General features: G+C 46.7%; 3 protein-coding genes and 1 pseudogene across 11 annotated transcripts in view; all 4 read left to right on the forward strand.

The window, feature by feature from the left end:
- Positions 1-18,477: 18,477 nt before the first annotated feature.
- Positions 18,478-19,006, forward strand: LOC143658347 (protein SYS1 homolog pseudogene; annotated as a pseudogene).
- A 5,706-nt stretch (positions 19,007-24,712) lies between these two features.
- On the forward strand, positions 24,713-29,292 carry LYPD5 (LY6/PLAUR domain containing 5). Of its 2 annotated transcripts, none has more exons than XM_077133608.1 (5): positions 24,713-24,785; positions 26,958-27,086; positions 27,633-27,809; positions 28,018-28,164; positions 28,421-29,292. In XM_077133608.1, the coding sequence occupies exons 2-5, from the start codon at positions 27,023-27,025 to the stop codon at positions 28,675-28,677; spliced, it is 645 nt and encodes a 214-aa protein (XP_076989723.1). In that variant the 5' UTR covers positions 24,713-24,785; positions 26,958-27,022; the 3' UTR covers positions 28,678-29,292. The 2 variants fall into 2 exon arrangements, with proteins under 2 accessions (XP_076989723.1, XP_076989722.1); XM_077133607.1 differs by having other exon boundaries at positions 24,736-24,872.
- An 8,084-nt stretch (positions 29,293-37,376) lies between these two features.
- KCNN4 (potassium calcium-activated channel subfamily N member 4) lies at positions 37,377-50,402 on the forward strand. Of its 3 annotated transcripts, none has more exons than XM_077131597.1 (9): positions 37,379-37,704; positions 40,652-40,747; positions 42,071-42,498; positions 44,178-44,313; positions 46,751-46,861; positions 47,072-47,190; positions 47,606-47,675; positions 48,880-49,047; positions 49,489-50,402. In XM_077131597.1, exons 1-8 carry the CDS (start codon positions 37,546-37,548, stop codon positions 49,042-49,044), a joined length of 1,284 nt encoding a protein of 427 aa, XP_076987712.1. In that variant the 5' UTR covers positions 37,379-37,545; the 3' UTR covers positions 49,045-49,047; positions 49,489-50,402. The 3 variants fall into 3 exon arrangements, with proteins under 3 accessions (XP_076987711.1, XP_076987712.1, XP_076987710.1); XM_077131595.1 differs by lacking the exon at positions 37,379-37,704 and adding an exon at positions 39,910-40,356; XM_077131596.1 differs by lacking the exons at positions 48,880-49,047; positions 49,489-50,402 and having other exon boundaries at positions 37,377-37,704; positions 47,072-47,204.
- An 11,868-nt stretch (positions 50,403-62,270) lies between these two features.
- SMG9 (SMG9 nonsense mediated mRNA decay factor) overlaps positions 62,271-70,272 on the forward strand; it is a 17,951-nt gene continuing 9,949 nt past the window's right edge. Inside the window, exons 1-7 of one of the 6 annotated variants that reach the window (XM_077131603.1) lie at positions 62,271-62,562; positions 64,645-64,804; positions 64,998-65,153; positions 67,458-67,532; positions 67,613-67,880; positions 67,975-68,072; positions 69,629-69,741. In XM_077131603.1, coding sequence (XP_076987718.1) covers positions 64,727-64,804; positions 64,998-65,153; positions 67,458-67,532; positions 67,613-67,880; positions 67,975-68,072; positions 69,629-69,741 — 788 coding nt within the window. In that variant the 5' untranslated portion in view covers positions 62,271-62,562; positions 64,645-64,726. Of the gene's footprint in view, positions 62,563-64,353; positions 64,456-64,644; positions 64,805-64,997; positions 65,154-67,457; positions 67,533-67,612; positions 67,881-67,974; positions 68,073-69,628; positions 69,742-70,272 lie in introns of those variants that run through there. The other 5 variants (XM_077131599.1, XM_077131600.1, XM_077131601.1 and 2 more) reach the window with 5 other exon arrangements.

Consider the following 70,272-nt stretch of genomic DNA (forward strand, 5'->3'; position numbering starts at 1 on the left):
GTATTAGCTTCACAAGAGCAAATGAAGAGGGGCCAGTCTTGCCAGAACATCAACTAGTTCCATCTCCTTACCCCATATTATTGACAGCCCCTTCCAAATGAAAAAGTTAGAAAGGGCATAGCCCAAATACCCCTAAAGGGTTGGAGAAGGATCAAAGATGACGGTGGAGTTATACAGAGAAGGTAGGGTTTAACAAAAGAGTATGAGTGCTGAATCATTTTGCTATATTTCTTTTATCCACCAGTGCCTTAGAACAACTAGAGATAAAACCTAAAATTGTAGAATTGTAACCCACACCAAACTCTGAAATCTGTCCTACAGCTAATTGCTGTGATGTACCTTGAAATGTATTGCATTTATGTATATATGTTATTTAAAGAGAAGGAGGAGTAACAGAGAATATAGATTTTAACAGGTGAGTAAAGCTGCTGAATCATTATATTGATATTTCTGTTGGTCTCCAGTGTCCTGGAGTAGCTAGAAGAAAAAAAATAAAAATTGCGGGACTATAACCCATACCAAACTTTAATCTGTTCTATAGTTATTTGTTAAAATGTACTTGGAAATTTATTGCTTTTTTGAATATATATTATACTTCACAATAAAAAAAGGTTTAGAAAAAGTGAAAGTAGGAAGATTCAAAAATTTCACCACTGCTGCTAAAACCTTCATCAGTTTTCATTCTTTTTTGAGAGGGAGAGAGAGTTGGGAATAATTTTTAAATTAGTTTTAATGCCAAATCTGAATTCAGGGAGAATTGACATCTTTAAAAAATTGAAACGACAAATTCATGAATAGTATCTCTCTGCATCATTGGTTTGATAGTTTTTACTCTGCCACAATTTTCGTATGTTTTATGTATAGGTATTATCTATTGTTATGGCCAGGTTCATGTTTCAACTTGGCCAGGTGGTTGTACCTGTTTGTCTGGTTAGGCAAGTGCTGGCCTATCTTTTGCTATGAATACATTTCATAGAATTAAATCATGATCCTTTCAGCTACATCCACCGCTGATTCCATTTGTAATCAGCCAAGGGGCATGTCTTCTTTGATGAGTGATGCTTAATCTAATCAGTGGAAGCCTTTAAAGGAGGATTTAAAGGAGACAGGTTCTCTTCCTGCTTCAGCCAGCGAGCCTTTCCTGTGGAGTTCATCCAGACCCTCCATCAGAATCGTCTGCTTCACAGCCTGCCCTACAAATTTTGGCCTCTATTTCCCATGTGGGGCACTTTTATAAATGTTATATTTATGAATATTTCCTGCTGATTCTGTTTCTCTAGAGAGCCTTAGGTAATACAATTTGGTACCAAGAGTGGTTCTTAAAAAACAAAATCTTAAAAAGGGGTTTTGATGAATGGTTTTCTACTCTGACTGGACTCAAAGACACTAAGGACTCTGATTCCCTTAATCAGAATGACATTGCCAATCCACGAAGTGAGTTGGTAAAAGAGATAGTCAAAATATCACCATTTGATTTTTCTAATTTTTTTTTTGTATGAAGCCAGGCTCTGGGGGATAATGTTTTTGACACCTTTATGGAGTTTTGTAGAAATAGGAAGTATAGAGATGTTGGCTGGTCATTGTTAGATACACTGTATACATTAATAGGTGAAAGGGATGAGCTTTAGTCTTCAGATGAGAAGCTTAAGCACCATCTGACAGATTTAGATGTTTCTGTGAGTGTCCTGAAGGAAAATCTCATTTCGTATAGCTGTAGACTTGAGATCTCTGAAAATAAGACTCATAATCTTATTGTTAGAGTAGCAATTTTACAATGTAAACTGAAATCTCAATCTTGCATGGTGTCTGCCATTAAAGTGAGGGTATTGATTGGAAAGGAGTGAGACCCTGAAAAATGGGATGCTAACATATGGATGGATAATGATGTCGGTGGAGAGGTTGAAACCCTGGGTCATGCTGAGTCTTCTCTAGATAACCCTGTAATAGTCTGCCCTGAGGACATATCTGCCCCATGTCCAACCTGCCTTGAGGAGTTGGCCGCCCAACTTCCACCTGAAGGGATTAGCCTAGAGTGATTAATCGTGTTTCACCAGATGAAACTGCAAATGAATACCCTGAAGAAAGTGGCTTGGAAGAGACTTTTAATTCTTTTCATGACACACCCCCACCACCACTCATTTCTTCCAGACCTATAACTAAAGTCCCAACAGGCCCCTAAAGGTGAGGTACAAAGTATTACACATGAGGAGGTATATTATACTCCAAAAGAACTGTGTGAGTTTTCCAATTTATATAGACAGAAATCAGGGAAATATGTGTAGCAATGGATTTTGAGGGTGTGGGATAATGGTGGGAGGAATATAAGGCTGAATCAGGCTGAATTTATTGATATGCTTAGTAGTAAGCAGAGATTCTGCATTCAGTGTTATAGCTTGAGGGGTTAGAAAAGGCATTAACAGTTTGTTTGGATGGTCGGCTGAAACATGGATCAAAAGGTGGCAAACATTACCTGAGGTTGAAATTCCAGAACTGCCCTGGTATAATATAGATGAGGGGATCCAGAGGCTCAGAGAGATTGGAATGTTAGAGTGGATTTACCATGCAAAGCCTGTTCTTCCACCCCAGGAATATCCAGAGGATGTACTTTTTACTAGAACAGTTAGAAATAAATTTGTGAGACTAGCGCCATCATCCTGAAGAGCTCTGTAGTTGCACTTCTCTGTAGGTCAAATGTTACTGTGGGAACTGCTGTCACTGAGCTGGAATCCTTAAACACAATAAGGATGACCAGATCCCAACTTGGCAGAAGTCAGATGGCAGCATTTAATGGCCAAAGACAGGGTGGACATGGCTATTACAATAGATAGCAAACTCAAAGCAAGAGTCAAAATAATTTGAGTCGCAGAGATTTGTGGCATTGGCTAGTAAATCATGGGGTACTTAGAAGCACAATAGATGGAAAGTCTACTCAATTCTAGTCTCAGCTATATAAACACAAGTTCTAGGTCAAGTGAACAGAAGTCTAACTTGAATTACAAAAACACAGAGTTACAGCCCCTTAATCAATTTCCAGACTTTAGACAGTTTACAGACACAGCCCCTTGAATGAAGGGGAGACCAGGTTCCTTTGGGGGAGAACCCTGTTACGCTACCACAAATCTATACTGTTTATCTTCCTCCAAGCCTTCCCCAAGGAGACCAAAGGCCTTTTATCAGGGTAGCTGTGCATTGGGGACAAGGAAATGATCAGATATTTGGGGGATTATTAGATACTGATTCAGAAGTGACATTAAGGGACCCAAAACGTCACTCTGGCCCACCAATCAGAGTGGGGCTTATAGAGGTCAGGTGATCTATTGAGTTTTAGCTCAGGTCTTTCTCACAGTGAGTCCAGTGAGGCCATGGACCCATTCTGTAGTTATTTCACCTGCTCCAGAATGTGTAACTGGAATAGACACACTGAGCAACTGGCAGAAGTCCCACATTGGCTCTCTAACTCATGTAGTGAGGGCTATTATGGTGGGAAAAACCAAGTGGAAGCCACTAGAACTGCCCCTACCTAGCAAAATGGTAAATCAGAAGCAATACCGGATTCCTGGAGGGATTGCATAGATTACTGTTACTCTTAAGGACTTGAAGGAAGTAGGAGTGGTGATTCCTACCACATCCCCATTCAACTCTCTTATTTGGCCTGTGCAGAAAACAGATGGGTCTTGGAGGATGATGGATTATCATAAGCTCAACCAGGTGGTAACTGCAATTGCAGCTGCTATTCCAGATGTGGTATCATTGCTTGAGTAAATCAATATACCCCCCTGGTACCTGGTATGCAGCTATTGATCTGGCAAATGCTTTTTTCTCAATAGCTGTTAGTAAGGACCACAAGAAATAGTTTGCTTTCAGCTGGCAAGGTCAGAAATTTCGCTTTCCTGCCTCAGGGGTATATCAACTCTCCAGCCCTATGTCATAATCTTGTCTGCAGGGACCTTGATCATTTCTCCCTCCCACAAGACATCACACTGGTCCATTATATTGATGATACCAAGTTGATTAGACTTAGTGAGCAAGAAGTAGCAACTACTCTAGACTTACTGGTAAGGCATTTGTGTATCAGAGAATGGGAGATAAATCCAACAAAAATGCAGGGGCCTTCCACCTCATCGAGATTTCTAGGTGTCCAGTGGCGTGGGGCATGTTGAGATATCCCTCCTAAGGTGAAGGATAAGTTGATGCATCTGGGCCCTACTAAAACAAAAAAAAGAGGCACAATGACTAGTTGGTCTCTTTGGATTTTGGCAACATTCCTCATTTGGGTGTGCTACTCTGGCCTATTTATTGAGTGACCAGAAAAGCTGCTAATTTTGAGAGGGACCTGAACAAGAGGAGGATCTGCAACAGGTCCAGGCTGCTGTAAACGCTGCTCTTCCACTTGGACCATATGATTCAAATAGAGATGTTGTTTGGAGCCTTTGGCAGACCCTTATTGGAGAATCACAATGTACACCCTTAGGATTTTGGAGCAAAGCCTTACCATCTGCTGCAGATAACTACTCTTCTTTTGAGAAACATCTTTTGGCCTGATGTTGGGCCTTAGTATGGACCAAATGCTTAACCTTCAGCCACCAAGTCACCATGAAACCTGAGTTGCCTATCATGAGTTGGGTTTTGTCCAAACCACCAAGCCATAAAGTTGGGTGTGTGCAGCAGCACTCCAACATAAAATGGAAATGGCATATATGAGATAGGGCCAAAGGAGGTCCTGAAGGCATAAGTAAGTTACATGAGGAAGTGGTCCAAATGCTCATGGTCTCCACTCCTGCCACATTATCTTCTCTTTCTCAGAACAAAACTATGGCTTCCTGGGGAGCTCCTTACAATGAACTGACTGAGGAAGAGAAAACTTGGGCCTGGTTTACAGATAGTTCAGCACGATATGCAGGGACCACCCAAAAGTGGACAGCTGCAGCGCTACAACCCCTTTCTTTGGTGTCCTTGAAAGACAGTTGCAAGGGAAAACCCTCCCAGTGGGAAGAACTTCGAGCAGTGCACCTGATTGTTCATTTTTCTTGGAAGGAAAGCTGGCCAGAGGTGCGTTTGTATACTGACTCATGGGCTGTTGCTAATGGTCTGGCTGGATGGTCAGGGACTTGGAAAGACCATAATTGGAAAATTGGTAACAAAGAAGTCTGGGGAAGAGGTATGTGGATAGACCTTTCTGAGTGGGCTAAAAACATGAAGATATTTGTGTCCCATGTGAATGCACACCAGAGGGTGACTTCAGTAGAGGGAGATTTTAATAATCAAGCGGATAAGATGACCCATTCTATGGATACCATAAGAACGGGGATAGTCTCTTTCCCCAGCAACTGCTGTCATTATCCAATGGGCTCATGAACAAAGTGGTCATGGTGGTAGGGATGGAGGTTATGCATGGGCTCAGCAACATGGACTTCCACTCACCAAGGCTGACTTGGCTACAGCCACTGCTGAGTGTCCAATCTGCCAGCAGCAGAGACCTACATTAAGCCCCAGATATGACACCATTCCCCAAGGTGACCAGCTACCTACATGATGGCAGATTGATTACATTGGACCACTCCCTTCATGGAAGGGGCAGCAATTTGTCCTAACTGGAAAAGACACATACTCTGGATATGGGTCTGCTTTCCCCACACGCAATGCTTCTGCCAAAACTACCATCCGTGGACTTACAGAATGACTTATCCATTGTCATGGTATTCCACATAGCATTGCTTCTGATCATGGAATACACTTCACAGAAAATGAAGTGTGGGAATGGGCTTATGCTCATGGAATTCTCTGATCTTACCATGTTCCCTATCATCCAGAAGCAGCTGGATTGATAGAACAGTAGAATGGCCTTTTGAAAACTCAATTACGGTGCCAACTAGGTGGCAAAAACTTGAAAGGCTGGGGTAATGTTCTCCAGGAAGCTGTGTGTACTCTGAATCAACGTTTGCTGTATGGTGCTGTTCCTCCCATAGACAGGATCCATGGATCCAGGAACCAAGGGGTGGAAATGGGAGTGGCACCACTCACTATTACCCCTAGTGATTGACTAGGAAAACTTTTGCTTCCTGTACCTGTGGCCCTGAGCTCTGCTGGTCTACAGGTTTAGTTCCAAAAAGGGGGATGCTTCCACCAGGAGAAGCAGCAGGGATTCCATTGAACTGGAATCTAAGACTGCCACCTGGTCACTTGGGCTACTCATGCCCTGGATCAACAAGCCAAGAAGAGGATTATATTACTGGCTGGGGTGATTGACCCTGACCATCAGAGGGAAATAGGACTGCAACTACACAATGGAGGTAAAGAAGAGTTTTCCTGGAATATAGGTGATCCCCTATGATGTCTTTTAGTACTACCATGCCCTGTGATTAAAATCAATGGAGAACTGCAACCACCCAATCCAAGCAATGATTAGATTGGCTACCAAAGGCTCTCAAACTTCAGGAATGAAGGTTTGGGTCACCCAACCAGGCAAAGAACCACAGCCAGCTGAAGTGCTTGCTGAGGGGAAAAGGGAACATGGAATGGGTAGTGGAAGAAGGTAGTGATAATTATGAACTAAGACCACATGATCAGTTACAGAAACAAGGGCCATAGTGCTGTTTTGTTCATGTTATACTATTTAAGTTATAAGATATCAAGTTTAAGAATGAATATTACCCAAGGACTTGCACCTTATTCTGGAGAGATTTAATGTGTTTCAGGTTATATGCAGGACATTGGAGTACTGTTAGGTGAGGGAAAAAAAATTTTGTCTTTTATTGTTTTCTATTTAGAAATTAGGTATGGTTTAAGGTGATGAGTATAGTGGCCACGTTGACAACAAGTGGACTGTCATGGTCATCTTCATGTGTCAACTTGGCCAGGTGGTGGTACCTGTTTTTCTAGTTGGGCAAGTGCCAGCCTGTCTTTTGCTATGAGGACATTTCATAGAATTAAATCATGATCACATCAGCTATATCCACAGCTGATTCCATTTGTAATCAGCCAAGGGGCATGTCTTCTTTAATGAGTGATGCTTAATTCAAGCCTTTTAAGAAGGATTCAGAAAAGACTCTCTTCATGGTTCTCTTCATGCTTCAGCTGGCAAGCCTCTCCTGTGGAGTTCATCCATACTCTCCATCAGAACCATCAACTTCACAGCCTGCCCTACAGATTTTGGACTCCACATTCCCACACTTACGTGAGACACTTTTACAAATTTTATATTTACAAATATTTCCTGTTGATTCTGTTTCTCTAAATAACCCTAACTAATACACCTATCTTCCATAAAATTTATTCCTAAGTTTTCAACATTTTATTTTTTGCAAAAAGTTTATTTTTAATTTTTATTTTCTAGTTATTTGTTATTGGTACATATATTACAATATTTTTAAATTTCCTTGTTGTCAGTCACCATCTTAAACCGTTTATTAACTCCAATAATTTTTCTATCGATCCACTTGAATTTTCTGTGAATACAATCACAAAAACTGTGAATAGTTATGGTTATTTTCTTCCTTCCAATCTTTAACTATTCATTCACTTTTTGACTTATTGCATTTGCTAAACCATCCAGTATGATATAGAACAATGTCGATTATTATGGAAATCCCAGACTCATTTCCAATGTCAAAAATTCAATGTTTCAATTAACAGTCTACAAGATGGTGGAGTGAAATAGCACAGGGTTCCACGCCCTATAGAATCTTCAAACAACCAGCAAAAATTGGTAGGACCATATCTCTCAGAATTCCAGAAAACAGTTAAAGGGTCGCAGTAACTCAGCAAACACCAAATCAAGAAAAAGGCACCTTAAAAATGGCAGGAAAACTTCCTGGTACCATTGCTAACCTTTTCCCCACCTTCACTCTGTGTGGTGCCAACCTGAACTGTCAGGGCAGATACTGAGATAAATATTTATATATCGATAAATACTTATGCATCGATAAATAATTATACATCAATTGTGCCAGTTTGAAAGTATTACTTACCCTAGGAAAGCCATGTTTTAATCCTGACTCAATCTTGTGGATGAAGCTTTTTCTTCTAATCCTGATTCAATGTTCCAGGGTGGAAACTTTGGAGTAGATTATATTCATGGAGATGTGACATGCCCACTGTGAGTGTTATCTTTTGATTAGATGGAGATGTGACTTCATCCATTCTGGTTGGGTCTTGATTAGATTACTAGGGTCTTTAAAAGAGGAAATATTTTGGAGATATTCAAAAGCCTCAGAAACAACAGAACCTACAGAAACTTCAAAGCAGAGCTGACACAGATGCCAACATTTGGCGAACACAGACATGAATATTTGGAGTCCAACAGATGCCGCCATGAGACATTAAGCAAGCCAGAATTTGGAGAAAGCCAAGGGAAGCCAGCCCCAGAGAATCAAGTGAGGAACACCCACAGGAACAGAGGCTGAAAGCAACAGAGCCCAGGAGCAAAGGACCAACAGATGCCAGCCATGTGGTTTCCCAGCTTACAAAGGTGTTGGAGACCCATCGGCCTTTCTTGAATTAAGTTATCTTCCCTGGATGCCTTAATTTGGACATTTTTATAGGCTTAGAACTGTAAACTTGTAACTTATTAAATTCCCTTTTACAAAGCCTTTCCACACCATAAGTACATGGAACCTTGAGTAGGGCATAAGATTTTGTAGGTTTGTCCAGAGTGATGCCCAGATAAATCCCAGAGTGATTTGAACAGTGAGTAAAAGAGTATTTGCAAAGTCCCCTTGGAGGAATGGTGAGAAAGGGGGGGAAATTCAGCTCCCCAAAGTGGAGAATTCTTGATATTCTCACAAGCAGTGGAGACAACCAAAGCAATAGGCTGAGTCCCCAAGCTTGGGGGTTGTTCATATGAAACTTAACCCCACAAAGATAGGTCAAGCCTACTTAAAATTAGGCCTAAGAGTTACCCCCAAGAGAACCTCTTTTGTTGCTCAGATGTGGCCTCTCTCTCCAGCCAACACAACAAGCAAACTCACCACCCTCCCCCTGTCTACATGGGATGTGACTCCCAGGGGTGTGGACCTTCCTGGCAATGTGGGACAGAAATCCTAGAATGAGCTGGGACTTAGCATCAAGAGATTGAGAAAACCTTCTCGACCAAAAGGAGGAAGAGTGAAATGAGAAAAAATAAAGTGTCAATGGCTGAGAGATTCCAAACAGAGTCGAGAGGTTATTCTGGAGGTTATTCTTATGCATTAAATAGATATCACCCATATTGTATGACAATATGGCTGTCGCAGAGTGACTGTGTGGTTGTGAAAGCCTTGTGTCTGATGCTCCTTTTGTCTACCTTATTGACAGACAAGTAAAACATATGGATTAAAATAAATAAATAATGGGGGAACAAATGTTAAAATAAACTTAATAGATTGAAATGCTGGTGATTGGTGAAGGGGAGAGGTAAGGGGTAAGGTATGTATGAATTTTTTTCTGTTTTCTTTTCATTCCTTTTTCTGAATTGATGCAGACGTTCTAAGAAATTATCATGATGATGAATATACAACTATGTGATGATAGCATGAGTTATTGATTATATAACAAGAACAGAATGATCATATGATAAGAATGTTTGTGTTTGTATGTGGATATGCATCATAAATAAAAAATAAATAAATAAAAGAATTAGCAACTGAAAAAAAAATAGATATCACCTTGTTAGTCAAGATGTAATGGAGAGGCTGGAGGGAACTGCCTAAAAATGTAGAGCTGTGTTCCAGTAGCCATGTTTCTTGAAGATGATTGTATAATGATATAGCTTTCACAGTGTGACTGTGTGATTGTGAAAACCTTGTGTCTGATGCTCCTTTTATCGACCTTGTCAACAGACGAGTAGGACATCTGGAATAAAAATAAATAATAGGGGGAACAAATGTTAAAATAAATTTAGTAGATTGAAATGCTGGTGATCAATGAAGGGGAAGGGTGAGGGGGATGGTATGTATGAATTTTTTTCTGTTGTCTTTTTCTGAATTGATGCAAATGTTCTAAGAAATGATCATGATGATGAATATGCAATTATGTGATGATATTGTGAATTACTGATTATGTATGTGGAACAGAATGATCATATGTTAAGAATGTTCGTGTTTGTTTGTGGTTATATATTTTTTAATTAAAAATTAATTAAAAAGAAAAAAAGCTTTTCCAGTTCTAGTATATTGCATTCTGGTAGCTTACTAACCAGAACACCGCTGTTCATAGGAAGCAAAAGGTGGAGGCAACCCAAGTGTCCATCAGTAAGTGTATGGATTAATAAAAGGTGGTATACCTGAGACTCAGAGTTAGAACTCTGAAGCTATGAAAGTCAGCAGTACTCCATACAGGAACTGTTTAAAGTTGAAAAAGTGATCAGATTTCAAGTAGAGATATATATGAAGCTGATCTGAATAGGACTAAGGTAAATTAGAATACAGGGTAAAGAATGATAGCCATACTTTAAAACTTCAACTTCTGTGTGAGACTAAAGGGAGAGATGTTTATTTGGTGCAAAACTTATATTTTTGGTTGCGCATTTCCTCACCTAACTTGTATGATCAGTTTAGTTGAACACCATAAGTTCCTGGAATCTTGATTAGGGCATGAGATGGTGCTGTTTTGTCCAGGTTAGTGTGATGTCCTGGTAAATCTCAGAGTGATTTCAAGAGTGAATAAAGAAGTACTTGCAAAGTCCCCTTTGGGGAAATGGGGAGAAAGGGGGTGTTCTAGTCTGCGAAAGCTGCCAGAATGCAATGTAACAGATATGGATTGGCTTTTAATAAAAGGGGATTGATTTAGTTAAAAATGTATAGTTCTTCAGAGGAAAGGCAGCTAACATTCATCTGAGATTCTCTTTTACATGGGAAGGCACAGGGAAATCTCTGCTGGCCTTCTTTCCAGGCCTCTGGGTTCCAATAGCTTTCCCCAGGGTGATTCTTTTCTGCATTTCCAAAGGTCTGGGCTGAGCTGTGAGTGCTGAGATGAGGCATGCTAAGCTGCTTGGGCTGTGCTGCATTGAGCTCTCTCTTTTAAGTTTCCCATGAATTAAATTCACTCATTGAGGAAGCACCCCACCCCCCACCCCCAGAGACTGCAAATGTAATCAGCCATAGATGAGCTTCACAAGCTGATTCAAATCCACAGCAACAGAACTAGGCACCATCACCTGGCCAAGTTGATGCCTGAACCTAACTACTACAAGGGGAAATATTCAACTTCCCCATTTGGAGAATTTCTGATATTCCTGCAAACAGTGAGGACAACCAAATTAATAGACCAAGTCTTCAATCTTGGGGTTCACCCCTATGAAACTTAAAATTAGCCCTGCAAAGAATAGGCTAAGCCTACTTAAAATTAGGCCAAAGAGTCACCCCCAGAGAATGTATTTTGTTGCTCAGATGTGGCCTCTCTCTCTAAGCTGATACAACAAGTGAACTCATTGTCTTCCTGCTCTACATGGGACTTGACTCCTAGGGGCTATAACCCTCCCTGGCAATGTGAGAAAAAAATCCTGGGATGAGCCAGGACCTGGCATCAAGGGATTGAGAAAATCTTCTTGACAAAAAGGGGGAAGAGAGAAATGAGAAAAAAAAATAAAGTAAAGAAAATAAAGTGTCAGTGGCTGAGAGATTTCAGAGTCAAGAGCAATCCTGGAGGTTATTCTTATACATTATACAGATATCCCTTTTTTAGTTTATGGTATATTGGAGTGGCTAGAGGGAAGTACCTGAAACTGTAGAATTGTGTTTCAATAGCCTTGTTTCTTGAAGACGATTGTATAATGATCTAGCTTTTACAATGTGGCTCTGTGTTTGTGAAAATCTTGCGTCTGATGCTCCTTTTATCTAGGGAATGGACAGATGAATAAAAAATATGAATAAAAAGAAACAAATAATACAGGGAACAAAGATTAAAATAAATTGGATAGATGGAAATACTAGTGGTCAGAGAGGGAAGGGTAAGGGGCATGGTATGTATGAGTTTTTTCTTTTTTATTTCTTTTTCTGGAATGATGCAAATGTTCAAAAAAATGATCATGGTAATGAATACACAACTATGTGATGATACTGTGAGCCATTGATTGTACACCATGTATGGAATGTTTGTATGTTAAGAATGTATGTGCTTGTACATTGTTTTATCAATAAAAATTTTTTAAAAAGACTGTTTGTATCTTTGTTAACTGTTTATCAATAAAATATTTTTTATAATATAGGACAATAAAATTTGAATTTCAAATAAACAATGAATAACTTTTTAAAATGTTTGTGTAGGTGTGTGTGTGTATACTATATGGCTGGGGTCACATTTCATTCTTTTTCCATGTGAGTATCCCATTATTACAGCACCATCTGCTGAATTTTGTGTTTGTTTGATTGGTTTTTTGTTTGTTTGTTTGGGAAAGGCATGGGCCAGGAATTGAACCTTGGTCTCCCACATGGAAGATGATAATTCTACCACCGAGCTACACTTGCACCCCCAAAATGTTCTTTATTGTAAAATATAATATGCGTATACAACAAAAGCAACTAATCCTGTTTCACCAGATGAAACTGCAATGGAATGCCCTGAGGTAATTGGCTTGAAAGATACTTCTATTTCTTTTCATGACCCACCTCCACCACCCCTCTTTTCTTCAAGACCTACAACTTGACTCAAGTCCCAATAGGCCCCAAAAGATGAGGTACAAAGTGTGACCCATGAAGTGAGATGATATACTCCAAAGAACTACATGAGTTTTCCAATATATAAAGACATAAATCAAGGGAATATGTGTGGCAATGGATTTTAATGGTGGGGTGTAATTGTGGAAGGAATATAAAGATGGTTCAACTTCTTGCCCAAAAGGGGGAAGAGTGAAATGAGACTAAGTGTTAATGGCTGAGAGATTCCAAACAGAGTTGAGAGGTTATCCTGGAGGTTATTCTTACGCATTAAGTAGATATCACCCTGTTGTTCAAGATGTAGTGGAGAGGCTGGAGGGAACTGCCTGAAAATGTAGAGCTGTGTTCCAGTAGCCATGTTTCTTGATGATGATTGAACAATGATATAGCTTTCACAATGTGACTCTGTGATTGTGAAAACCTTGTGTCTGATGCTCCTTTTATCTACCATATCAACAGACGAGTAGAACATATGGAATAAAAATAAATAATAGGGGGAACAAATGTTAAAATAAATTTAGTTTGAAATGCTAGTGATAAATGAAAGCGAGGGGTAAGGGGTATGGTATGCATAATCTTTTTTTCTGTTATCATTTTATTTCTTTTTCTGTTGTCTTTTTATCTCTTTTTCTAAATCAGTGCAAATGTTCTAAGAAATGAATACGCAACAATGTGATGATATTAAGAATTACTGATTATATATGTAGAATGGAATGATATGTTAATGTGTTTGTTTGTTTGTTGTTCATTTTTCTAATTAATAAAAAAATTGAAAAAAAAAAGATGGTTCAAGCTGAATGTATTGATAGGGCCCACTACGCAGAGATTCTGCATTCAATGTTATAGCTCAAGGAGGTAGAAAGGGCATTAACAGTTTGGATGACTGAAACATAGATCCAAAGGTGGCCGACATTAACTGAGGTCAAAATGCCAGAAATGCCCTGGTTTTATGTATATGAAGAGATCCAGAGGCTTAGAGAGATGGGAATGTTGGAGTGGATTTATCATGGAAGATCTGCTCACATTCCCCGGAATGTCCAGAATATACATCATTCACTAGAATCTTGAGAAATAAATTCACGAGAGTATCTCCATCATCCCTGAAGATCTCTGTAGTCTCCCTTCTTTGTAGGTCAGATATTATTGTGAGAACTGCTGTCACTGAGCTGGAATCCTTAAACACTAAAATATTATCCATTGTTTATTTGAAATTCAAATTTAGCTTAGCATCCTGTATTTTATCTGACAACCCTAGGCAGGAGGAGAGTGGAATGGGCGTAGGTAAGAAAAGAAAGTCAAAGGGGAAGAAAGGTTCAGGTAAAGTTGGGGGAACTGAAGGAGCAGATAGGAAAGAACTGGAAGTTGAGAAAAAGCAAAGAGAAGGGGGTAGAAGAAAAGGGGTGAGATCGGAAGAGATGCTGGGAGACATGGTGCTAGAAGTGGTGGAGAAGCAAGGGTGGAAGGATTGTCTGGAGGAGAAGAGGAGTGAGGGAGAGCTAGGATTCACGTGGAAAAGAGGTGGAAGGAGAACAAAGACAGGCAATGGAAATGCTGGGAAAGGCAGAGAAGTTTAGACTGTAGAAGGAACTGAAGTATTCAGAAAGTTGTGGCTAGAAATGGAAGAATCCAGGAGTCAAGGGAGACTCTCCAGAGCGTTCTTTCCAGTATTTATCTAAAGCCCCCCACTACCACCTCCTCTAGTGTAAAGGTGATGACATTAATGTGGCCAGAACATGACCAAATTCCCCTGCCATTCGGTAAGAGTGGATTTTAGACCATCTAAAGGGATGGTCAGCCCTTTCCACTGCTGGGGCCAAGTGTGGTCTTCCCCACTCCCCACTTTGACTGGAGACCCCAGTTTCTAGTTTTCTGAGGCGTGGGAGGTCAAAGAGGGCAGAGCTTCCAGGGTTCAGTGGCACCTGCCCTCCACATCATTCAGAAGGAGCAAAAGAAGGTCAGAGAGGGAGAGGAACTCTTGCAAATACACATGGTGAATGCAGGGTAGAACCTGGGTCTCCCAAACCACATCTGACGACCTTCTGACAAAACCTGCCACCCTGATTTGCCTTCCCCTGGCCCCAATGATCCCTTAGATGGTCTGAAATCTACTTTTACCGAATTCCCAAATCCTGCTACTTCTGCCTATGGGTTTACTCCTAGAAGCCATCTAAGAGTAGAAGTATTTTCAGTCCTCTCCAAAACCGCCATCTGCATGTGGTCTTCACTGTCACCATACATACTTGCTCTTGTTGGACACTGCACAAGAGCACCATAGCTAAGGAGGTAAGATTCGCATCATGGACATATTTATTACTTAGAGAACATTTGTGGGGGGAAATGTTTATGTATTGTGTTATTCCTTTGCTGACTGCAGGATGTGATTTTTAATGTATCGCAACCATTTTCCATCAGATGATAGTAAGGTTTCTTGTTCTAACAGGGTTGGTAGCTACCATACTGCTTCCACTTACAAAGGAAAAACCAGTTTGGAAATGACAAGACCTCACTGATCTCACATTATATAGAATAACCTGTGCTTCTCAACAAGAGCTTCTTTTTCACCTCATAAAAGAGCATCTTTTTTTAAAAAATCCCTACTGGTGTTTGCATATTGGCTGCATCTAATATTTAATATTGTTGTTCCTATTTTCTGCTCTTTGTTCTCCATACAAGGATGGAATTACTGAATTCCAAATTTAAAGCTGCCAGTCCTTTCATTTGGCATGAATCTCTAGGTAATTAATATCAATTTCCATTAGTAATCCACAAAATAGCATTATGCGGATGGATATTAAAGAGTATTACATAATTATCATTCTATTATATTATCTTAGCAATTGTTTTTTTGTGGCTTTAGAAATTTCACCAGTACAAAATTTAATTATTTTAACTGTTATTAAAATGTAATGGCTTATTATCTGCATATCATTATTATTATTCTTTTTAACATGGGTAGGGCCCAGGGAATCAAACCCAGGTTTCTGGCATGGCGGGTGAGAATTCTGCCCCTGAGCCACCACCACACTGCCCTCTACATATTATTTTAAAATGTTACAAGTCCTAAACAAAATAGTAACCCTCTATATTATTTGCCCATAGATGTCAAGAAGGAAAAAATAATCAGGATCAGAAAATGGAAAACTACTATGAAATTAATCGGATCACTGAATGAATTTTTGAGAAAAATAAAGTGGCGGGGGAAAATACGAGTTCCCCAGCTCCTATCTCAGCCGAATGTAGCAAAGATCCATCACTGATTGAGCAGAATAGGGTGTGAATTTGCCTTCTACCTCCATGTAAACCGTGAAAGAAAGATTTCAAGAAACCACTGGAAAAAAGGAAAATGGAGAACCCTCTAATTGAACATACTTTCTGCCAATCCAGATACCAATCCATGTAATTTGTATATTAAACAAGCAATGGCACTCTTGAAAAATATGCACCTGAAATAAGAATTAATTTCTACCTTCCAAAGGACAGTAAAGGTAGGCAGGAACATTGTTTCACATATATCCTTTCAAAGGGGAAATAAATCATCAGATACCGGTTTCTTTATTTCATCTCAAAGGATCCTGTAATTACACTTTATTTCAAACTTTTTTGGGGGTGGAAAATACACTAAAAAAAGAGAATGGGTAGCGTATGGTGGGTGCTATCATGTGCCACCCAGAAACTCTTTAAGAAAGAAGGTCTTAATTTTCTCAGCTTGAAAGACCCAAGCGTCATATTTCGGCCCCCTTGGGGATAGTCTCAATTGAAGAGAGAGCGCGCGCGCGCGTGCACACACGCACACACACACACACACACACAAACTCTCCAGGTCATGCCTTCCCCCAGCTCCAGCCAGTTCTGAAGTTAAGTCCAGCACGAGACCTTCCCATAGGGATTTGCTGGGGCCGAATCACAGCCCACCTTTTCCCTCTGTCTAGTCCTGCTTCCTTTGCTTCCCTTTCACAGCTATTGGTCCCAAGAGCTCTCCCTACTAAAGGTCCAGCATGCTAATACCCGCCTCAGAGTCTGTCTCTGGGGACAACCTCACCTGTAACCGTACAGATTAGCAGCATCGGTGACGTATTATTTGAGAATGAGGAGAAAGTGAGGGGCCTGTCTGCAATAGTGTGGAATATTCACAATTAAAATCTGATATGAAAAATAAATATCGATGCTGAAGGCAGATTCTAATGTGAAAATAAGAAAATAAAATATTGGCATAAAATATACATGATTCTGTTTAAAGCAAGGCAATGGCTGGAGTTCACAAATTCACCCAGGTAACTTCATAACTCTGCTAACATATGGAAGAACATTTATGCAAAACGTAAAAATTGATAGCAAGTGATGTTTAGGGATGACATCAAAAAGGTCATCACACCCGCTAGGAAAGCTATAAACAAAAAAGCGGACAATAACAAGGGGTGGGAGAGTTGTAGAGAAATTGGAACCTTCATCCATTGCTGTTGGGAGCGTCAAGTGGTGCAGCCACTTTGGAAAATGTTTGGCAGTTCCTCAAAGAAGTGAAATAGGGTTACCATATGACCTTGCAATTCTACTAAACCTATACCCAAGATGAATGAAAACATATACCCACACAAAAGTTTGTACAAGAATATTTATTGCAGCATTATTCATCATAGCTCAAAAGTGAAAATAATCCAAACGTCTATTGACTGATAAAAGGATAAACAAAATGTGCTTTATCCATCAATAGAATATTATTCAGCCATTAAAGCATAAAGTACTGAAACATGGTGCAACCTTGAAAACATGATGCTCAATGAAAGCAGCCAGACATAAAAGGTCACATAGGATATGATTATGTGAAATGTCCAGAATAGGCAAATCCATGGAGACAGAAAGTAAATTAAGGTTTCCAGGAACTGGAGGGAGGAGGGAATGGAGATAGCTGCTAATGGGTTTCTCTGTGTGGGATGAAACTATGCTGGAATTACATAGTTGTAATGATTCCATTACTTTGTGAATATACCAAAACCGCTAAATTTCATTCTTAAAAATGATAAGTTTTATGGTATATAAATTATATCTCAGAAAAGCTGTATTAAAAATTGGATCAGTTCATGCAAATATAAGGACCACTTAATTTTGGAATCTATTAACTAAAAATGTAAGTGACTGTGAGCTATCTATAAACATCTGGGCAATTCATCCTACATATTTTCCTATTTATTTTTTTATTTTCCTATTTTTTTAAATTATACTACATGAAAATTGGTTGACTGTTTAAGTAAAATTTAGAACTAATTGAAAAAATTCATTACAATTATAACATTTTAAATTAATGGCATTATTTTGAATAAGGAAAAAACACTAAGTTTTTCATGATTAGTTTAGCTACAAAGCCTGAAATCAGTAAAAAAAAATTATTGTTATAGGGATGGATTTCCACATTACACCTATTCTGCATAGAAATATTTTTGAAGATTTTGTCCTAGACGGCATAGCTGCAGACACACATTTAGTAAACGGCTTACAAACACCAAGTCTGAAAAAAAGTTCATTTGAGAGGCCAGGTATGTGCAAACATGCACAGAAATGGAAACATGCGTGGAAGCAGAATGGATTGCAACAGAAGAGCTTTGGAAAACTTCCAAGGCTTCCTCATACCTCCTTCTGCATGTTCCTTAAACCGGATAATGAGCAATGTAGCAAAAATTTTCTTTTGACACCACGGAATATTTCAACATAATCTCAGCACTCTACAACTACTTTCAGCTTCTAATAAATGTTGGACTATATTGAAAATTTATTGTTGAAAAATAAATTTGAGGAGGCCCGGCGCTCGTCCCTGCAGTTGCCGGGGCAGCTCAGAGCCCGTGGCGCTAACCACGCCATGGCCGGCGTCTTCCGCAGCTACGTCTGGGATCCATTGCTGATCCTGTCTCAGATCGTCCTCATGCAAATCGTCTAGTATGGCTCGCTGGGCCCGTGGCTGGCGCTGGTGAGCCGGCTGGTGCACAGCTGCCCTTCGCGGGCCCAGAAGTTCGCCAGTGAGATCTGGCCTTTCCCACCCCCCGCCGCCACCGACCGGCCCTCAGTGACGTCGGTCATCCTCCACGCCCTCTCCTGTGCTCTGGGCTTGCAGCACTTCATCCTGCGAGAGAAACAGTGCCTGAACTTCACTGTCACTGTCCGTTTCTTTTGTTCACCTCCTGGGCTGCGGGTTCTACAGCTCCGGCTTCCGCTCGGCGCTGACTTGGTGGCTGATGCGAACCGTGTGCGTTGCACTCACGGCTGTCATCGGGGAGTACCTGTGCACGGGGACCCAGCTCAGGGAGATACCTTGCAACTCAGCCCCTAAATCCAATGTCTACAATCAGGCCCTACGGTCACGCTGCTGGGTGCTCAGCCCCTCCAGATGAGATCCAGCCCAGGTCTGAGAGGAACCCTAGAAATGTGAAGTCTATTGGTGTGGGAGAGAAAGTGAGGTCCCAGCAAGAAGGCAGGAGGTAGTCAGGACCGCGGCTGCATGAGTGGCCTCTGTCTGCCAAAGCCCTTGGTATCTGGGAGGCCAGGAAGGGGACCTCTTTGAGGGTAATAGCAGAATTGGAACTGTGTTGCTCTTGAGCAACCACCGTACCTACCACCATCCTGTTATTTTAAAAAAGGAAAAATATCAAGGACTTCTGATTGGAACAAATCACACTTCCAGTCATCTGTCTTACCTCCCTGGGAGAGCTAGTAGTGGCATCATGTGGATGAACCACAGCTATTTTGTCTGGAGAAATACTGGGTTTCTGGATCCACAGCCACAGACAGTGATGTAGGTGCAAAGTAATAGGCTGCCGTCAGGGAGAAGACAGGCAGGTGGAGGCATCAAGCACAAGGAAAAATGCACAACCTGTGCCCCACCGCATGCGTGTGTGTGCACACCCATGAACCCAGGACTAATTTTCTGCCAGTTCCCTCTACTACCCACCCTGCTGCCAGCTCAACCTAGTAGGCTATAGGCCCCAGAGGAGTACCCCAGCATTGCTACCAGTTTAATCCTCATGCAAGTGTCACTCCCTAGTTCCCTGGGAATGACCAGGCACCCCAGCTCCCACTGGACCCCACGTCTGGCATCAATTTCTCTCTCAGGCAAGGGAGCTGACGAGAATTATTAGACCACCCTTTCCTTTCCTGGGCCCCAGAGTTAGATCTCTGTTTGGTTAAAATACTCTAATTGAAGAAACTCTTCAGTCCCATGCCTTCCATCTGCAGCTGCCTCTGCTAATCCTTGGGTGAACAACTGTGACCCTTGGGGTTCCTTCTGAAAATATGTCCACAAAACACTCAACTCTAGACCTACTTCTGCATCAAAACCACCAGTGTTCTTCTATGTTTCCTCTACAGCCTGCCCAAGATTGCTGAGAGTTTTTAGCTTTTGGTTTCATTATGACTACACAGATGAGTTTTTCTGGCTCTCAGCACTGCAAAATAGGGAGTTGAGGGTGATAAGATGAAAATTCGAGATTGAACATGCCTGGGCAGAGGCTAGGAAAGTACTAGCAGGAGGCACCTTAGTAAGTTAGGGTGCTCTGGCCAAGGTGGAAGTAAGCAGCTTGTTAATGGGACTCTAATTCTGGTTGCAGGACTCAGGTGGTAAGACCAAGTGGGATGATTTCCCCTGGGTCAGAGGATTTCCTCCCAGACACCACAAAGGTTAAATAAAGGCATGTGGCCATCTTTATTTTGAGAAGGGCATCAGATCATTCACATCTCGTAGCCGCTACCTCCATTGATCAGCTGTGATGGTTGCTCCAGCTGTAGTTGGAACACATTCGAGAGTTTCCTTCAAGGGCTTGTGCCCATACTTTTGCATATCTTCTGTGATGGCAGATCTCTGTCCTTTGAGATTAATTTGACTTTGGAAACTGCCAAAAGTTAGGGGAGCCAATTTTTTCCCAATAATATAGTGACTGAACTGAGCGACATTTGGGCAGCAAAAATGAGACTTGTACAACTTCTAAAGTGAAAATGAAAACAATTTATGGAGGTAAATTCCAGAGACAACTGGGCATAGCACTGACATATGTTTTTCATTTTAATATTAATAATAAATAACAACTCTTAAATGCTTAATAGGTATCCAGCAAAAAAATAAAATAAAATAAATTTGAACCTGTTTGTAAGAGTCAGTGCTCTCCAGAGAAACAGAAGCAATAGGATACACACACACACCCACAAAGAGAAAAAGAAAGATACAAAGAGGTTTATTTTAAGGAATTGGCTCATGTGATTATGGGGGCTGGCAAGCTTAAAATTTGCAAGGCAGGCTAGCAGGCTGAAAATTCAGGCAAGAGTTTATGTTGTAGTCTTGAGATAGAACTTCTTCTTTTCTGGGAGACTTAGTTTTCTGCTCTTAAGGCCTTTGGTTGCTTGGATGAAGTCCACCGATATTATTGAGGGTACTCTTACTTAAAGTCAACTGATTTTCAATGTTAATTGTATCCACAGAATACATTCACAGACGCTTCTACACTCGTGTTTGACGAAACCACTGGACCCTATAGACTGGCCAAGATGCCACTGCTCAATATGCAAAGAGAAGGTTGATTTGATGGCATCAAACCACTAGGAATTCAATTTGATGTAGCAGGCAATGTTCCTTTAGAAATTTTCTGTAACATTAATAAAGATTTAAACCTTAGAACATAAGACAAAGTTACACTTTGAAACTGTCTTTCAAACGTTTTTTGTTGTTGTTGTTTGGCATGGGCAGGTACCGAGAATCAAACCTAGGCCTCCAGCGTGGCAGGCGAGAACTCTGCCACTGCACCACCATCACCCGCCCTTTGAATTGTGTTTTAAGTGAAATATTTTGAGCAAAGTAATGCAGGAACCAAATTCAATACACCTAATGCCCTTACATGCCCTACTGGGAAAAGGGATACAGCAAAATGGGCAGTATATTAACAAATTATTGAAGCTGGGTATTGGGTACACTCTCAATATATTTGCATGTTGTGATGGTTAGGTTCTGGTGTCGACTTGGCCAAGTTGATGATGCCCAGTTGTGTGGTCAGGGACGCACTGGCCTGACCGTTGCTGCAAGGATATTTCGTGGCTGCCTGATACACTGGAAGGCTGGTATATTAAGTCAGTCAGTTGATTGCATCTTGACTGATTACATTTGCGATCAACTAAGGCATGTTGCCCACCAACTGAGATAATCCAGTCAATGGGAGGCTTTTAAGGAAGAGAGACTTTTTCACTGCTTCAGCCAGCAAGTCTCTCCTGTGGAGTTCATCCAGATCCTTCATCGGAGCTGCCAGCTTCATAGACTGGCCTGCGGATTTTGGACTCTTCCATTCTCACGGTTATGTGAGACACCTTTGAATGATCTCACATTGTGTAGCTCTTCCCTGTTGGTTCTATTTCTCTAAAGAATCCTGACCCATACACATGTGTTTGAAAATTTCTTCAATAAAAAGTTTTTAAATATTAGCACACTAACAGCTACCATGGCTTTATATGAGATTCTACAAAAGTTCCATGCACTAGGGTAACTTTCCAGAAATCTACAACCTCCATATGGGTTCCTAGGCCAGATAAGCCCTGAAACGCAGAGTTGCCAGCTTCTCTAGAACATGAGCTAGTTCCATCTCCCATCCCCATATTATCGACAGCCCCCCCGCAACATGAAAAAGTTAGAGTTTGGGCATAGCCCAAACACCCCTAAAGAGTGGGAGAACTATCCAGGGAGATACAGAAAACGTAGAGTTTAACGAGTGCATATGATTGAGGAATCATTATATTGAAATTTCTTTCAGTCTCCAGTGTCTTGGAGCAGCTAGTAGTACAAACCTAAAATTGTGGAATTGTTACCCATACCAATCTCTGAAATCTGTTCTAAAACAAATTGTGGTGTGCTTTGAAATGTATTGCTTTTTGTATATATGTTATTTTTCACACACACACAAAAAGCCGATTGTGATGATGAATGCACAGCTATATGATGATTCTGGGAACCACTGATTGTACACTTAGGATGATTACGTAGTATGTGAATATATAATATATCAATACAATTGCATCAAAGTAAATTTAAAAACAGCTACCACAAAACATCCCCAGCCTCTACTCATCTCCTAAGTAATTACTTAAGTTTAATTATTCAAGAGTGATTTAAAAATAAAGAATCTCTGGTTCATAAGAAGCTCAGAATATGTGTCCTGTAGTCTTCTATGGATACAAAAGCCCCACCAAAATCCCTAATAAGTGGTCACTGGCTCCCCATTTGATTACCTCACAGACTCCAAAGGCACCTGAAGATGTCCCCAGTCAAAATCATACATACACTCACAGCCACACACACATACATACACTTTCCCACCCACATGCGCATTCATGCAGTCACTTATACACGCAGACACTCTCACCCATACTCACTCACACACATAGCCAGGCTGGTCTCTACTCTCTAAGCCTCAGTCCCTGAAACTGAACCACTGTTACCACCTCCAATACCTCCCTCCTTCTCCTACAGGGGCATCAGGAAACCTGGACTCTCTCCTCGGCCAGATTCCACTTTCCGGAGTGGAATTCTTAGCTCCACTCAGCCTCCGCCAGGTCAGCTCCACACGGAGAGCCTGGGGCAGGAGAGAAGAGAAGCACAGGAAGTAATTTGGATACAAAACAGGTTTGAGGGCCTGTTTGGGAGGGGCAGGGATTTGGCAAGAGGAGAGGGAGGCTGTGCTGGCGAGAGGCACGTGTCCACAGTGGGCCTGGGTGTCTGCCTTATGTCTGCTCCACCACATCCATTCAGGGGTCTGCGCTTCTAGGTCTGCACACACCAAGTGCCCACCCTACCTGGCACAGGGAATGGGTCTGAATCCAGCAGGCCGCACCTCTAAGCTGCAAAAAGCAAGACCAATTAGGAGGTGCTGACCTGGGTCTCAGCCTCAGCTCCAGCCACCTGTTAGAGCATCGCTCTGGATGTCCTCAGCTGCCTGGAATCTGAGTGTCCACATGGGTCCATCTGTGTCCTCGAGGACCAGCATGCCTCCCTCTGGTTGTCTGTGTCTCTATCTCCCTGTTGTGTTTTCCTTCGTTCATTTAATGCACATTTATTATGCACCTTCCGTGAGCATGCCCTATCCTTTGGGATGTCCCTCTTCACCATGGGCTTGTCCGTGTGTCTACATCCTCATCTTTCCACACAGAGCTGGCCGGCTGTCTGCATATCCATACATAACTGCCCTCCAGGGGGTCTCTATCTCCCCGTCTTTCTCTAACTCTGTTTCTCTCTCTTCATCTCTCTCCTCTCTGCCTTTTTCTCAGTGCTAGTTCGTTTATTTGTTCATCGATTCATTCATTCATGTCATATTGCAAACATCTCCTGAGGTGCCTGGGGCCTCTGAGAGGCCACAGTCTGATGGGGCAGATAGATGTGAGCTCAACCCAGTTTGACCAGGGCCGAGAGGCAGGGCCGGGGCCTAGTGGGGGTCAGACGGGCATCCCGGAGGAGGTGAGTTGTGCCTCTGGGATTAGAGCTGGGACCTGACATACGCCTTGGTGTGCAGCTGGTGTGGTGGTAAAGAAGAGAAATCCAGGGACCATCTGTGCCATTTCAGACTAGAACAGAGGATTGAGAAGCAGTTTAGGAAATGAGCCTGCAAAACACAAATCCTTCCCCAAATTAATGTTCCCAGACCCCTAGACCCTCCTCCCTCAGACCCAAATGTCCGGACCCCCAGCCTTCTTCTCCTGCGAGGACCCAGGAGTCCAGGACCCCAGCCTTATCCTATCTTGTGTCTCAATGGGAGGCCTTCCCCAAGTAGCCGTAAGTATCCAATTCCTTGCCAGGCAGAGAGAAAAACTGATGGACTGGACTCCCACAGTGTGTGGGGAAAGCTGGAGGGGTTGACTGTATGGAGAGAAATTGAGGGGCTGAGGGTGGCAACTTCTGACGTGGGAAAGGGAGCAAGGAAAGAACCCCAAACACAAATTCTCTAGAGTCAAGGATCCCCAAATGCCATTGACCTTCCCCAGCACTCAGGACTCATCCTGATCCTGCGCAATTAATTACCTGGGAAGAGCCAGGGCTACGCCAGGGCGGGGGTGGAGGAATCCCGGTCAGGCTGGGCAGCCCAGATGCTGGGGCTCAGCAGGAAGAACCAGCCAGGCAGCAACTCAGAGCAACCGGAGCTGTCCCAGGTATCTCCATTCAGTTCCACACTCTGGCGATGGGGGTCTCCGGAGCCGTCCTTCTCCACCTCTTTGGGGCTGCACTCTGCCTGGCAGGTACCTGGAATTCTGAGTCCACTGGGGGAGAGGCCTGGGGAACTGGACTCTCAAGTATGAGGGACAAAGGGGCTGGGGATCCAGACCCCTGGGTCTGAAAGAGAAGGAAGTCAGGAGCCTGGACTCCTGGGTCTGAGGGAGGAAGGGGCTGGCAGCTGGGACTCCTGGGTCTAGAGGTGGAGGAGGCTGGGAACCTCTTCATTTCTCTTCCCCTCCTCTGTTCTTCCCTCATCAGTCATCTTCTCCCACATCTGTCTTCTTGCCACTCAGTCTTTCTCACCATCTTAGACTCCCCCACTTCCTAGTCAAGTACTTCTAGGGATCTGGGAGGCTTTTTCCAGAACCATCAGGAAACTTGGCCCCAATCTGAGTAAGAGAGGGACATTCTCAGGTCAAAAACAAAGTGGCCACAAAGATTGGGACTAGAGAGGTAGAGAAGGTGCTGTGCCTACATACAACTGAACTTGTGTCTCCCCATCCATGTGAGAGTGATTTCTGTGTGTCAGTGTGTCATTGTAGGTCTCTGTATTTATATGAGTTCCTCTGTACCAGGTTTTTATATCTAAGTATTTGAACAAGGGCTATTATGAATTTCTTTATCTCTGAGTTTCACTGTCATTATAAAAGAAATGTGTATGTAATTTTGCTTTATCTCTGTCTCTCTTTGTATCTGCGCAACTCAGTGACTTGTGGGTCTGCATTTATTTATTTCTCTATATATGTTTTCAGGCATTTTGATGTGTCTGTCTTTCTGTGTATTTGTGTTGCGTGTCTCTAATTGTTTTGAGCCTGCATATGATGTTAAACTATATATTTTTGTATGTCTCATTTTTTGTGCATCTCTAATTTTGCATAAGTGTGTGTCCTTTTATTCGTATGTCTGTGATTCTTGGATCTGTTTCTCTCTCTGGGTATGATTTCATACGTTTCTAGTTCTTTATGTGTTGCTACCAATTCCATATACATTTTTTGTCCATGAGCATGATTTTTCTTGCATGAGATGCCATGCCTTGGTTTGGGGGGTTGTTTTGGAGTGTCCAGGTATGTACATGTGTATGTGTTTTCTGTGTGAATGTAGAACTCTGCATGAATGTTGTTTAGTTTCCCAACTGCTAAAACAAATACCATGCAATGGGCTGGTTTAACAATAAGGATTTATTGGCTCATGGTTTCAAAGGTAGAAGACTTGCTTTCTCCTAGGATTGGTATCTTCTGGCTGTCAGTGATCACTTGGTTTCCTTGGCTTTTCCATCACATAGTAATGTACATAGAGGCATCTTCTTTCACTTGCAGGTTCTGTTGACTTCCAAATTCTGGCTGCTCCCTGTGGCTTCTCTTTATCTGCGTTCAAGTTCCTTGGCTTATAAGGACTTATGCCATATTGGGCAAAGGTCCACCTTCATTCAGTTTGGGCACACCTTCACTAATAAACATCCTCAAAGTTCCCATTGACAAATAGGTTCACACACACCACACCCACAGGGGTTGGAACTGAACCTGCCTTTTGTGGGGGACATGATTCAATCCCCAACAGATACGTTCGTGCCATTGTGTGTATATGTATGAGTTGCATGAATCCATGTCAATTTTCTTATTTTGTGCTTATATCAATGTTTATGTCAATTTTGTGAATCTGCACATCTGACTGTATATATATATTTGTAGATAAACAAGACAGCATATCGCTCTGCCTGTATTGGAGTTTGTTTTCCATGGTGGCCTTGAGTTTTCTCTGGGGTACCAAACATTGAAAGCTTGGTTAGTGAAGGGATGGGCAGAGCAGGAGTGAGTCACTTCCTTCCTTATCTAAATCTTAGAGGGCTTCCTGGAGGAGGGTGGAGATCTGGAACATCCTGGAGGAAATAAACTGGACTGTCAGGTGCAGAGAGGTCATTACCCTGTGCTGAGATCAGAAACAACCATGACTGGCTGCAGTTGCAGGCTCTGGTTCTCTGGAGGCAATGAGGGTCATGATTCCTCAGAGCAAGCAGCTTGGGTTGGCCTCATTCGGGAGCTCCTGGGCCAGACTCACCCTGACCCAGCTCACCCGGACCCCACTAACCTGGCCCATGCTCCCTTCCTCAGAGTCGCAAGCCCTGCAGTGCTACAGCTTTGAGCACACCTATACCAGCCCCTTTGATCTTGGTGCCATGAAGCTTCCCTCCGTCTCTTGTCCCAGCAATTGTTTTGAAGCTGTCAGCTCACTGAGCACTGGTGAGGAGCCAAAAGATGCATGGGGGAGGAGGAGAGAGGAGAGGGACAGGGACCACAGACAAGGGAGAGAGGGGAGAGGAGAGGGGAGGGAAGAAGGGATCAGAGAGGAATCTCATAGAAGAAAAGAAAGGATCTGACCAGAAGATGGGCAGGAGGAGAGAAGAGAGGAGAAAAGAGAGCAAGGAGAGAATGAAAAGAGTGGGTGAGGGTCAAGAGGTGAGGAAGGAAGAGAAGACAAAGTGGAACAAGGCAGAGGAGATGGGGAAGGTACAGAGAGGTGGAAGAGGGGAGAGCGAGAATAGGAAGAGGGAAAGGTTGCTGATGAGAGGGGAGGAGGAGGTCTGAGGAGAGGAGTGGGGGGCGGGGCAAGAATGGAATTTGAAAGGGAGAGGAAGAGGAAGAGAGGGAAGGAGAGAGAGGAAGACGTTGGATAAGAAAGAAAGAAAAAAAAGTGTGACGAGGACAGGGAGGGCGGAGAGAATTGGGACGGAAGGGAGCGGGGAGGGAGGCGTCCGCGGACGAGGCCCCCACCCCGCCTGCCCGCAGGGTACCGCTCCTCGGTGACGCTGGTTAAGAAGGGCTGCTGGAGCGGCCCGCGCGCCGGCCAGATGGAGTCCAACCACGACTCGCTGCCGCCGGACTACTCGCTGGTGCGCGGTTGCGCCACCGACCTGTGCAACACCGAGCTCACGAGTCACGACAGCATCCCCAACCTGAGCCCAGGTGCGCCAGGGGTCCGGGCCCGGCGTCAGGGGAGGAGGGCGAGCGGGGAGCTGCGGGGTTGGGCACCACCCCTCCCCCCCCCCACCCCCGCCCCGGGGCGCTCGGATTCCAGCCCCACGTCGGGTTCGACGGTGCCCCGGCGCAGTGCGGGGCTCGCGCGCGCGTCCCCAGGCCGGGCCCTGAGTGTGCCACTGTGCTGTCCTGCCAGCCCCCGACCCGCCAACCCTGAGCGGCGTCCAATGCTACTCCTGCCTGGGGGTCCACCCAGAGGACTGCGCCCTCAACAAGTCCCGGAGGGTCCAGTGTCACCAGGACCAGAGCGTCTGCTTCCAGGGCAGTGGCCGAATGACCGTTGGTGAGGGGCTGGGCCTGAGGAGGGCCTGGGCTAGGGGCTTGGAGGTAGGGCGGGTGCACGGCCCTCATCTGAAAGAGGAGAATGAGGATGGAGGGAGAGGGAAAGAGGCATGCCTGGGGCTGAAGAAGCATGGCCCCATCTGAGGGAGGAGGCATGGGTGTGGTCTGAGGGAGGAGGCATGGCTCTGGCCTAAAAGGTGAAAGTTCCCGTGCAGCTGCCTTCTTCAGCTCTAACCCCTCTTCCCTGCCTCCACCAGACAACTTCTCAGTCCCTGTGTACATCAGAACTTGCCACCGGCCTTCCTGCACCACCGTGGGCACCACCAGCCCCTGGACAGACATTGACCTCCAAGGCTCCTGCTGCAAGGGGAGCCTCTGCAACCGGGACTCCGTGACCCAGTTCTTTGCCACTGAAGCATCTGCCGCCTCACTCCAGGCACCCCACTTTGCGGTCACACTCCTTGTGGCTTCCCTGCTGGCCAGCACTCTGGGAGGACCCCTCAGGCTCTCATAGTCAGCCCTTCCCCCCACCAAACAGGCAGGGTGCTGGGGTGGGGTGCATGCACCCCCTTCTCCTCACTGCTCCTGCTCTCCAATGTGACTCGTTGAAAATAGTGTCAAAAAAGAGTTGCATTCCTGTCTCTCTGACAGGGACCCTCCATCTCTCCATCTCTCTCTCTCTGTCTCTCTCTCTCTCCTGTTTCCCTACCACTGCCCTGTCCCTACCTGGTCAGCGGGCCTGAGAGAAACTGGACAAGGTCATCGATGTCCCGGGTGGGGAGAAGCAACCATGTCCTTCCCCCCGTGAAGAGCAATCCTGATATTAGCTGCTCCTTACTGAGTCCCGGTCATGCACCAGGCACACCCCTGCCATGCTTTCCTGGGTACCCCCTCTGGAGCTGGCAACTGCTCTAGGAGGAAGCTATGAAGATGCCTTTATTAGTATCATCATGAGAGGTGATATATTCTAGCAGATAGGAGTCCACACTGGAGCCAGACAGCATGAGTTTGACTCCCAGCTCCACCACTTAGTTTGTGCATGACTTTGGACACATTGCTTTACCCCCTCTTTGCCTCAGTCTCCTCACCTACAAGGTGGAGATAATAAAATCTAGCATAATACCAAGAACTAGTTTACAGTGGTCGTGATGAGATTTTGTGGCACGAGCGCATTGCAGTTTCTCAATATAAGTGAGCTGTTGTCATTATCCCCGCATCACACACGAGCAAACTGACACTCAGAGAGGCGCTCACATATTTAATGACTGGCGGAGCCCCATGCTCTGAACCACTCCGCAATCCTGCCTCCCAAACATGCAGGTGCTGATTACCTTGTCAGAGAAATACTCGAGTCAAAGTCTCCAGCCTGGGGAGATCAGAGATGACTTCCTGGAGGAGGAAAATCCTGAGCAAAACCCAAAGGGTCAATAGGAGTTGGCAAAGATAAGCAAGAGGAAGGGCATTCTAGATGGAGGAGACAGCCTGAACAAAGGTGCACAGGGTGTACCCGACACTTGCATGGGCTTTGTAATGTTCTTTCACAGCCCTTCCCCCATTTGATCCTCCCCAGACACAAAGAGAATGCATCCCAACGCACAGTGACAGCAAGCAATTTTCAGAGTAGGTGGTGCAACGGGGATGGACCCACACATCTTCCAACTGCACCTGAATAGGCAGCCTTGGGGAGATGAAGGCATCTCAGAGAGGCCCCTCTGCTCCTACGCTCTTGTGAGATCAAGTGGAAAAGGGTTCAGACATTGAAGGGGAAACTGGATGTCACTATTCATTCTTTCAACTCATTTACTGAGCACCTACTGTTTGTCAGGAACTGCTCTAGTTGCTGGGAAAATAGCAGTGAAAAAAAAAAAAAAAACAGGCTAAAATCCCTACCTGCCAGGAGCTGATCTTTCTAGTAGTGGAAGCAGACATTTGGATTTGTTCCAAATGTGGTTTAAAGCTGTGATGGTCAGTTTTATGTGTGAGCTTGGCTGGGCTATATCCCCAGTTATTTAATCAAACTCTAATCTAGGAATATAGATATTGTTATTATGGCATTTTGTATGTGTGCTTAGAGTCTATAATCTTTAAATAAGGGAGATTATCCAATATAAAGGAAGTGAGCCTGATTCAAATAGGTATTTGTTCAATTAGGTATACATACCCCTTTCTTAAATGTATCTATTTGGTTACAATTAACAAACAGAGAGATAAAGACTTCAGTTAATTGTGTCATCACATGAATGAATGAATGAATGAGAGAGAAAGAAAGAAATGGGGAGGGAGGGAGGAAGGAAGGAAAGAAGGAAGGAAGAAAGAAAGAAAGTGATAAAACATGGAAAGCTCTACAGTTCACATTTCTTTAACTGGTCATTAGGCCACAGTTGATATTAACTTCCTTCTCCCAGTACTCATTCCATGTTTTCTTGACTCTCAGCCTGCTGGCATTCTTTATCTAGTGGAGTGATCCAAACCTTCACTCATCACGAGTTCAAATCCTCAGTGGTCCTGCCTTCTTAAGGTTTCTTTTACTGTTGGATATAGAAGTCCTAAGAGGTACCCCAGAGAATGTCTTGGCTTCCAGACATGGCCTTTCTGATCCCAATGGTAGCAGTAACCTAATGTCCTCTTGATAGTTGAGACAAATTCCCCAGTAAATAAGGTGATCCTCTTTTTTGTCTATTGATTCAGTGACATGAGGAGCCCCATATGGCCAGATTGGCAGTCTTAGCTGTGTTCCCTGGTGGAAGCATTACTTCCTTGGGAAACAAGACCTCCAAACCAGCCAGCAAAACTCAAAGTTGTAGCCACAGGAAGAAAAACATTTGTAAGTGAATATTAGGTGTAACAGTGAAAGGAGCCCCTGCCACTCCTTAATACCCAGATCCATGAATTCAGGCTATGGGGGTGATCTTGGGCATCAACTCAAAGCATACACTGCATCCTTTAAAACAAAACCCCATCATTTCAGGATGTTGACTCCCACTGGCACCACAACTGAGTCATTCCACTGTTTTATCCAGGAAGCTGCTTCTAGGTGATGGGGTGCAAAGTAGAACAAGTGAAATCCACAGGTGTGAGCCTAATGCTGCACTTCATTCAGTGTATTATACATTCCATGGTCAGAAGCAATGCTTTTGTAATACTCATCAGGGAAGATGGCATTCTTTCATGCGAACTGGGAGGCATGAGGAAAGCATTCAATCCCCGTAAGTGTCCATTTACACACAGATGACTACCTCAACCATAGACCTTGGAGATGAAACTGTAAGGTAGTAGGGAAACAGCATTTGATTTACCAAACTTGGATTTCGACATATCAGTGTCCAATCATTCATTGAGATCTTCTTATGTTCTTGACCATGAAGTGGGCACTTGGAGCCCAGGTCAGCACCAAGGACAGGTCCATTAATTGGGTCTCAGAACCACAGACAGCAATTCACCCACTAGAGAAGACAAAGGACAGGGAAATGGGGAAATGCCATCCTTCCCGCTGCCAGGACAGTGCGGAACAGGGAAAGAAACTAGGATCAAAGAGGAGCCAGTCAGTATCACTGAACAATATCGTTCCTATAACAAATTAATTGAGCATCTCCTAAGTGTGAGCACTGTTCCGGACACTGGGGACGGTAAGGTCCTGTCCTTAGATAACTAAGGAAACAGGATTGTTTTATATCATAAGTGCTACGATAAAAATAAACTGATGAAATAATACTTCTGGTGAATTATGGGGCAAGACCATCTTTTAAGAGGTAGTCTAGAAAGGGACTATATTTGAGCAGAAAACTGAATGAAGTGAGGGAATGATCCTTAAGGAGCCATACGGATACTGGAGAGAAAAGCATTCAGGCCAAGGGAACGGCAAACACCAAGACCCTGAAGGAGGAAAAAATTTGGCATGTTTGAGGATCAACAAGAAGGCCAATGTGGTGAAGCAAAGTGAATGGAGGGGAAAGTGACAGGAAGAGTTTCAGGAAGACAGAATTAGAGACAGGAAAGAGGTGGGAAAATACAAAAGACAAGCAGAAATTGATTTTAAAAAAAAAGATCAGAGGCAAAAAGAAGCAAAATGATTCTAGCTACAATTTACAATTTATAAAATCCAATTTCAGTTAATTTCAGTTAATTTCAGTTATAACTATTGTATAACAGATCACTTCAAAATTAGTGTTTTAAAACAAATTTGTTCTTTCTCATGAGTCTGAGAAATCTCATTGGTCTTGCCTGGGGCCGGGCTGGGGCTTTTGACCACGGTGCCTCTTCTCTTTCTGACGTCTCCATGTAACCAGCTTGGGCTTCCTGGCAGCATGGTTGTCTTAGAGGTCTAAGAGCACAAGAGCAGAAGCTTCTAGTTCTCTTAAGGACTGAATCAGGAACTAGCCTAGCATCACTTCTACTGTAAGTCACAAGCCAGTCGAATTGAAGAAGAGAAACAGACTCTCCTTGGTGGGAGAAGTCTCATGTGAGTACAGAGCAAGAAGGGAATGTGGGCAGCCCTGCTGGGAGAAAAGGTGCCCCAAGTGCTTATCTTATACCAGGTCGTGTGTTCGGTGCTGTACATGGTCTACTTCACCTATCCTTACTGCACCCTGTGGCTCAAAAATCATTGTCCCAATTTCTCAGGTCCCACAAGGGCACACAGCTAGGATGGCAGAGCTATACTTGAACTCAGGTCTGTCTCTAAACCAGGCTGTGTGTATGCTATATTCTACACAAAAATAATGTCAGTGACCACATCAAGGCTTGATCCAAGGTCTCTAGACTCCCAGGTTGTGACTTAAATATATATAAATATTACATAATATATAATTTAATATAATAATGTGTAATTTTAGTTGGTGGAGGGAAAAGCATAAAATAAATAGAAATAGCAAGAAATAAAAAGGAGCAAAACAGGCAAACAGAAATAAAGACCAGGAGATAGAAACAGAGGCAAGGCCGGTGAGATACAGAGAGAGAGAAACAAAGACAGGCTGAGACTGACAGAACCACGAAGTCTCCCTCTTTTAGGGTGGAAGCTCCTTGAGGACAGAGATTACAGTGCCTAGGACAGCGCCTGCACTCAGTAGGTGCGCAGCAAACAGGAAACGCGGCTGGACAGGCACTTGCTGCAGTTCCCCGGGGCACCACGAGGTGGCAGTATCCCAAAACCCTGTAGACGCCAGAGGTCCAAAAGGCGGCAGTGGAGGATTTGCTGCCACAGACTTCTGACTTGCAGGATGTCTTCCCCAGGGCTCAGCCCCGCCTCCCCCCAAACAAGCCCCGGGCGACGAGTGACCTTTCCGCCTGAGACACCCCCTTCTTCACTCCCCTCCACCACCCTGCCCAGTTAAACAACTCTTTGTCCTTAGCCCCTCTGGCTGGGCCCCAAAGCACCTGGGTCCTTTCCAGGCCCGGAGATGGGGCTGGGATGAAGGTGGAGCAGCTGGAGGAGGGCCAAGGAAAAGTCCCAGGGACTTTGGAATCAGTTCTTTCAGCTTTCCAGGACCCAGCACTCCCTTCCCTAGTTCCTTCTCCCCCCAGCCCTAGGCCCCCAACTCCTTTGTCCCTCAGACCCAGGAGTCCACGCCCCCAGCCCCCTCCCCACTCCAAGTCCCGAGCAGTTGCCGCCAGCCCCTCCTTCTGTGCAGACCCAGCATCGAGGGCCTTGGATACCCCCTTCCCTCCCTTCTGCAGATGCCCCTCTCCCTCTCCACTCCCCTCTCCAGGGCTGAGACCAAGGCTGAGTCACAGGAAGCTCTGGGGCCCTGAGTCACCCCCAACCCCCGGCTCAGCTCCTCCCTGGGGTGGAGGGAGCTGGCTCGGGAGCCGCACGTCTGTCCGACCAACCGACCCCCACAGCCCAGAACCCCAGTTCAGAGGCAGGTGTCCTTCCCGCTGCACCCCATTGCCACTCACCCTGGCCTCTCCTGTGCCCAGCCCATGCTCTGGTTTTCCATTTTTCTCTTTTAGTTGTGGTGGTTTTGAATACAAAATTTCTAACCTACATGTCTGTATTCTGTCTTCTGTATTCTTTTCACCTCTGAGACTCTCTCTCTCTGTCTCTTTTATTTTTTAATTATCTGTATCTCCCTTCTGACTCTCTCTCTCTCTCTCACTCACTCTCTTTCTGTCTGTCTGTCTGTCTTTCTCTCTGGGTATCTCTTTCAAGGTCTCTCAGATTGTCTCCGGCCATCTCTTAGTCTCTGTGTCATCTCTTCACAGAAGAGATGGGACACTCCCTCTCCCGCATCCCTGTGTGGCCCTCAGCTGCTGAGTGGGGCTGGGGTGGAACTGGAAGGGTTAAGAGCCTCCCCAGCGAGTGAATAAGAGAGAAACAGAACAGCAAACCTGAGGCAGAGACAAGCACAGAGAGCAGAGAGAGAGAGAAAGCGAAAGCCCCAGGGAGACCTGGAGGCAGAGAGAGACAAGGGCAAGGAGGGGGTTGCGCAGAGAAATAGAGGCAGAGAGAGAAGAGGAGAGAGGGAAACAGGATGGAGACTGAGACTGAGAGACACAGAGAGACGAAAAGACCAAGAGAGGCAGAGAGGGGCAAAAGGACAGAGAGACACAGAGTTACTTAGAGAGCTGGAGAGAGACAAAGGCAGAGGGAGAGAAAAGACACAGACAGACCTAGGCAGAGAGAAAGACCAGCCCAGAGGGCTCCAGAGCCATCTCAGGATGGGCACATGGGCGGTGCATGCAGGGGCGCCCGGCAGTGCCCCCATCACTCTCCCGCATGTCTCACCCACGTGGGAGCCATGTGCATGGCGTGGGGCGGGGCCCCCTCATGGGTTCTGTGTTTGTCACTGGGCGTGTCTATGCATGTGGTTTGGGTCTCTGGGTGTACCCCTGTGGGTTGTGTTGGAGTGTGGCCAGGCAGGCCCATGTCTCAGTGTCTCCGTTTGTTCTAGTTTGCTAGCTGCTGGAATGCAATATACCAGAAATGGAATGGCTTTTAACAAGGGGAATTTAATGAGTTGCTAGTTGACAGTTCTAAGGCCGAGAATTAAAACAAGTCTATAGAAAAGTCCAATCAAAGGCATCCAGGGAAAGATACCTTGGTTCAAGAAGGCCGATGAAGTTCAGGGTCTCTCTCTCAAGTGAGAAGGCACATGGTGAACACAGTCAGGGCTTCTCTCTCGGCTGGAAGGGCGCATGGCAAATACGGCATCATCTGCTAGCTTTCTCTCCTGGCTTCCTATTTCGTGAAGCTCCCCGGGAGGCGTTTTCCTTCTTCATCTCCAAAGGTCGCTGGCTGGTGGACTCTCTGCTTCATGGTGCTGCAGCATTCTCTGCTCTCTCTGAGTCTCTCATTCTCCTTTTATAGGACTTCAGAAACTAATCAAGACCCACTCAAATGGGTGGAGACATGTCATCCCCTAATCCAGTTTAACAACCATTCTTAACTAAATCACATCAACCAGGGAGATGATCTCATTACAGTTTCAAATATACAGTATTGAATAAGGATTATTCTACCTTTTAGAAATGGGATTTATATCAAAACATGGCTTTTCTTAGGGGGCATACTTCCTTTCAAACCAGCACACCGTTACTTGGGGCTGGAGGGCCCACATTCCTGCATGACATTTTACACGGAGGTGGAGAGTGTCCGTGAGACCACTCCCTGCATTGTGACATCTGTGGGTGAAGCTGGTCCCGGCACCCCGAATTGCGAGGCATCTTTGTGTCCCCCTGTTGGTGTGTCTGTCTCTGTGTGTTGTTGAAGGAGGGTTTTGGACCATGCCTGCGTGCACAGTGTACACATGCATGTGTTACCTTTGTGCCACTGAGTGCAGTCCTTTTCTGCAGTGTGTCACCCGAGGAGCCCCCATGCATCCATCTGCCCCACACTTGTTGTTTTGTGTGTCAGTGTGTGTTGTGTCCCTTTGCGGGTCTTCCCTGTGTAAGGTGTGTCACTTAGTGATGGGACCCTGAGTTGCCTCGTGTCAGGGTGGGTGTCCAAGTTGGGGACCCCTCCCTTTCCTCCAGAGAAGATAGCCTGGGTGCACCCCATTCAGTTGTGCATTTGTATGACTGTGTATCACACTGTGCGGGCAGGCGTCCTCACGTTGAGGGTGGCGTGGCTGCAACTCCATGTGTTAGCTGTCAGTGGGTGACGTCTGCTGTGTATGTGAAGCCTGGTGTTTGTGGAAGGCAGTGCCAGGAGATCCTGTGTCTTGTGTCACCAGGTGTTTGTGCATAATTCTGTGTCTGTGCGGCCATGCACGTGGGAATGCATCGTGTGCCGGACTGTGTGGGTGTCGTACGGGGCATATTTTATTCTGCCTGTGTTGCATTTGGACATTGGGGTCCACTTGCTGCAAGTCACACCCAAATGTATCGGAATGTCTGACTTTAGGCGGGTGCTACTTGAGTATATTACAGGTCTCTGACGGTGTCCTGTAGAATTGTTCCACAACTATGAATCTGAATCTTATTGTGCACCAGGGACTCTTGTGTGTCAGGGTGAATGATTTGTGCATCACTGCTCAAGTCACCCTAGGCCATCATGTGTGCATTTCCCTCTGCACTGGGTGCTTGGGGGCTGCTGTCATGGGTGTTCCTACATGTGTGTCTGCACATGTCAGGCATCTCTCCATGGGTGTGTGGTGCTTAGGACACGTGAATGCATTGTTTCCATATGTGTGTTGTACGTGGCCTTTGAGTATTGCTCTGGCAGTACATATTGTGCATTTGTGTGTCACTAGGTACATGTTGTGTTGACATGCCCACGATGTGTATGGCCCCATGTTTGGTGTTTGGGTGTGGCTGTCCGTGTCAGTAGACATTGTGCCAATTAGGGTGGCCGTGTGTGCTCTGGGACTTGGGCTGCCTCACTGAGTGCCGGCGTGTGTCACACCATGTGTGTGGTGCCTGGGTGTGGTTGCAGGTTTCAGAGCTTGCTGGGAGAGTTGTGAGTCACTCTGTGTAGGTTGTGTTGTGTGGCCACATGTGTTCGGCTCGATTCCTGCTGGGCTGAGTGTGAGTGTGAGTGTGCACAGGCCAGGGTTGTGTGGTGTCTGGGTGTGGCTGAGTGTAGGTGTGCCTCAGTGCAGACCGTTGTATGTGACAAAGCCCATTGTGAGTCTGCATGGCTCTGTCCACGTGGATGGATGCCTCTTCCTTGCTCTGACCCAAGATACATCCCCGCCCCTCCTCAGCCAGGGACCAGGGGGTAAGGGAGCCTCCCCGCTGCCCGGGGCCCTCCAGGGCCCCTCCCCGCCCTGCCCCGCCCTCACCACCCTCCAGAGGGCACAGTGCTCCGCAGCGCCTCACAGCCAGAGCCCCAGAGCGAGCAGGGCAGGCCAACGACCTGCAAGCCACGGTGGCTGCCCTTTGTGTGCTGCGAGGTGGGGGAGCCTGGGCGGGAAACTGGCTGAGCCCCAAGACCCCGGGGGCCATGGGCGGGGAGCTGGTGCCGGGCCTGAGGGCCCTGCGGCGGAGAAAGCGCCTGCTGGAGCAGGAGAAGTGGTTGGCGGGCTGGGCGCTGGCGCTGGCGGGAATTGGCATCGGACTCATGGTGCTGCACGCGGAGATGCTGTGGTTCGGCGGGTGCCCGGTGAGTGGAGCCCTGGTCCGAGGGAGGAGGGGGCTGGGGCTTGGACCCCTAGGTCTGAGGGAGGAGGGGGCTGGGGCTTGGAGGGGGCTGGGAGTTCGGACTCCTGGGTCTCAGAGAGGAGGGGGCTGGGACTGAGATCCCTGGGTCTGAGGGAAGAGGGGTTTGGGGCCTGGACTCTCAGGTCTGAGGCAGGAGGGGCTGGGGGCTCGGACTGTTGGTCTGAGGGAGCAGGGACCTGGGGGTATGGACTCCTGGGTCCTGAGAGAGAGTAGGTGCTGGAGGCTGGGACTCCCAGGTCTGAGGGAGTAGATGGCAAATTCCAGTGTCTCAGGCTTCGGAGGTGTTGCAATCAGACATCTGAAGACCAAAGGGGCTGATCAGATATTTAAGTGTTCAAGAGCGGACTAGGGGAGAGGTAGTACCGAGTTTGTGGAAGGAAGGGAGGGGAGAAAGACAAACTTCTTTCAGTAGGTGCGGCTCCTTGGTCCTTATCTAGCCTCTAACATTTACCGTTGCTCCAGATGCAAAGGGCAGAACTCAGCAGAGACTGGCTGGTGTGGGAGTGCGAAATGGAAAATAAGGCACCCCCCCACCTTCACCCCCACCATTAAGGAGCTCAATTTCTCCAGGAAGTTATATGCTATTTAGTCTGGGAAATAATGGAGAGGGGGGGTTATAATAGTCTGGACTCCTGGGTCCCAGGGGAGGTGGGGCTGGGGGGCTGGACTCCTGTGTCCTTCAGGAGGTCAGCATGGGGGCCCCAGGCTCCCAGATCTAAGGGAGGAAGGGGCTCAGAAAGGTTTAGGGGAAGAGGAAGCCGATGTGTGTATAGTGGGGAGTGGGGTGGAAAAGGACAGATGGAGCCAGAGCAGGTCCCAGCAAGCACCCGGCGCATTACAGCCCTGATCAAGGCAATGATGGGGGCAGACGGAGGACAAGGGTCAGGCTTGGCGGCTCAAGGGGGAAAGAGAATTGCTCAACAGGAGAGGAGGGGCCGGAGATCTCTCTGGGGAAGCGGGCTGGAGAGAGGCACAGATTTGAGGACTGGGTTGAGAAGATTCCTGGGGAGTGGGGCAGCCGGCAGCTCTGAAGTGACCAGGAGCCACATGGAGAGTCAAAGCAGGCCAGCTTCCTCTGGCCGGGCTGGCCAAGGCAAGGGCAGCGGGCAGTGGGGGGTGGGGCCGCCGAAGCCCATGCCAACAGGAAGCGGGGCTGGGACCTGCCCGCCGCTCCCACGCTTTAGCACCCCACCCAGCTGGGAAAGTGCCTTGGGAGCCCTGGCAGATAGAGGGGAGACTGGGGTCCTTGCTACCCCATCCCCCCCCTTCCCCCTCTCACCATTCATCTCTGCCTTCCCTCCACTACCTCTCAGGCTGCTGCCTCCATCAGTAGCATCTTGGGGAAGCTGCTGCAGCTCTCTGAGCCTCAGTTTCCCCCATCTGTAAATGGCATGAGGGTTGAAATCTATAAGCCTGGGGGTCCTCCTAGGTCCCTTCCCTATGACTGCCTTGATAGCACCCCTGGCCCCTCCTCAACCTAATGGAGTCTTCTCAACCTAATAGACTCCTTTTGCAGGGGCCCAAATACCTGGTCCCCAGGGGAGCATCTTAGGGAGAGGCAAGTCTCAAGCCCTGGTGGAGTACAGAGATACTGGCACGAGGTGGGGTGGTGGGAAAGGGCAGAAGAGAAGTATAGGGAGGCAGAGACTGGAAGAGACACAGACAGTGAGAGACAAAGACAGAGAAAGAGACGGAGACAGAAAGAGATGGGGAGGCATAGATGTGGAGGAATAGAAAGAGCCAAAGAAACTCACTATTGAGAAATTCCACAGAGAGGAAGCCAGACAGAAGCAGAGACCCTCAAAATACAAAAATGGAAACAGAAGTATCCCCAGAGGCAAGGAAATTCAGAGACAGGAGCTGGCACCTAAGGGCAGATAGTCCACCCACGATTTGGGAGAAGAGGGATTGGAAAAGTAGAGGGGACCACCAGAGAAGCAAATTGCAGTGGGGAGGGGGTCATGTCTAGTGGGGTGGGGACTGGGACAAGACTGAAGTAAAAGACAGGGAATGGGGAGCCAGAGAAGGATGAAGGGAGTTGGGGAGAGCTGGGAACAACAGCCCCATTGTTTGGGGAGGTGGGCAGGGGGGCAGGCCCCTGGGGCAGGAAACTGGCCGTCTTCCCCTGCTCAGAGGCGGGGCCCTGGGCTGTCCGGGGGAGCTGGCAGCCGTCTTAGGAGAAACAGGTGCTGGGCTCAGCATGGGTGCCCAGGTGGCTCCCTCTTCCCTGACAACACCCACCTGACAGGAATCCTCCCACCGTCTCTTAGGGAATCCAGGACCCCCAGTCCCTCTAACTCCCTCACTGCAGAATTCTAGATTCCTCCAAGGTATTGCCACACAAAGAGAGGAAAGAAAACACTTCTCCGTGGTTTCTGGAGGCCCTACATTTCCGGCCAGATCTGCCCTGGGCTTGGAGCCAGGAGAGAAAGCAGAAGGGAGGGGAGGAGATGCAGGAGGCAGGCCTGGGGGGTGTCTTCTCAGAGCTGGGACTGAGAGCTCAGGGTTAGACGAGAGCAGGGGAAGGGTGTCATTCCTTGAGGACTTTGTGATAGTGTCTAGGCTCCTCTGGTGGGCTGAGATAAGAAAAAATGTGAGTTTCAAGGATTCCCTTCAGGGGTATGGGTGTGGGTCTCAGGAGAAGAGCTGAAGAGGAGAGTGGCACCTAGGCTTTCTGGTTGGGAAGGAAGAGGGCACTTTCTCTGGGGACAAGATAATAGTTTTTAGACTTCCCCAGAACTGAGACATTAGGAGGTACTGGTTTAGATGGGGTCAGGGAGACGAGGAAATTGGGAATCAAGAAAAGATAGAGATTTTGAAAGAAGGTGGAGTGGACTGACCAGGTGGAGACCCCGGATCTCACCCTGTTTTTCTAACCATCTCAACAGTGGGCGCTCTACCTGTTCCTGGTTAAATGCATGATCAGCGTTTCCACCTTCTTGCTCCTTTGCCTGATCGTGGCCTTTCATGCCAAGGAGGTCCAGGTAGGGAAGGCCCCACCTCTGAGCCCTTCTTCACTCCCCACCCTCCCTCCCCCCAACACACCCCACAGCTCACACATTCCATCCTCCTCCTCCTCCCAGGCTGAGTAAGGAGGTTCCTCCATCCAAGGTTCTGTCCACACCCTTACCCACCAGGATGGGATGAACCACAGACAGACAGACAGAGTGTCCTGGAGCAGCTCCAGTCTTTCCTCCACCTGCAGCTCCTAGCTCTCCTTGCAACTGCTCCACCCTTCCAGCCTCTCCCATTTCTCTGCTTCTGCCCCAGGTATCTGTCCACTGGTTCCCCAGGCAGCCTCATTCCAGCCTCCTAGGACTCTGGCCTCCATCCCTGGTCCCCAACACTTCCAGGTCCAGGCAGCTAAGAGCCCAGCTACGTGCCCACAGGTCCTTCCCCACTCCTGACCCCCACCTTCATGCTAATATCCGCCCCCCGCAGACCCAAGTTCCTTCCCTCCCCTCACCTGCATCTCACCCAGACACACTCAAATCCCCGCACCTCTCTCTTCCACCCCTTTTCTCATCTCCCATCTCTCCAGAACCTGCTGCCCCACACCCCTCCACTCCCCTGCCGCATGCTTCCACATATAAAACAGGAATATTGGCCAAGCATGGAAAGCCCCACGCAGTGCCTGGGAGATAAGAAGAGCTCAGCAAAAAGTACACATTACCCTTTTTATTAATAATAGCAATTCCAGCAGTTAAGTGGCCTCAATCTGTAGTTCAGCCGGGCCACTGCCCAGAGTAGAGCCAGTCTCTGATCCTTTCTGGGCCTCAGTTTTCTCGCCTATAAAATGGGGATAAGAATAATATCAATCTCACTGTGTTGCAGGCATCCACTGAATCACACCATGTAAAGGGGATTGAGCAGTTCTTTGCACAGCCAAAGGCCCTGATAAATGTCAGCAATTGTTAATGGTAACGTCCTTACGATTCCCATTTCCAGTCATGCCCCAAGTAACAGGAGTAGGCAGGGCTCCAGGAATGTGAAATGTGAGCTCCACCAGGGCAGGGTTTTCTATTTGTTTTGTTCACTCCCTATACTCAGGGTAAGGAACAATGGCAGGTACACAGTAGGTGCTCAGTAAGTGTTCATGGGCTAGAAGTTTTCAAAGTGGGCTAAAACTTGTCGGGGGGGAGGGGATGGCTTCCTTCAGTCCTGCCCTGTCCCTTCCCCAATCCGCTCCGGCTAGTGCTCCGGCGCTAACTCCCTCCGTCCCGGGACCAGCGAGCGCGCCCACCTTATCTCAGGGCGCAGGCAGGCACACAGCCGCCTGATCGCCCTTCTCGGCCCCCTCCCCGCAGCTGTTCATGACAGACAACGCGCTCCAGGACTGGCGCGTGGCGCTGACCGGGCGGCAGGTGGCGCAGATTATGCTGGAGCTGGCGGTGTGCGGGTTGCACCCGGCGCCGGTGCGGGGCCCGCCCTGCTCGCTGGGCTCGGGGTCGCGGCGGGCAGCCGCGCAGGCCTGGCCCAATTTTCTGAGCCAGGGGGAGGCGCTGCTGTCGCTGGCCATGCTGCTTCGCGTCTACCTGGTGCCCCGCGCCGTGCTTCTGCGCAGCGGCGTCCTACTCAACGCGTCGTACCGCAGCATCGGCGCCCTCAACCAAGTCCGCTTCCGTCACTGGTTCGTGGCCAAGCTGTACATGAACACGCACCCGGGCCGCCTGCTGCTCTGCCTCACGCTTGGCCTCTGGCTGACCACAGCCTGGGTGCTGTCCGTGGCTGAGAGGTGAGGGTGCTGGGGGACCTGGAGTCCCTGGTGCTGCAGTCAGGCAGCCAGGGCCACCCTGTAGGGTGGTGGGGAAAGCAACAGCCTAATCCCAGCCCTTCCTCTGCCTGCAGCCTCCTGTCTGGCACACACAGACTCTAGACCCTAGGAAGTTCCCTGCCTGCCTTTTTCTGGGCTCCTCCTGCCTCAGGTCTCCAGGCATCTGCTCCACCTTCAAACCTGGCTATGGAACCTAGGAAGGGCTGCATCTGCCTGGAGGGGACACCTTTTCCAAGTTAGCACTGTGGCACTGTAGGTGTTAGCCATGACCCTGCGATGGGAGTGATCTGGGGCTGCTCTGGAAAAAGAACTCCCCACAGGGACTAGGGACCAATTCCAGGCTTCGGGCTAACTCCTCTGTGACCTGGTGCTGGGCTTCAATTTCTCTCTCTTACAGAGAAAGAAACTGGGGGTAATCTTAGCCAGTGGTTCTCAAAGTGTGGTTCCAGCACCAGCAGCATCACTTGGGAACTGGTTGCAAAGGTTGCACATGCAGATTCTCAGGCCCCACGCAAACCTATTGAATCTGAAACTCTGGGCGGTGTAATCCAGCAATCTGTTTTAACAAGCCCTCTTGGTAAAACTGATGCCTGCTTAAGTTTGAGAACCTCAGGTTTAGCTCATGTGGCAAAAGAGTCTTGAGGAGAGGATGAGAAGCTCTCCCAGCTATGTGTGTGACTGTTTCACCTTCTCTGAGCCTCAGTTTCCTCATCTGTAAAATGAGTGTCAACTTTCACCAACTTTAAAGTCTTCCTGGCAAGTCCAATCCTTTGTAATCTTAAATTCCTTCACCTTTCAGAATCTCAGTTTCCCTAACTGGGAAATTGGTAAAGATCAGGATCAATGAATGAATTCCCCACATCAAATTTCTCATCTGAAAAAATGAGAGAATGAGGAAGGAGTGAAAGTTTGTAAAGGACTCAACTCCAACTTGAATGTATTTCAGGATTGGGTGGGGTGGGTGTGGAGTTATTAGCAATGCAGATTATGGCCCCACCCCCAGATATTCTACTTTACTTGGGTCTGGGATGGGGTCCAGAAATGAAGCTTTCCCTGCAGGTCCTGATATAGGGAGTCTGTTGGCCAAAGTTAGATAAATACTAATCTTAAATCCCTTCCGTGGCTGAACTAAGTGTTCCTTTCCGTAAGTAGACGGGAAAGGAAGGCAGAGTCCCACCAAGCCTTTTTAGAATCCTATGTTTTTAGTTCTGATAGGGCCACCTCTGGGCTATCCAGTGTTTTTGGACATCAAACAAAGGCGCCCCTTCCTCTGAGTAGATGCAGCCCCCTACCAGGGTCCGACACGTGGACTTTGGGCTGAGTTTTAGCCCCACTCATTCTCCTCAACCACACGCTGTGAATGCAGCATCCCCAGTAGCATAGCTGAAAACCTTCAGGCTTTGGAATTGGCCAGATTCAGAGTCAAATCCCATAGCCCAGAGAGGGTGAGCATCTTGCCCAGGTCACACAGCAAAGGGAAGAGGGAAGGCTGACTCTCCAAAGGCCAGAACTTACCGGCTTTTTGTCTGGGTGCTTCTGGAGGCTATGGGAGGATGTTGGGAGGGAGAGATTAGTAGTTATCATAGACCCCACCCCCCGCCCAGGATGGGGTTTTATAACTAACTCACCCTTCCCCATAGGCAGGCTGTTAATGCCACCGGGCACCTTTCGGACACGCTGTGGCTGATCCCCATCACGTTCCTGACCATCGGCTATGGCGATGTGGTGCCGGGCACCATGTGGGGCAAGATTGTCTGCCTCTGCACTGGCGTCATGGTGAGCACAGCCCCGTCAGCAACCTCATGCTTACCCCACACTGCTCACCCCACTCTGAGCCTTCTCCAGGACCACGTCACCCTAATTGGAATAATTAGATTTAACACTGTAGAAGATTCAGGCTTGTACATTTCAAGATTCCTGAATCCAGTCCCTACATCCTTGCTCTCTCTGGAACCTGGCAATCCAGGTCCCCGACTTTTCCATCCCATTTCCTTACAAAATGCAGGCATCTAGCCCCCAGTCCCATCAAGGCTCAGACACCCTGTCCCCCATTCTGTAAATTGTCTAGGACTCCAAGCACCTGAATCCCCAGGCCTGGGCTCCTCCAGGATCCAGTAGTCCAGTCTCTCAGACCCCATCCCCTGTAAGGTTGTAGAGTCTGGTTCTCAAGACCATGCCTGGGGACCAAGCTGCCTGGTTCTAATCCTGCTTCTGCCACTTCCTAGCTGACAAGCTGTGCAATCTCTCTGTGCCTCAGTTTCCTCTTCTGAATAACAGAGGTAACGATACTAGTACATTTCTTTTGGGGTTGCTGAGAAGATTAAATGAGCTATACCATGTCAGGGGCTTCAAACAGTACCCAGCAGAGAAAGAGTACTCAATAAATGATGTGGGGTGGGGGGAGGGAAGAAAGCTGCTATTGTTCCTGGTCTCAGGCATCCAGTCACCCCCACCCTTGCTCCTATACCCTCCAGGACTGACGCAGAGGGTCCCCAGACCGAGACACAAGCCGTCTCCCCAGAGTCTGCTTCCTCCTGAATCCAGACATCCACCATCTTCCGCTATAGACCCAGCAGCCAGCTCCCCTCCAACCAGCCCCTAACCTCCTCCAAGACCCACACCCAGTGCCATAGCCTTCACACACACACACACACACACACACACACACACACACACACACACACACACACACATACTCCCCACAAGATCTGGTTACCTCTCCCTCAGGGACATAAGCTGCCAGCCCTCAGCCCTGGCTTTGTCCCAGGACAACCAAAGAGAAAGGACACGTTGAATCCCCAAGCCCTGGGCCCATGGTTGATGGATGGGTGCGGGGAAATGTGACTCCCATCACCCTCTAGTGATGAGTCTCTGGGGCTAGAGAAAGCAGGCCGAGACCAGGCCTGGGAGACACTCCCGAAGGGTCAGGGACCCTTATGGTTACCAGTGAGCTCCTACCTTATTTGACAAAAGTGAAACTGAGTCCTAGAAGAGAAGGGGCAATTTGCACACACACTAGCTCCAGGCTGAGAGGTTCCATGGCACAATGGACATAAGGGAATAACAGCTAGCTTTATTGAGCATGTCTCTGTTAGCAGTCTCTATTCTAAACATGTTCCAGGTATCCACACAGTAACGCTCTGAGGGTCTGCCCATTCTAAAGATGCTGAGGCACTGAGAAATTAACTAACTTGCTCAGAGCTGGGAAAGGAACCCAGGTGGCCCCCAGAGCCAATGTGTGAAACTAGTAAACTGTTTTGCACAGTCAAGAGTTGAAACACATCCGGGGGTAAGACCCCTCAGTGGAGGCTTCATTCTACCTGGAGGGAAAATGAGCTGGTATCACAGGCAGTGGGGATTTGATGGGGCTTGGCAGATCAAAGGCCTTGGGAGCAGGAAAGGATCCCCAATTTCCTCATAGGTCATTTGGGGGGGGTGACAGTCCCTGCCCCCCTAAATAGAAACACATGATTTATTCCAGGTCCGTGGGGCAGGCTGCTCCCAAGCCTCCTTGCAGAACAAGTTGCCCAGGCAGGCAAGGCAAAGTGGGCAGGGCAGGGAGCTATCTAGGAGGGAGACTGAGCAGAGGCGGGGTGATGAGACAGGAGAGAGAGGGAGGCCTATACCTGGGACGCCAAACTAAGAAGTCTAGGGCAATGAGGGGCTGAAATGAGATTACAGTGAGGGAGCCAGGGTCATAACTGGGTGTTACATTCTCCCTGGGATTGGGGGGGCGGGGGGGTGCCCGTGGGAGGCTGCAGGTGGTCTAGGAGGGAAAAGACAGGGTCAAGGTCAGAGCTGGGGCAGAGGCTGTGGGGGTGACGGGTATCCTTGGTGATTAAAGGGGCAGGACTTGATGGCCAGCCAGAAAAGAGTAGTGAGAGGAAGGGGCCACCTGAGCCAGAGGTCTGCCACTCACCCAGAGCCAGCCAGCCCTCCCCCCATCCAGTGATGGCCATAACAAAAATATTCCAAGGATATGAACAACAGGCACAGGATTTGGACTCAGGCATCTGTGGTTTCTGATCCTGGCCCCACCACTTTTCACCTGTGAAGTCTTGGTTCCCCTCTCTGAGCCTCAGTTTTCTTATCTGGCATTTGGGGATGGTGGTACCCGCCCTCCACAGCTGCTGGGAGGGATAGAGGAGGTCACTGCACAGGCCTGGCCCCTGAGCCCCCAGCCCATGTGCCCCAGTGCCCACTGTTCCCACAGGGGGTCTGCTGCACAGCCCTGCTGGTGGCTGTGGTGGCCCGGAAGCTGGAGTTTAACAAGGCAGAGAAACATGTGCACAACTTCATGATGGACATCCAGTACAGCAAAGAGGTGAGAACAGGCACAGAGCACAGCTCCTCCCTCAGACCCAGGAGCCCTGGTCCCAGCCCCCTCCTTCCTCAGACCCAGAAGTCGCAGTCCTCAGCCCTCTCCTCCCTCAGACTCAGGAATCCGGGCCCCCAGCACCCCCTTCCCAGAGCCCTAGGGTATCTGGCTTTACTGACACCCTGCCACACGCCCCCCCCCACCCCCCAAACCCAGATGAAGGAGTCAGCCGCCCGAGTCCTGCAAGAGGCCTGGATGTTCTACAAACACACGCGCCGGAAGGAGTCCGGAGCCGCCCGCAGACATCAGCGCAGCCTGCTGGCCGCCATCAGCGCGTGAGAGCCGCTGTGTGCGCGCGCACCCCGTGCAGCCCCGGGTTCCCGTTCCTTCCTCGCTCCCGCGGCGCGTGTGTGAGCGCCTAGGTCAGGACACCCGTCACTGGGTCTTGGACCGTGTGTTCTCCCGGAACAGATGTCCGTCTAGACCCGACAGTGACCCTGTGTCTCTAGAGGTGTCGCTCCGCATGTCTCAGAGCGCCGGTGGGTCGGTGCGCTCTGTGTGCCAGGCCCCCTAAGTCTCCGGGCCTCGGATGGCTCCTGGGTGCAGTCACACCCTCCCGCCTCTCCTGCTCTCTGTCCACTCTTCCTACTGTGTCTGCTTGGGTTTCTCCTCCCTCCTCCCGCCCCTGAGTTAGGGCCACATCTTGGGGCCAGGCTAGTAGGAGAAATGAAACCCTACTTCGTCCCACAGGTTCCGCCAGGTGCGGCTGAAACACCGAAAGCTCCGGGAACAAGTGAACTCCTTAGTGGACATCTCCAAGGTACTGGGGAGCCAGTGGGAAGGGGTCTGGAAGAAGGGGGGTTGGGGGGCTGCTAGCAGAAATATGTGGCCCCAGAATGGGGAACCTGCACACATAGGTACTCAGTAAACATTTGTAATGGAATAAACGAATGAATGAATGATGCCGTAGCATTTCCTAACCTTATGTAGTCAGATCCCTTTTAAACTTAAAAAAAAGAAATTGCACAAAGAACCCTAATATTGATCTTAAATTTTTTATTGTCAAGTTACTTATATGTGTAGATATAAAATTCCTTTCAGCTGCGACTCTCATATAACGATAAAACCAAAGCAAATTTACAAACCAAGCTCAAACATAAATGGTAAAACCAATACAATTTAAATTTATGACATTGATATGGAGACAGATGACATTGTTTTAGTAAAACACAATCTCTGCTGCTTTGTAAAGGGGAGTGCCCAGGGCCAAAGGTGCGTCTCAGCTCCAAGCTGGCCTGGCCAAGGCAGGACTCGGCTCGCTCTCCCCTTTCTTCTCTGGGACCACTTGATTCCGCCAACACACTCTGGGGCGGGGATGTCATGCCCCCCCTGGTTTGGCTCATAGCATCTTTGGCTTTCCAATAGCCTTTGCTTTTTCTAATTAGTCCGTGACACTTCAAATAACGGCCCTTGGCACCCATGACATGGTAAACACAGTCAAAGCTACCAGCCCCCAAACCACATACATGGCAAGGCTCAAGGAGGAGGCGGAGGCCACAATTTCTAAAGCTTATCAAGGCCAAAACTGGAATTTGAGAATTCTTGGAGGGAAATAATAAAAAGTATTCCCATAGAAAGCTGAATCTAGTTTGAGAATGTAATGAGTGGATTTTGAAGTCAGGCATTCGTGATGCCCCAAATACTTAAAGAGCTATGAAAGTCCTGGCCCTGTTCCAAATGCTTCCTTGGGCATGTTATTTAATGGCTCTGGGCCTCAGTGTCCTCACCTGTAAAATGGGAACAGGATTTCCACTCCCCATAGTGTTTTTGAGGGGTGGGGGGGGTGGGGGGTTGGATTATAAACCATGTATGCAAAAGCACCTGGCAAAGTAGCTGGGACATATAAGGTGGTCAATAAATTGTGTTATTAAGGATAACCCTCACGGGCCTGTAAGGACTTAGTAAATGTTGCTGCCATGGCCCATCGCAGCCCCCTGACACCTTGACCCTCTCTTGCTGTCCAGATGCACATGATCCTGTGTGACTTGCAGTTGGGTCTGAGTAGCTCACACCGGGCCCTGGAGAAGCGGATTGATGCGCTGGCAGGAAAACTGGACACCCTGTCCGAGCTGCTGAGCACTGCCCTGGGGCCACAGCAGCTTCTACCACCCCGCCAGGAGGCCACGTAACTGGTGAGGGGGCTGGAATTCGGGAAGGAAGACATCCAGGAGGAAGTGCCAGTGGCCAGCGTCCCACGGGGCTCAGGGCATGGGGAGACAAGGTCACCCTTTCTCTTCTACTTCAGCTGTGTCTGGAGGAAAGGACTCTGAGTTTGGGCTGGGCTGGCAGTGAAGGAAGGTTCATTCTCCCCTCCATGGATCCTCAATGTCCTCTCCCTCTTTTTCTGTTTGCCCTCTCCCCTGCCTTTTCTTGGGAACGTTCTCTGGTTCTGCCAATCCTAAGCCTCTGTCCAAATGTCCATCTGCACCCTAGTGTCTTATACCCCCACACTCTTCCTTTCATCCCTGCCCATTGGTTTCTGTCTGCTTCCACTTTGGCGTGTCCCCACTCTCGTTCTTCCTCTGGTTTCTGGCCTGCCTGTCCATCATCTGTCTGTCTGTTTCTCCCTCCAGGACCCATGGAAGAGGAACCAGACTACTTCTCCAGGGGACGAGGTCAAGGACACCCTCCCTACCACTCCTGACCCAGCCCTTTCCAGGAATAAAGCACTTCAAGTGCTTTTGAAGGGGCCCCACCTTGGGGCAGGTTGACTCTCCTGCAGCTGCTGGAGGGGGCAGTGGCTGAAGGAGGGAAGCCTTGGCTCACCCCTGCAGCCCCTCATAGGAAAACAGTCACCCACCCCCACATTCTCAAAACATTCTCGCCATGCTGCTAGAGACGATCTCCAGCTTTCAGTGGGAAGTGGGATGTCTGGGGACCGTGTCTCTTGGGTCCCAGGGAAGAAGGGGGCTGTGGGCCCAGAGTCCAGGCTCCTGGGGAGGCTCAGTTACCCCGCTGGACGGCAGAGCTTAAGGAACCGGGCCTGAGGCTGGGACTGAGGCGGGAGGGGGCGCCCCCTGGTGGGAAAGCAAGCAGGACACTATTTTTCCAGAGCCACAGAGAATATCTGTCTGCTCTTATACTTTGTAATAAATGTAAAACAAAGCCAGAAGATGTTGCTGGGTTTTTTCTAAGCACATCCAGACCCCAAACAGGTAGGTCATCCATGGAAGGACCTTGTCCTGTCTGAACCCTGAACCTCAAAACCCACCGCCACCTTCCACCATGATCCCAGCTCTGAAACTGACAGCAAGAACTCTGAATTCAGACAGATCGAGGTCCAAATCCTGGCTCTGCCACTCACTGGCTGTGTGCCGTTGGGCAAGTAGCTTCACCTCTCTGAACATTTTACCTCGCCTCTATATCGGGGCCTCTAGCCGATGGAATTGCTGTGAAGATTTAAACAGGAAGTGCCACAGAAGTTCAAGTGTTTAGAATCAAGATATTAAATCATGTTTATTACTGTTATTGATTTTTGTATACAATACATGGCTGTCCGTTTCCTTTTCTTCTGCTGCTCTTTCCCCCTCTACTCATGCCGCCACCAGAACCTAAATGACAACATCAAGAGACTAAAAGGAGCCCCAAACCATCCTACATACCTGTTTTAGATCCAGGCACTAGGAGTCTTCTCAGATTCAGAAGGAAAGGGGAAGAGGCACTCAACTCTGTGCTCCCTGCTTTTTATAAATCACCACAACTGCTCCCGCACCACATCCTACACACCCCACCCCATCCCCATCCCTATTGCACAGATGAAGAAACCAGGGTTCCACGTGGAGCCAGACTTGGTCTGAGGCCCCCTTGGCCGGGGAGCTGCAGGGCCCAGATTCACACTCAGCCTGTCCCACTGCTGAGCCCTCCCTATCTGCCCTGCCTGAGCTGAGTCAGAGGTGACAGTGGACTGGGGTCTCTCGAACCCAGATCTAACTTCCCACAATGGCTTCTTTCCAGCATGAGGGGCTGATTCATCCTCATTTCCCTTGCTCTGTGGGGAAGCCCAGGCTGCCTGTCATCCTCCTCTGCTGAGCTATCTTTGGATTTCCTTACAAGTCCACAGGCAGCCTCACCCTTCAGCCCTGGAAGGTGAAGTGGGGCCTCGAGCTCCCATTGTCACCAGAAGTTTGCTCCTGCCCTTGCTGTCTATGTGCCAGCCCACCTGGGGAGTACAGGCGGAGGCGTCTCTGACACCTCCCACTACAAGAAGGCAAGAAGCCCTCCTAGCATTGGTGCCAAATTCTCAGCCAAACTCAGTCCTCCAGGACCACTTTTTCTTGGCCCCAGTCCCTTCAGCTGGCAAGCTGCTTCCTACTCCTCCTCTGAGCCTTGGCTTAGCTGGCACCTCCTCCAGGAAGTCCTCTTTGAAGCCCCGAGATGGGCTCATGAATCTCTCCTGGGCTCCCCCAGCCCCATGAACCTGTCCCTATCACAATAATAATATTTATCAGGCCGATTACCATGCTAAGCCCTTGATATATATGATCTCACAAAAACTGCACAAAAATTGGCCAATAAGGGATTGTTAGTTCCATTTTACAGATAAGGAAACTGAGGCACAGAGAAATTTTAAAACCTGCCCTTGGGGTGCATGGGTGGTTCAGTGGTAGAATGTTCGCCTTCCATGCAGGAGACCCAGGTTCGATTCCCAGACCATGCACCTAAAAAAAAAAAAAGAAAAAAAGCAAAAAACCTGCCCAAAGCCACAGCAAAGGAGGGGGGAGCTGGGGTTGATTTGACTCAGGCAGTCTGGCTCCAGAATCCCTGCACTTGGCCACTGGCCCATTCAGGAGCTGCTAGGTCATCATACCATGTTGTTCGCTGTTGTGTCTTCCTGCCAGGGGCCTGGCACCATCACTGAATGAACACCCTGAGCCCCTGCGGTGGTCTGAAGTGCCCCACCTTCTACTGCAGGTTGGTTTCAGCTAAGACAAGGCAGGAACCAATTAAAGGGGCTTCTGACTAAGAAACTAAGAGAACACAAGAGATTCCTTATTCTGAATTCTCTCAGGTCTGCCATGGCCTACCTGCCCCATTCTCCTCTGAGGCATTCCTGTCCGATGCCCACTTGCTGGCCATTTTCACCCTCCCTCTCTCACTGAATCAGCACTTCCTGGAGGTTCAGTGCCAGGTGCTGTGCCAGGTGCTGCCTCTGGCCTTGAAGGGTTAGGTCTTGTGGGAATTTTGGCTATTTTCCACTCTTATTTCTGTTTCTGCTCTTACCCAACTCCCACCGGAGGACTGGGAGCAGAAACGGGCTCAGAGAGGGGTGGGAGCATGCTCAGGGTTGCATAGCAGGTCAGGGGCTGAGATTGGGGCCAAGCTCCAACCTCTCCCCTTTCATACACCCCACATATGGCCCCTGAGGATCTTTCTGAACACCCAGACCTGCTCTAAACTCAGACCTACTCTAAACCCTTCCTGCACCTGCCCTCCTGTCAAAGCCTAACCCCCAGACCTAGTTCTATTTCTCCATAATTGAGATACATTCTAATTACAGTAAAGTGCACACTTTAGTCTCAACGAATTTTTGCAAATGCATTCACCCAAGTTATAAACACCCACCTCAAGCTGGAACATTTCCTGCCCCACAAAAGCTCTCGGGCCCCTTCCAGTCACTACCCTCCTCCGCCCTCAGGTAACCACCATCCTGACCTCTATTACCACTGATCCGTTTTACCCAGTTTTGAACTTCTATGAGAGGAACCCTGCTGCATGCCTTCATGTGTAATGTCGTCTTGGGCTCCACATAATTGATTCATCCACCCTTTCATTCTTTTTCGTGCAGAGCTAGGATTCCACTATGGCAATATACCGCAGGCTCACTTTGGGGTTCTTCCAATACCCTGCCCCTTCCCAGGCTGCTCCCCCAACTCTGGGCTCCTCTCTCTTCCCAAATATCCTTTGCCAGAACTGCTCCCTGCTCTTTTGCCCCATTTGCTTTGAATAAACCACCTATATTTGCCCAGTTCTTTTTTATGGTCTATAAAGGGAGCCGTGTCATCTACATGAATACCAAGCCGGTAGTCCAAAGACCAGCTTGGCGCTTTTATGTCATGTGGAGTAACTGCCAGCATATATAAAAAACAGGAGTGGCTTTTACAATTTGGAGGGGGTGTCAAATTGTAAAACCTTCCTTTCTTTTCCTGGGGATGAATTAGCCCTTCTTCGATTCAAGTCCAACCCCTCTCTCTACCTGGGCTGTTCCCATCCCTTCTCACCTCAAGAACAACACAGCTGATAAGTCACCTCCATTTCCCCGCTATCATTCCCATCAGCATTCAAACCTGCTGTAATTTCTCCCATCTTAAAAACACCCCACTGGGAGATGACTCCCATGGATGAGTCTGGCCCTGGTACCAAAGGATTAAGAATGCCATCCTGACCAAAAGGGGGAAAAGAAGTGTGACAAATAAGGTATCACTTGGCTGAGAGAGTTCAAATAGAGTTGAAAGGTTACTCTGGAGGTCACTCTCACACAAGCTTCAGTTAGACATTGCTATCTATCATAACTTGCCAAATCCCAACCAAAACCATTCTAGCCAATCCTAAAGAACACCTAGGGCAATATATAAGATTCTACAAAGATTCCATGCACTAGGAAAACTAACTTTCCAGAAACCTACAACCTCCAGATGGGTCCCTGGACCAGATAAGTCCTGAAACCTAGAGGGGCCAACCTCTCCAGAACATCAGCTAGGTCCATCTCCCTACCCTATATTATTGACAGTCCCTTCCAATGTGAAAAAGTTAGAACCGGCATAGCCCAAACACCCCTAAAGAGTGGGAGAAAGACCAAAGATGATGGTGGAGTTATACAGAGAAGGTAGGGTTTAACAAATGAGTATGACTGCTGAATCATTATATTGATATTTCTTTTAGTCTCCAGTATCTTAGAGCAGCTAGAGGTAAAAACCTAAAATTGTGGAACTGAATCTGTTCTATGACTAATTGTGGTGCTGTGCTTTGAAGTGTATTGCTTTTTTGTATATATGTTATTTTTCACAAAAAAGTCAATTGTTATGATAAAAATATTTATTCCTTATAGCCTCCAATGTTCTGGAGCAGCTAGAAGGTAAAATCTGAGATGATGGAATGGTAGCCCATGACAAACTCTGGCATCTGTCCTGCAACTACTTGTTGAAGAGCGCTTTAAAAACTATTGCTTTTTTCTTTCTTTGTTTTGTATATATGTTTACATTATACAATTAAAAAGTTTTTTAAAAAAAGTGATCATAGTGAGTGAAATAAACCAGACACAAGAGGACAAATATTGTATGACTTCTCTTATATTAAATACTTATAATAAGAAAATTCATAGAGACGGAAAGCAAAACAGTGATTATGGGGTGGGGGGAGGGAGAAGGGGGCATTATTATTAAATGGGTATAAGTTTTGGTTTTGGATGAAAATAGCCTGGAAATACATGTAACAGTACAGTTACACAATATTGTCTACGTACCTAACATCACTGAATTGTCCACTTACAATTTAAATGTAAAATGAATTTTTTAAAAATAATTTTAAATTTAAACAATTAAATTGATTTTTATGTTAAAATGATTTTTATGTTTGTATATTCTACCACAATTAAAAATTAATTAAAAATGAAAATTAAAAGACAGCCCTCTGGAACTTTAAGAAAAATTTTAAATTCTCCGTCATCCTCCACTATTCATTCACCACAAAATCTTCAAATTAAAATCCAGTTTCTCTAGTTTAGATACTGTAAAACAGCCAGTATACAGAAATCCTTTGAAAGCAAGTTCCTCTTGAACAAACTCCTGCTACATGCAATGTATTTGACTTGTACATACAAAAAGTGCTAAAGAATCCAGACACACAAGAAGGTATGCTGCAATATTTCCTTTATATTAAAATCAAGAACAGGCCCAACTTATCTGTCTGTGACAGAAATCAAATCAGTGTTTGTTTCTTCATTAAGGGAATTGACAGGGAAAGCTCACAACAGGACTTTCTATGGTGCTGGAAAGGTTCTCTTGATCTTGGTGGGAATTACATGGGTATATACATTTGTAAAAATTAATTGACCTGTACAGTTAAAATCTGTGCCCTTTATGGATTTTACTACATTTAGGTTATCTCTCAACAACAACAAAAAACAGTTAAAAGAAAAATAAGTACTTATAAACTTTTACCTACAAAATCTGTATTACAATACTGTAATACAGATAAGGTAAGGTAAGTTTCCATTCCGTAAACAGACTGGGGGAAGAGGGAGGGGGCGGGGAAGACTTCCTTTGACCCCATGGCTGCCTCCAACTACTGCCCCATATCTCTCTCTCCTTCAGAGCAAAACTTCTTAAAAAGTTGTCTAAAGACATACTTCTCCTCTCACTTTCCTTGTACCCACTCCAACCCTACTATCACGCCTCTAAATCCAGTCTGCAAGGTCACCAGTGACCTACATGTTGCCAAATCCAAAAACTGGTCTATCCCACTACTTAGATTTTCAACCTGATCTGGCCAATTGCCTTCTCTTTGGAGTCCTTTTTACCTTTGGCTTCCAGGTTGCCACCTCTCCTCATGTCTTCACTGGCCACTTCCTCTCACCTGCTCTCTAGGAGGCTGTTCCTTTCCCTGGGCCCCTACACTTAGGGGTCCCAGGGGCCTGCTCTCTGTTCTCCCCAACCCTTTAACCTGGATAAGCTCAGCAAATCCCAGGGCTTTAAAAATCAGCTACACGTTAACAACCTCAAATTAGGCATGCTTGTATACTGATGGATGAAATGACAGGATATCTTGGATTTGCTTAAAAATAAAACAAACCTCGAGGGAAAAAAGTGTTCTTGCATGGGGAAGGGGGAAATAAAAGAAACAAGTAAACTATGGCTGACTATCTAAGCTAGGTGGGTATGTAGGAATTCTTAATACTATCCTACCGATGTGTGTGTGTATGTGTGTGTGTGCATGCTTTATACTCCATAACAAAAAGCGAGAAAAAATTCTGTATCTCTAAACCCTGGCTTCTCGCCCAAACTCTGACCACTTACTTGATGTCCAATGTGCATCTCAAGATTAAAGAAGTTCAAAGCTGGTCAATTTCCCATCAAGACTATTCTTCCTTATCTTAGTAAAAAAGGCATTACTCTTAAGATAAAAAGAGAGAAAAGCAGGTGTATAGGTGGTTCAGTGGTAAAAAGCTCGCCTTCCATGCGGGAGGCCAAGGTTCGATTCCCAGACCATGCACTCCCCCCCAAAAAAGAGAGAGAGGCCAAAAAAAAAGGCGTCACCCTTCATCCAATAGTTTGGCCTCAAACCTTTAGAATAACTATTTCTTTTAACATTTTATATTATGAAATATAACATATATGCAAAAAAGTGATACAATTAAAAAAAAGTAAAGGATCGGAAATTTAAAAATTGGAAAGTTAAATACCAAAATATGCATATGTATGTAATCGTTAGTATATGTAAATATATTTGAGATAACTCGAAGATAGTATCACAATTAGTATATAATTTCAAAGCAAATGTTTTGCAGTTGTTTGATCTTTTAAATGTAAAATTAATTATAATCTGGTAATGTCTACCTAGTCAAAAAAAAAGTGATAAATTTCTGAGTATATTTTAACAAAGTAGTTATAGAATAAATTTCAAAGTATGGTATGGGTTACAATTCTGCAATTTCAGGTATTTCCTTCCAGTTGCTCTAATACACTGGAAACTAAAAAGAAATATCATTATAATTATTCAGTAGTCATAGTCATTTGTTAAATCCTATCTTCTCTTACAACTCCTCCCTCTCATTTGATCCTTTTCTCAATCTTCAGGGATATTTGGACAATGACCATTCTAATTTAGGTGGTGACATTATGGGGTAGAGCGATGCAACTGGTTGATGTTCTTAAAGAGATTGGTACCTCTGGGTTTCAGGGATTATCTGGCATAGGAACGATCTGGAGGTTTTAGGTTTCTGAAAAGTAAACTTAGTGAGTGAAACTTTCATAGTGTTTCAAGATACAGCTATGGGTATTCTTTAGAATTTTCAGAAATACCATTTGTTGGGGCTTGGTATACCATAGTGATTGGCAATATCTAGTTGAAGCTTACATGACAGAATAGCCTCTCAACTCTATTTGAAATCTCTTAGCCACTGATACCTTATTTTGTTACATTTCTTTCACCCCTTTTAGTCGGGAAGCATTGTCAATCCCACAATGACAGAGCCCTGGGAGTCACATTCCACATTGCCAGGGAGACTTACACCCCTGGAAGTCACGGCCCTCGTAGGGGGAGGGTAATAAATTTACTTATAGAGTTGGGCTTGGAGAGAGAGAGGCCACATCTGAGCAACAAAAGAGGTTCTCTAGAACTGACTCTTAGGCAAAATTATAGGTAGACAACTTCCCCATCGCAGAAATAAGTTTCATAACAGCAAGCCTCAAGATCAAGGACTTGGTATGGTAGCTAGGTTCAGGTGTCAACTTGGCCAGGTGAGGGTGCCTAGTTCTGATACTGTGGCCATGAGCCAATGATGTGTGAACCTCATCTGTTGCTGATTACATCTGCAGTTGGCTAGGAGGCGTGCCTGCTGCAATGAATGATGTTTGATTTAATAGGCTGGTGCTTAAATGAGAGAGCTTAACAGAGCACAGCCAAAGCAACTCAGCATACCTCATTTCAGCACTCGCAGCTCAGCCCATGCCTTTGGAGATGCAGAAAGAAATCACCCCAGGGAAAGTTATTGGAACCCAGAGGCCTGGAAAGAAGGCCAGTAGAGATCACCCTGTGCCTTCCTGCATATGAAAGAACCTCAGTTGAAAGTTAACTAGCTGCCTTTCCTCTGAAGAACTAACAAAATAAATCCCCTTGTATTAAAGGTCAATCCATCTCTGGTGTGTTGCATTCCAGCAGCTAGCAAACTAGCCTATTGGCCTATTAACTTGGGAGTTCCTAATGCTTGAGAGAATATAAGGAATTTCCCAGGTGGGGAAATTTAATAGTTCTGTATTTTTTCTCCAGTCCTCAAGGACTGGACAAAAAATACTTTATCATCTGCCCAACATACTCTGGAGTATATCAGGTATTATATTAAGCTAAACAAAATTACAAGATCTCATTCCCTATTCTAGGCTCCATGTGTTTAGGTTGTTTAAATGAACTGGCCAGACAGGTAAAGTTGATTGTTTACTAAAGAAAATTTAAATTTTGGACAAAATAAACATATCCTCCTTTGATCTCACACAGAAGGTGAAGTTTTAGAATACAGACAGTGTCATCCTTTACCCTGTATTCTGATTTGCCTTAGTCCCAACCAGATCAGCTTCGTTTGCATCTCTAATTGAAGTCTGATCTCTTTTTCGGCTTCTTTAACAGTTGCTGTATGGAATAATGCTGACTTTCAGAACTTTCAAGTCATCCTTGACTCATGCTTCCTCTCACACCCCATGTTTAGTCCCTTCAAAGCTGATCCTAGTTCTCAGTCTTTCTCATCTTTTCTACCAGCACTAACCACCCTCTTCCTAAGTCACCATCACCTCCCCCTGGCAGGGACATCATCTTCCTCATCTCCTGTTTCCACTCCTGCCCAACTCCAGGCCATTCTTCTTGCCAGCAATCAGCTCTGTTTTCACTTTATTTGGGGGGCATAGGTAATAGTCACATAGTTTAAAAAACTTTAAAAGATTTCTAAAGTATATAGGGAAAAATCTTCCTCATGGCCCTGACCCACATCTGTCCCTAACTCCCATCTCCACAGGCAACCACTGTTATTGTTTTCACTAGAGGAATCTTTATAAAACATAACCAGAACATGCCCATCCTTGTTCACAGCCCTCCAATAGTTTCTCGTTACACTTGAATCCAAAGCCCTTCCAAGTCCTTATGTAACCTGGGCCCCACCTACACCCCACCCCCAACTCTAAATATTCCTACACTTCTCTACTTCCTGCTTTGCTCCAGCCACTCTGGCCATTCTGATGGTTTTTGAACAGCCAGGCCCACCTCCCCTTCAAGTTCTTTTCATCTTACTATTCCTCGGTATTTTCATATGGCTCATTTCCTTGCCTTCTTTTCAGGCCTTTGCTCAAATATCACCTCCTCAAAGCAGCCACCCCTGACTATCCAATCTAAAACAGCACCTGTCACTCTCAATTCCCTTGATTTTCTTTTCTCCTGAACATCTTTTATCTGACATCATATTTTTATATCTAGTCACTTATTTTTCCATCTGTATTCTACACTAGAGTATCCATTCCCAGGTACTCCACCCAGCTTACTGTTATGTCTCCAGCTCCTACAGCAATACCTGGCAGACAACTAGAGGTCAACAAATGAATGAATGAAATAAACAGAGAGAGATGAAGAAATCACTTGGCACTGGCTGTCAAAATTCCCAAATGCACACTTTGACCTATAATTCCACTTCAAGCAAGGTATTCTGATAATAGAATCAGATCTTTGTGGATATTGATTGCAGCCAAACTTCAGAAATAACCTAAATGTCCATCAAGAGGGTAATGGTTAAACAAAGTGTGGTACATCTGCACAAAGCTACACATGCAACTCATAAAAAGAAAAGGCAGCTCTCTGGGTGCTTAACTGCACCAGTGATTCACCATTGGGCAAGTTGCCGTGTACCAGGGAAAAATGTAGGCTCACCCTGGAGTGAGACAGGCTTGGGTTTGAATCTGCTTCCTGACTGTGGAACACTGGGTAAGGCCCTTCTCTTTCAGATTCATTTTCTGCATCGTGTTAAGTGGAGAGGTCCTCATCTTTTCCCCTTTGAAGTCATTTCCACCTCTGAGGGTTGTCCAGATATGAAATTGACATGAGAACTGGCTATGAATTGGAAAATTATAAGGAAAAAGAGACCTAGCATCTTACATGAAGATGCTAAAAAGGGACACTGACAGACATATACTGAGATAACCTGTCATGTGTACTTTCCGAAGAGCCCAAATCTTCTGCAGAATCCATAAACAACAGGACTCAGGTTAGCCAGTGTGACTGTTTTCATCCAGCCTGTGTAGGACAGCATGGAGAAATGGTTCTGGAAGCAGGCAGCTCAGAATCAGTCATCATGGTATAGTGACAACACATACTGCTTACTATGCACCAGGCACTTCTGGACACTTTTACTCATTAATCCTGCCAGCAACATAAGGTGCCATCGTTTCCATTTTACACATGGGGACACAGAGACAGAGGGTTAAGGTACTTGGGCAAGGTCAGGCACATGCTCTGAACTCCAATGCTTTGCCATAACAGTAGCATAGAAGGAAACAAAAAACTGGTATCAGAGGTGGCCTTTAGGAATGGAAAATGAGGGACAGAGACTTACTTTTACTGTATATATTTTGGCTGCTGAATTTTGTAACTCAAAAATAATTTTAAAACATCTTTATTAATTTTTTAAAATGTCACCTTCTGTGTGAGACTAAAGCAAAAGATGTTTATTTGTTACAAAATTTGTATTTTGATTAGTGCGTTTCCTAATTTAACTTATGTGGATAGTTTGATTGAACGCCATAAGTACTTGGAATCTCAGGTAGGACATGAGATTTTGCTGGTTTGTTCAGAGTGATGCCCCGATGAATCCCAGAGTGATTCCATCAGTGAGTGGAAAAGTATCTCCAGAGCCCCCTTCAGGGAGTGGTGAGAACGGGGAGAAATTCAACTTCCCCAAGTTGAATTCTTGATATTCTCACAAGCAGTGTGGACAACCAAAGCTATAGGCTGAGTCCCCAGTCTTGGGGGTTGTTCATATGAAACTTAACCCCCAAAAGATAGGTCAAGTCTGCTTAAAGTTTGGGCCTAAGAGTCACCCCCAAGAGAGCCTCTTTTGTTGCTCAGATGTGGCCTCTCTCTCCAGCCAACACAATGAGCAGTCTCACCACCCTACCCCTCTCTACGTGGGACATGACTCCCAGGGGTGTGGACCTTCCTGGCAACGTGGGACAGAGAGCTTGGAACAGAGACTCAGCATCAAGTGATTGAGAAAAATCCTAGAATGAGCTGAGACTTAGCATCAAGGGATTGAGAGAACCTTCTCAACCAAAGAGGGGAAGAGGGAAATGAGACAAAGTGTCAATGGTTGAGAGATTCCAAACAGAGGCTGGAGGGACCTGAAAATGTAGAGCTGTGTTCCAGTAACCATGTTTCTTGAGGATGATTGTATAATGATATAGCTTTCACAATGTGACTGTGTGATTGTGAAAACCATGTGTCGGATGCTCCTTTTATCTACCTTGTCAACAAAGGAGTAGAACACATGGAATAAAAATAAATAATAGGGGGAACAAATGCTAAAATAAATTTAGTTTGAAATGCTAGCGATCAATGAAAGCGAGGGGTAAGGGGTATGGTAGGGATAATTTTTTTTTTCTTTCCTGTGTTCGTTTTATTTTTTTCTATTGTCTTTTTAATTCTTTTTCTGAATTAATGCAAATGATCTAAGAAATGATGAATATGCAACTAAGTGATGATATTGTGAATTACTGATTATGTATGTTGTTTTGTTTCTTTATTTCTTTTAATTAATAATTTTTTTTTAAAAGAGGAGCAAAAAAAAATCTTTATTAAAGGTTTTGAATGTAAAGAGGGAAATTTCCTATTCTCTCTTCTCTTGAAACAATCTTCAATCCCCACTTGGTCAATTTAGTTTAGAAGCCGCAGAACCCTTTGGACTGAGCATGCGCTCTCCCTGGCGGCTCTGTCCTCCCGGTTTCCCTCTTTAGCGCGTTTAGGGCATTGCTGGTAAGCGTGTTTTTTCAAACCGTGACCAGATCCCGCCGCTCCTGTGGCTCACGAGAGATTTAACACGTGGTTTTGCCCTCCACCATTCCCCTTCTTCCCACCGCTTTCAAGATAAAGCCTGACTTTCGAGACCCCTGAGGATCCGACCTGTCTACTTCTGCCTCATCTCCCAGCCCGGGGAACCCAACGCCAAGCTAGTCTGGATGCTTCTCTCGAGTTCCTCTTCGGCCTCGTACCCTTTGCGTTAACTATTCCCTCCCTTGTTCGCCCTTCAAAGCCCCGCTGGACCTGCGCCCTTTCAAAAGTGATCTGATCCCCTGGCCATTTCCCTCCACAAACCATGATATTTTCCGGGACACACGCCAGGTCTGATTCATTCCTGTGTCCTCAGTCCTCAGCACAGGACACTAAAATTCCTCCCTGCCGCCCCACCCCACCGCATTCTGCCAACATCGCTGAGAAGACGGGACTCGAACCCGAAATTTCCGGACCCACCCTGTTTCCCTCTTCCCACACACCCCTAGTCCCCCAACTACGTGCATGCGCACTGAGGTAGAGCCACAAGCCCTCCCCACTCCCCTTCGTAATCCGCGTGCGTGCTGCGGCCAAACCCCTTTCGTTAACGCATGCTCAGTCTAGCGCCCCCAAAGCGCCGAGCCAGTAGCGCATGCGCGGGACCAGCAGCTCTCAACTTGACCCCGCGATAGCGCCTCTTTCTCCTTCGGGAAGGCCTTCTTTGGGTCCCCTTCCGGACCCCGAGGCGGCTTCTGGAGTGACCAGTGCTCGCTTTCTCCCTTTCTCCCCCACGCTCCCGACCCCCTAGGCGCCATTCACAGGCCGGTAGCAGAAGGTCCCCACCCGCTCGCTCCTTCGTTCCCCTCCGCGGGAGAGAGCGCCGCACATCAGGAACCGACTAGCACTCGCCTGAGGTAAGGGCCCGCGTGTCCGCGTGAGGCGCGCGCACTGGCGGGGGCGGGGCTGGGACGAGGCCCCGCCCCCCACCTCGCCGGTTAAACGGTCGCTGGGACGCCCTGGCGGGTGGGCGTAACTGAGTAGGGAGCCGGGGAAGGACCCTGAAATACCCGCGCGGGGGCAGACGATGTGTAGATAGGAACATCAGTTCTGGGAGTAACCTAATAGAGGACCTATAAACAGACCCTTAAGTACTGGAAAGGGCCTCCAAATGATGCATTCCTAGAAACTTCAGTTGTGAGGTGCCGGTTGGAGGCACGTAAATGTCTAATTCCTGGGAAAGCCCCCTGAATAACACGTAAACCCATAAGTTCTCGGGGCGGCCCCATATAGGAGCCTGTAAATATATGTTCAAGCACTACGAAATCCTTACAAAAATATGTAAATAGACTTTTAAGTTCTGGGGAGGTTGGGGTGCCCTTATTGGGGTGGGCATAAATACAGAGTTAGGAATTGGGAGATTCTTCCCTAATACTTTGCAAAGGACCCTTAATTCCTGAGAGGTCAACTCAGTGAGGCAAGTAAATAGACGTTTAAAATATACTGGCTGCATACATTTTGGAGGAATCCCCAAAAGGGCTATAAACAGTGTTGGGGGGTCCCTCAAATTATGTATAGGTAGACTCTTAAATTCTGGGGCGCTAACAGCCCATCGGGGCTAGTAAATAGACTCAGATACTGTGGAAGTTCCCAGAATAATGCGCAAAAGAACACCTTTGCAAGGAAAGGAGATCCTCATAGGTGTGTCAGTGGACACTTAGTACTCAGCAGAATCCCCAGTGAGGCCTGAAAACAGTATTGGGGAGGGCTCCAGAATAAGGTATAAGCAGACATTTAATTGCAAGGGTGGCAGAATTTGCAAGTCTGGGGGGACTCCCCCCCACCCCCCAGGAACTGTAAACGTTCATTTAAGTGCTGAATGAATCATTTTCCGCACGTAAACAAGCACTTGTCTTCCGGTGTCTGAGAAGACAAAGTGTTCAACGCTGTTGTGGTTGGGGAAGAGGTTACTTAGAGCAGTGAGAGAGGAGCTAGACAAAACCCAGCCTGGCTGGCACAGTTACCCCTGCATCCGGTAAACAGACATTTAAGTACTAGAGAAAGTCTCTCACAGGGACTTGTTAATGTCACTGTGTACTACTGGGTTGGGGGTGGGAGATTCATAGAGTGATTTAACTGACACTTAAGACCTAAACAAACTTTTTCTCAGGGTCAGTAAACTTTTTCTGTGAAAAGCCCCGGAGTACATAGTTTAGGCTCTGTGGGTTGTACTTTCTCTGTAACAACTATTTAGCTCGGCCATTGTACAGAGAAGGCACTCATAGTCTGTAAATTGATGAAAGTTGTTCTGTCTCAGTAAAACTTTATTTACAAAAACAGAGGGCAGGCTAGATTTGGTCCACAGGCCGTACTTTACCAACCAGACCCCTGAAGGGGGCAGATGGCCCTATGTAGAACTGCAGTTAAGTACTCAGGAACCTCCCTGAAATGATGTGTTAACAACTAGAGCTCCCCCTAGGGACCCGTAAACAAATACTTAACCGGTGAGGAGTGGGTTGTATAGGTAGCCATGCATTTTGTAACACTGTTTAATAGATTAAACACTCTAGAGTCCTTAAAGTGGAATATGGAGCATAAGGAATGGCAGAACATTGGGAATGCAGATACCGAAATACAAAGGAACACCTTGGAATAAGCCAAAAATATGTCCTTAAACATTGTTGTCTCCCTCCCCCCACATATATCAGTGACATGTAGTCAAAAGAATCGTTGCTGGACTGGGGATCATGCTACTGAATTGTATGAAAACACCTTGCTGCATTTGAGAAAGGAGAAAGTCCTGTTTTTATGTGAGCCTACTCTATGAGCTGTATTCATATTGGGGAAGGGCAATTATTAGTTGGGAATAGTTTTGACTAAAAGTTTAAAGAAGATAGAAATGCATTGGTTTCTTGCTACCTCCAGAGGAAAGCATTTTGGGATTAATTTGGGATATGCACATCTTGTTCCTCATTCTACCACACTTTCTTTCCTTTAAGTTCCTTCACAGTTCAGGATGGCAGCTTGAGCTCGTTTCCACACCCACATTCCAGCCAGACAGAAAGAGGAAGGACAAAGGGTATGTGCCAGCCATCTGTAAAGGAAAATATCCAAGAGTGCCAAACCACATTATGGTGGCCAGAACTTCTGAATAGCAAGGTACCCAGTTAAGGACTGAGGTTTCTATTTCTTTGGAAAAAGCAGAGACAGAATATTGGGAGCCAGTTGGCACTTGCTGCTACATCCATAGAGTCCTCTTTAGAAAGAAAGTGCCTTCATGTAGTCCAGGGTGAGTCAGGGAGAGTAGGGAGAGACATCCCTTCACTCTGGAATCCCCTCATTCTGTCCACAGACAACCATGTCTGAGTCTGGGCACAGTCAACCTGGGCTCTATGGGATAGAGCGGCGGCGGCGGTGGAAAGAACCTGGCCCCGGCGGCCCCCAGAATCTCTCTGGGCCTGGTGGTCGGGAGAGGGACTATATTGCACCATGGGAGAGAGAGAGACGGGTGAGTGTCTGGACCTGAGGGCAGGTTCATTCATCCACTCGTTCCACAAGTGTTTATTATTGAGCACCTGTCATGTGCCAGGCACTGATCTAGATGCTGGGAAAATATCCATAAACAAAACCCTCCTGGAGGAAGAAGAGTGATAAAGGGAACTGTATTAGGTGAAGCAGTCAGAGAAAGCCACTTTGAAGAGGTAATTTTTTAGCAGAAACCTGAAGGAAGTGAGGGAGCAAGCCATGCCAAAACCTGAATGAAGAACATTCTAGACAGAAAAGCCAGTGCGAAGGCCTTAAGGCAGCCCATGTCTGGTGTGTTCAAGGCATAGCCTGGTGGCCAGTTTGGGTGCACTAGATGAAGAAGGAAGGAGGATGGTAGGAGATAAGGTCAGTGGAGGAAATGCGGCCAGGTCCTATAGGACCTGAAAGGCTTTGGAAGGAACTTTGGATTTCACTCTGAGTGAAATTGGCGTTGGAGAGATTGAGCAGAGGACATGTTTTAAAGAGTCGTGTAACACCAACAGCAGCAATGTGTCTGTTTAACTGCACAGAGTACTTTAGGTCCTTCTGGTCTTCCTGAGCTCTTACAACTATGCCATGAAATAGAGGCTGTGATAAATCCAGTTTTTACTGATGAGGAAAATGAGTCACTGAAGGAATAAACTTTGGAGCCAGGTCTCAGACCTAGGTCTGGCTGAGTCTCAAGCATAGCACCCTTCTACCTGCTGTAGGGAGAATGACCTGGTCAGGAAATCAGGAGGCCTTAGTTTGGGCCCAGGCCGTACCTTTCTCTCCTCCCACCCTTGGGTGACTCACTGCTGGAACCTATCGTCTGTGTTCTTTGTGCAGGGCTCTATTCACCTCTGAGAGCTGTTTGGTAGGATGAAGAAGGTAGTAGTTGGGACCAGTTTCTGAATCATAAAATTCTGCAAACATGAGGAATAATTTATTCAGCACAGTGAGCTGGACTTTTGCTTGTTCCTTTTTCTTGGGTCGCAGTGTAAGTGAATACACACAGTCTTTCTTCCCTCCATACGCATCCTTCTGGGGGAATGTTACCCTCTTTGACAGCTTCAGCTTCGATCCCTGAACAAGCAACTGCCAAATCTCTGTTTTCATCTCTCACTTTGCTGCTAGCTCCAGCAGCCTCCTGACTGGCCCATGAGCTCCTCAGTTCCCCTGCTGACCTTGGCATCTTCCTATCATGTCTTCTCCTTTTGTGTCCCCCTATCAGTGACAGCCCCTTGAGCCTCATCCTGGACACCTCTCTTTCCCTGGCCCCCCCCAGCCATTTAAGCACCCAGCACCCCACCCTCACTCCACATGCCTACATTCTCCCTCCTGAGTGTAGCTGCACCCCATCATTTTCTCTCCACCCTCACAGCCTTGGGCGCAGGTACCATCCTCTCCTCCCTGGACCTTGTCATTTGTCTCCCACCAAACCTCCTGGAAGGAAACGCACATGCTGTCCTACAGTTCTTTCCCTATAACTTTTCTTCCTTCCAAAGCACTTTCATGTAATCCTTTTGGCTGTTCTTCACCACAAGCCAGTGAAGTGAGCAGTTCACATAAGTATCCCCAGTACAGAGGTGGGGGAACTGAGGCCCAGTGAGGGGTCAGACTTTCCCAAAGTTAGTTAAGGAATCAGAGAAGGTCCAGGATTCAAATCTAGAACTCTTCCCTCTCTTAAGAAGATAGGGAGTGAGGTGGGGGAGGCATGAAGAAGGCACCGTGTGGGACTCAGGGAGAGGTGATTAGGGTAGTAGATGCAACTGGCAGCTCTCAGACAGTGATGACTTGAGTGTGTCAGGTGCTAGCTGGGCAGTTTACAAATTTTGTCTCTTTATCCTCATGATAATCCTGTGAGAAAGGAATACCTATCTTTCTTTGCCAAAGAAGAAAACTGACACCTAATCAAGGGCCTTTCTTTATCCGAGTTCGTGGAGCCAGTAGAAGACAGAGCCATGTTTGAACCCAGATTGATCTAGCTCCAGAGCCCTTGTTCCTTCCACCTGGGCTTATTGTGCCACAGAGACAGTTGAACAGAGTGGTTGAGAGCACGGCCCCAGAGTCAGGCTGCCAGGGTTCAAATCCTGGCCAAAACTCTCGACAAGTCACTTAAACTCTCTGTTTCGCAGTTTCCTCATTTGTAAAATGGAGATAATAATAGTACTTACCTCATCAGATTGATAGGATTGAGGGAATTAATCTGTGAAGGCATTTAGAATAGTGCCTGGCACATGAAGGCCTTTGGGAGTGCTCACTAGATCTAGGGGGAGCCATTTCTGAGCACCTTCCCTCACTGCAGGATGGCAGTGAAGAGACGAGCACTTCAGTCATGCAGAAAACCCCCATCATCCTCTCAAAACCTCCTGCAGAGCGGGTGAGTAGAGAAGAACTTTCAGAAGGAGGGAGGTGGGAGGGATTAGGGTTCCACTGACTGGAACCTTCTCACTCCCATAGTCAAAACAGCCACCACCTCCAACCCCAGCCCCTGCTACCTCGCCTGCTCCAGCCCCTTTGGAGAAGCCCATCGTCCTCATGAAGCCACGGGAGGAGGGAAAGGGGCCTACAGCCTCAACAGGCACCTCTACCCCTGAGGGCACTGCCCCACCACCCCCTGCAGCCCCTGCACCACCCAAGGGGGAGAAGGAAGGGCAGAGACCCACACAGCCTGTGTACCAGATCCAGAACCGGGGCATGGGCACTGCTGCACCAGCATCTGTGGACCGTGAGTCAGGGCTGGGCAGAATTGGGTTGGAAACCAGCACCCTTTCACACTCTTCTCATCCTGTCCTCTGTCTTTTGCTTTCTCCTGTCTCCAGCTGTCGTGGGCCAAGCCAAACTACTGCCCCCAGAGCGCATGAAGCACAGCATCAAGTTGGTGGATGACCAGATGAATTGGTGTGACAGTGCCATTGAGGTGTCGGGGGAGTGCCTCACTACTTGAGCTTCCCGGGGTCCCACACCCTCTGCCCCTCCACCCCTACCTCTTGGCAGGCAACACCAGCCTGGACAGCTTTTGGGAATTACAAAGTCCTCGCCTAACTCAGGCTGAATTTCTGTGGCTTGTGCTTGTTCAGTTATGCCGGTTGATAAAATATTTTGATGCTGGTTGATAAAAAGGTGCTTCTGCTGCCACCCTAGGTGCCCTGGGATCTTTGCACCATCCCACAGCAGGGAGACTCCCAGACCCTGCTCCAGCACCCCTCCTGAATGGTCAGAAGCCACACTGTACCATGTTAACTGTTTTGAATGCCATTCTTAGAAGGTCTACTCCCCTGCCCCCACCATCCCAGCTTCCCCCGCTCTACTTTAGACCTCATATTTTTGAACACTCATACCTGCCTTCCAGGCTCCCAGCCTTCATTTTCCCTTTCCTGTTGCTTTTTTCCCCTACTGCCACATCATACTCATGCTCATACTCTCCCAGGCTCATCCCCCCACGTTCTCCAGCATGAGGACTTAGGGCAGCACTTTGGGCCCATTTGCTACCTAGCCCCTGCCACCTCTCAACTTCCAGTCTCACAGTGACATCAACTGAAGGGCTTTTTAAAAAAAGGTCCAGTGATCAGGCCATTGGTGCTGTCCAGTAGAACTTTCTGTGGTGACGGAAATGTTCCGTCATTGTGTTGTCCAATATGATAGCCACTCCCTCCATATATGGCTATTGAGTGCTTAAAATTTGGCTAATACAACAGAGGAGCTGCATTTTAAATTTTGTTTTAATTAATTTAAATCGAAATAACCACCTGTGGTACAGGCAACCATATTGAATGGGACAACCTAGATACTCTGATTTACTATATCTATGTTCAGGCCTGGGATTAGCTTTTTTTTTTTTAAGTTTTCCAGGTGATTCTAAGGGGTAGACACAGTTGAGGACATAGCTGTGTCTTCCTTGAGGAGCATCTTGTTTGCCCCCTGGTGGTGAAAGTCAACAGAGGCAGTGGCTCCAAGGTGTTCCCAGAAGGCCTCAAACCCCACAGACAAGAACCAGGCCTGATCCTCCTTTCCCTTCCCTCCACTCCCATGTCTTCCCAACTTACCTAAAGCAAGAAACCTCCCAGAAGTCCACCCAACAGCCCTCAGTTACCAAAAACTGTTCTCTCCTACCTTCTCATTACTTCTCTGTCTCTCACCTTCTCTTCCCTAAGGTCAAATGTCTCTTTTTCCTTGTATGTTTTAGCCACACTGACTTCCTTTCAGCTTCTCTTCCATACCAGGCTCTTTCCTATTTCACAGCCCCCACAAATGCTGTTCGCTGTGCCCAGAACAGTCCACCCACCCACCCTACCCCCTCCTACCACACACACAGGCCCTTTGACCAGTTAAGGGGATTAGGGCTTAAGAATTTTTTCTTCATATTCGACAAGGCAGGCAGGCAGGCAATCCACACCATTCTATGGGGTCCCCCATCTCCATCCATCCCTAACAGCTCACGAATTTGTGAGAGCCACATCGCATGTCTTCCCACAGTACCTGTTGGATCAAACCGATGTATTGGTAGTTGGTGTCCTGGGCCTTCAGGGGACTGGCAAGTCCATGATCATGTCGTTACTGTCAGCGAACACCCCAGAAGAGGATCAGAGGTGAGGGGGGCATCAAGGGTATGGGAAACCGGAGGGAGGAGGGCACCCACATGGGGCAGGGGAAGGATGGGCTTGGGGATTGCAATATTTTACTGAGGGGCCTTGAAAAGTTGCTTCCCCTCCCTGGACCTCATTGTCCTCATCTGTTTGATGAGAGTAATTAAGAGCTGTACCAAATCTGAATGTAGCTCCAAGGTATCCCATCTTCTTCCCTTCTGCCTTGCAGCTGTAGCATTTTGAAGGAAATTCAGAGCCCAGCCAGGAAGTAGAATAATGTAATCATTAAATCTTTTGGTTTAGGCTCACCTATCTCTTAGCTGTGCCCTACCCATTGATTGACCTTGGGAGGGTTGCTTCACGTCCCAGTATTCTACTTCCTTAGCTGGAAAATGAGTTTCAGTATGATGAAGTTAAGCTCAAGCCACAGAAAGCTATAGAACACCTGGCAGAGGGCAGACACTCAAAAGAGGGTGACTGATATGGCCTGGGAAAAGAGAGTTGGATGTAGGAATCTGGACATTAGTCAAACCT

Source organism: Tamandua tetradactyla, chromosome 16 (assembly GCF_023851605.1).
Source record: "Tamandua tetradactyla isolate mTamTet1 chromosome 16, mTamTet1.pri, whole genome shotgun sequence".
In the NCBI taxonomy this organism is placed as follows: Eukaryota; Metazoa; Chordata; class Mammalia; order Pilosa; family Myrmecophagidae; genus Tamandua; species Tamandua tetradactyla.

Bases quoted from the DNA above. Each gene is read 5' to 3' on its own strand.
- LYPD5 (XM_077133607.1), top strand. From the start codon at position 24,815: ATGGGGGTCTCCGGAGCCGTCCTTCTCCACCTCTTTGGGGCTGCACTC. The intron at 27,087-27,632 runs GTGAGGAGCCAA...GCCTGCCCGCAG, and splicing joins TGTCAGCTCACTGAGCACTG to GGTACCGCTCCTCGGTGACG. The intron at 28,165-28,420 runs GTGAGGGGCTGG...TGCCTCCACCAG, and splicing joins CAGTGGCCGAATGACCGTTG to ACAACTTCTCAGTCCCTGTG.
- KCNN4 (XM_077131597.1), top strand. From the start codon at position 37,546: ATGGGCGGGGAGCTGGTGCCGGGCCTGAGGGCCCTGCGGCGGAGAAAG. The intron at 37,705-40,651 runs GTGAGTGGAGCC...CCATCTCAACAG, and splicing joins TGTGGTTCGGCGGGTGCCCG to TGGGCGCTCTACCTGTTCCT. The intron at 47,676-48,879 runs GTACTGGGGAGC...CTTGCTGTCCAG, and splicing joins CCTTAGTGGACATCTCCAAG to ATGCACATGATCCTGTGTGA.